We start from the raw sequence: 72,089 nt of genomic DNA on the forward strand, positions 1-72,089 counted from the left end.
AGGAAGCATGGCTGGTACATTATCTCCCCGGGGACGCTAGATGGCAACCCCCCTGGGCTGCAGCGGTGCCTCGGACTCCCAAATTAAAGTACAGGTCCCTGCCTTACAGATGGCCAGGGATCCTGCCAACTACGCCAGTGTAACAAAGGCACTATATCAATGTCTGACCCGACACAGACAGACACGAGAGGCACACTTATAAAACAAATAAATGTTTAATTTTTCTTTTCTTCTGCCTGTGGGTAGCGCATTCCCCGTTCCCACAGGCACAACACAGTCCCAACACAAGCACAATACCACACAGTATTTTTATCCTTGTCTATTTCTCCTACGCTCCTCCTCAGCAAGCTTCGTCTTCCTCCTCCTGGCTCTGGCCCCTGGAGTAGTGGATGCTGGAACCTTTTATAATACACCCGGAATTTCTGGCAGCACTTGCGGGTGTGGCTAAAGGACTGCCCATAAGGGCTCAGCAACTCCAGCTGCAGCACCCCCTGGCGGTGCCTGCGGATCCCAACAGAGCTGCACCAACCTCCAACTCCCACGAAGCCCTGCGGGAGTCCGAGGCACCGCTACAGCCCAGGGGGGTTGCCATCTAGCGTCCTGGGGGACGTAACGTGCTGGTCACACTTGCTCCCCTGGTCCTCCCAGCGTGGAGGCATCCTGGCCGGGCAAGGGCCCTAGCTGCACGATACAGCAGTTAACAGGAACAGTGGAGGTCAAGTTGAGGTCTAGAAGACCAAGAAAACTTTCTAAAAGAACTGCTCGTTGGATGGCTAGAAAGGCAAGTTAAAACACGTATTTGACTGCAAAAGACCTTCAGCAAGATTTAGCAGACTCTGGAGTGGTGGCGCACTGTTCTACTGTGCACTGTTTTAAGTCCAACTAACGCTGAAACTAAAATGGGAATGGGTCCTACAGCAAGATAAAAATCCAAAACCCACCTCAAAATCTACAATAAAATACCTCAAGAGGCGCAAGGTGACGGTTTTGCCATGGCCCTCACAGTCCCCCAACCTAAACATCATTGAAAATCTGTGGATCGATCTCAAAACAGCAGGGCATGCAAGATGGCCCAAGAATCTTGCAGACTTAGAAGCCTTTTGCAAGGATGATAGGGTGAAAATATACTAAGTAAAATTGAAAGACTGTTAGCTGGCTACAAAAAGTGTTTCCTAGCTGTGATACTTGCCAAAAGGGGTGTTACTAACATCTGAACATGTCGGTTGCCCAAACATTTGGTTCAGACCCTTGTGACGAACAGCCGGGTCCCATGCCCGGCCGGGACGCCCCTGCTGTGTATGTTCCGGGGGAGCAGCCATGGACAGCTCAATACCTCCCCCGGGACGTTTGGTGGCAGCCTCCCTGGCCGACGCTGATTCCCCAACCTCCCGCAGGGCTCCATGGGAGATGGAGTCCTCCACAGCTTGGTTGGGGCCCGGGGTGGCCGCTAGGGGGGCTGTCTCCTTCCAAAAGCCCGGCTGGACGAATCTGCAGCAAAGTGCAATTAGGACCAGGTGGTCAAGCACCTGGAACGCTTCTGGGTGGGTTATAAAAAGGGCCAGCCACCACCACTCGAAAGCCAGAGTCGGGAGGAGGAGGACTAAGCTAGAGGAGGAGTGGTGGTCAAGGAGAAGAGTGTTTTGGTGTGTTAAGTGCTTTGTGGGACTGTATTGGGCCTGTGGGACATGGGGAAGGCGTGCCCCATGGCTGAAGAGAAAATAAAAGTCTGTTTGTTTAAGTATGTGCCTCTGCATCAGTCTGTGCCGGGTCGGGCGCTATATAGCGCCTTTCACACCCTCTTCATTTTTTTGGTATTTTGTGTGTCATCTTTAACTCTATTACTTTTGATGATCAGTTCATCTTCTGCTTACTTAACTATTCACAGTAAAGGACATTTTACACAAGGGTGCCAGAACTTTAGCATGTATAACCCTGATCCCTGTGTGCTCACTCACTAATTGCACATGCTGACCAAATGCACACACAACTGGCCATACAGCATGGTGGCAAGTCAAAGCAAACCTTAAAGGCTACTTTCTGTGGTGTTACTGTGTCTAAAATGTATTTCTAATTTATTAGTAATTATTTTTAGTTTTTATTAGCACTTAACATTATTACATGTCTTAGATTTTGTTAGTTATATTACAACTTAAAAAATTAAACAGAACAAAAAGGTGCTTAAAGGTGCTACTTTATTTCTCAAATGTGCAAGATAAGAAATTGTGCTATTTCAACAATATCACAACAAAAACAAGTAGTACATGCAGCAACCATTCTGATAAAATGAACAAATATCTTTATTATTCAATAGTTAATTCAGTTTCAACAGCAACAAAGTGCAAGGCTGTAAAGTATTAAACTACAAATGCAGTACATACTATAAATGCAATGTTATGCATGGCTAACTTTTATTACATTGAACCACTACGGTACACCACACCATAGGTTAGGTAAAACAGTTTTCACAGTAATAAAAAGAAGAACTACAAGATTAATAAAACATATATGTTAATCCTAATGACATACATTATTCAAAAATAACTCCTGGTAAGTTTATGCTGTATACTGAGCTATGCTTGATTGACTATAATGCAGGTAAATCCCCCATCCAGCTACTCATGTAACAACAAATTATCTTTTTCAGTAAAGTGAGTAATTTCAGTGTATATTTCTTTGTTGCAGTTTATTACAAATTCTGTATATGTGAGGGCACAGGATACAAACATATAAAATACCTGCTTAGGAATATTAGTAGGGTTTCATCAAGCACATTTACAGTCTAACAGAATGATATTTTCTACAAGTAAATTAATAAACTAGATGAAAGAGTTATACATGCCTGCTTTATTATATCCAAAAACAATTATGGTTAGGGTTAGGATTATTTGACTTTGGGTTAGTACCCAATTCCCCCCACTTGCCCAAAGGTGAGGTTAGTTTAGGGTGAGAGTTAAGGTTAGCGAATGGCATGATAAGGTAAAGTCTACTAGAACTCCAACCTCAGTATATTTTTAGATATTTGAAAGTTATTATTGAAACAAAGTTATTTTAAATGGTACAAGCATTTAAAATATCTCTCTATTATAAAAAAAATCTTGGGAGGGAGACGAGACGTGATCTTCTCGGAAGACACTTTGACGTCACACGAGACAAGGCAGTGAGACAAAAGGAGAGCTGCTGTACAGGCTTTTAAAAGATCGATGCACAGTGCAACAAGCAGAACACACCTCGCGCCAGCAGCAGCTGCAGCAAGCAAGTAGATGATCCAACCGCATATCCTTAGTGTGCGTTCATCCTCCCCAAAGCGAGCAGCATTATGCGTCCTGCGAGAAAGAGATTTAACCACGCCCGGGGCCGGAAATAAAGGACAAAGACTTGATGACAAAGTAGAACGTCGTAAAGAATTCAAAAACATTGGCGTGATACACATGCACCGCAGGTTAGAGATAATGGAAGTACGAAAATTCCAAAGTCTCAAAAAAAGGATAGGAAAGATTGCATTAGCGCAAACAAATAGAAATTATTACTCGGTGAAATAACAGAACAGCAAAAAGAGATTGAATATATTGTTTAGATTTAAACTTTAAGTCGGAGACTTGTAGATCGTCTAATTCGTGTTGCCAGCGAAGAATTAAAAGATTCCAAAAACGTTGGTGCGGTATGTAATCATGTGAGACAGAGACTTTTAACATGAGATTCTTTCAAGTCATGCCTTACTTACAACTATTTTAAAACAAGACCACAGTCATCTAACCTCAGTTGTATAAATGCTTTTGTCAGACACACTTCAAGCGCTCTCGGCCTTTATAAATTTTAACAGGGCAATAATTTTATACATTCTAGATGACATGTCAACGACAAAGCGAAGAAGAAAGAGCATGGACAAACATTTGAGAAAGTCGTTTTATTTATTAAAGAGAAAGAAACGATATTCACTCACAGGCAGATATACGTTGCATTGTCACGAAGTAAGTCCAAACACAGAATCAAAATTCAATGTGATCTTGAAGAAAAGTTAATTCCAGATATTGTTTTTACAAAAGTTTAAAAGTAAAAGTGAAAATAATGCATATGTAACAATTCCCATGAAAATAACACTCTTTTTAAATTGTATATCTGGTAAACCAAACCTGGGGGTGGGCGAGCGAAGCAAGCAGGGGGCGGAGCCCCCTAGTACATATACAGTATATAATATAAAGAAATGCATTAACATTTTCCTTTGGTTCTCAATTTTAGACAGTTAAGGAGGATATTTTCAAACATTTTCAGGAACAGTATGCTCTTAGAGCCTTACACTAACTTGCCATTTTAAGGACCTTAAACTAAAACAAAATATCCAAGAAAAACAAACCTACAATATACTGTACATAGTTATTTCTATAACATTGTAATATTTACAATTTACTACATTAATGTAGCAAACAAAGGAAGTTTCATTGAAACCAGCTAATTTGCAACCATGGGCTTGCAACCTTTTAATTCAAACAGTGAACATTTCTTTAAAATCAATTTACACTGATTTTTCTTTTTTCTTCTCCACTTTAGTATTTAATTCAAGCTTTCTAATTTTGTTGCTTTAGCCCTTTACAAAACTCTGGTTGCATAACAAGAAGCCTGAACCTTGACATAGGAAATCAATGCATTATTGAAAACGGGTATGCAGTGGAGCTCATAAGTAATATTTAAATTTGGTAATTTTAATTTGTATTCAATTAATTAAGAACAAAATACTATCTGCAAATATCTTGTTCCAACATTTTTAATTTCCTGTTCTGTGGGAGACATCACAAGCTAGAGTATCAGACAGAATCATACTCTAAATGGGACACCACTGCATGAAGCACAAAATTAGATTTTGAGTTTTGTCAATTATCCTCCCGGCTCATTTCGAAGTGTGGATGAAATCCTGTGCAAACATTAGGAGAACATTTAAACTCAACACTATGCCTAAGGAACTTTGTTCAGTGTTTTGGTTCAGGCTTCTTACATTTCAGAGACTTTTACTGTCAGTTCATGGACTGCCGACATAACAGCCACAGCGACTTGAATTGTGCAACAATTCCAGCAGGAGATGTTTTCTCCAGGGTCACATTTCTGGATTCTCTAAAAAAAAATTAAAAGTTGATATCAACTTTATTACTTGTGTATTTGTAACTTGTTCATGCATTTTATTAACCCACTTATTCTTAGTCAGGCATTTCAGGACCCAAAGAAAATCTCACCAGCATAATGCATTAAGCTGGACATTTTCCCTGAACACAACTCCAGCTCATTATGAGACACATTTCTCTGCACAGCCATTTTTAATCAAACTAGGATATTCTAGAGCTGTCAGTCAACCTCACCTGCACATGTTTGTTTTGTGAGAGAAAAATGGAGTATGCAGATACAAGAAAAACATTCATGCTACAGACAAACATTGACTAAACCCTTCCACCTAAAAGCAAACATTGCACAATAGTGCCTATCCATTAATTTTGCTAATTAACATTAGGTTGCAAGAAAGGATATACAAAATAACCTGCTGTCTCAATATAACATGTCTTTTCTTGAGTTATTTTGATTTGGAATGGATTGTATCATTGTAGTGGTTTAGATATAAAGTAATCAGTGAGCGGATTAACCATTTGTCTTTATTATTTGACTGTGCTGAATAAGGATAGAGGTAGGCATATGTGAACACATTCATCCCAATGGGCATAATTAACTAAATCTTTTTCATATACATTATACTAAATAGGAAGAAAACCGTGTTCAAGTTGACTTGAGAATCTAGACCTGGATTTACTTCAGACCTATATAATATAATAAGCAACTACAGTATTACAACTGCAGCCCATTATTTGAAATAATGGGGAGCATGTTTACAAATAAACAATTATATGGATTATTGAATAGATTAAGGATATAAGCATATGAGATTTCACATATGAATACTATGAAATTGTTCAAGAAAAATTACCTCCTAAAGGCTGCCAAGTTCAGTTCAGAATGCTAACTTGAGGAAGACCTGGAATGTCACAGCCACCATACAGAGTATCGGTGTATCCCAGAAGATCTAGCATTGTGCGAGAAGCATAATTCTTGAAGAGAGAAGTAAAGACAGACATTACGGCATTTACTTTGGAGAAGAATCTTTTATCATCCTTTCCATATATTGCACTATACATACATTTGTAATACAATAAAGAGCTTCATACAGGGTTAAAGTGCACAGTTAAAGACCAGAGATATCAAAAAATCTAAACATTTTTAATAAATATATTTTTCTTACATTTTTCTTACAATTATTATTATTACAACTAATTTTGTAAGCACTGTGAAGTATATCTAATAGCAAATATTTACCTAATGCATCATTTATCTAATAAATTGTCTAGTTTTTTTATTAGTAGTTAAAACTAAAGAACTGACTATGTTGAACAACCTTTTTCAAGTGCATTGTAATAATGACCTCAGTAATGCAAGAATGCTTCACTTCCAAAAGCACTAAACAAGATTCATTGTTAATGTCAAGTGAGATATGTTGTGATTCGAACTGATCAAAATCTCTTCAGTCTACTCAGCTTTGACTATTTAAAAAATTGTGAATATCCTCTAATTTATAAATTTCCCTTTCCCACATTCTTCATGATCCTGTATCAGGGACAACTTTGGACAATAGCTCTGTGGTTAGTTTCTTTCCCCTTTCTACCTACTAAAGCAAGTGGGGTTGTTCAAAGCCAGTCAACATATAATAGTGAAATTAATTTTAGCAGTAATGAGCAGAATTTGACTTTAGCTCATGCAGAAAATTATAAGCACAAAGTAAATACAAATGAAATAAAGGTTTAATTTGAGGTTTGCAAGATTAAGTAAAAATTTAGGTAGTTCTTTGACTAAATCTGTACATGGATAGAAGAAACCAAAACTCATGACAAAAACATTTTTGTAATATTTTTTAGCAATTACTCACTAGCTAGTATGTAATTTTAGATATATAACATGTAATATTATAAACCCACTTAATTCAATTTAGAGTCACATGGGGGTTCTGGACACAAGAGAAGAAACAACCTTGGCCAGGGCTCACTCACACACATAACCTCATACTCATAACCATAACATAACATAAAATGATTACATAACTCATAACAGTTCCCCTAAGGTGCATATGTCTGGGGTTATGGAGGGAAAATTGGAGTACCCAGATGACAGTCCCATGCAGAATTGGAAAGAACGTGTAAACTGTCCTCAGACACTGCCCAGGACACTCTGTAATTCAGGTGACATTGTTACCCACTGCACCACCCTATTTTGTATCAATATAAAGTATATAAACAAAAGACCTCTGTGTGTGTGTATGGAGCAGTCCGCTCTGCTCATGCTCTATCACAGCCACAAGATGGTGCATGCATGAACGTTGACATTTTTTCAGTGATTGTATGCACCTCAATTCTGACCATGAAAGACATGTGTGTGTGTGTGCGAGAGGGTGTTTGTGTGTGTATGTGTATTGAGAAGTTTGCTCTCTTCACGTTCAACCATTGCCACAGGCGTTGGTGTGAATTCTACGAAAGATGTAGAAGCTTATACAAGTTTGACTTGCACTTGATGAGATGGCGCATGCATACATTTTTTCAGCATTAGCATGCACCTCTCTTCTCATTCAGCCGAAACAGAAAAACTCAGCTTTGTGGTGTATGCATGTTGTACGTTCACACAATGAGTTACCATTTGTTTGCCTGAGACAGGTTCCAGCCTGTCCCACTCAATTTGTGTCACAACTTCATTCGACTACATGTCTGTCTCGGACAAGATATAACCTGTCCTAGCCCACTTAGCTGACTTCTCTGTAAGTTCACCAATATAGTGAAACTGTTAGGGAGTCTGTGGGTTGTTTTTGTCTCAAAGACCACCTGCAGCTAGTATCATATGTGTAAAAATATATTTAAAAGATTACCTCACTTTGGAGAGCTTCACTGTTAGAATAGTGAGACTGAAAGAAGTTAATCAGTTCCAGATTATTGTCTTCTTCAGCAAAATCCACAGCAGTACGGTCTAAAAGAGGTTCCTGTTGAAAAGAAGGTTATAGTCACAAGGATAATACATTTGAAAAATATAAGATCTTATAGAAAAACCTCCCTTTCCAAAAGATTTTTTAAAGATACCATTATAGTGGTCATTTTTTCACTTTTGTTATAGAAATGTGTTGTATAGCCATTCACTTTATACTTTCACAAGAGACCTGCTGAGATAATCAGCAGAATACATTCAGAACTCATTTCTCACAAATTTCCAAAATGTTAAGTAACAATAAATATAAAAAAAATAATATATATTATACAGTGTGCCTTGTACTTTATTTTAGGCACTTAATAGTTCCCACTTTTCTCCACGCTCTACTAGCCTCCACCCCGATGTGCTTTTTTAAACTGTGCTCTGACTTCAGACACGGGTCACTCCCCTGCTCATCTCTAAGCAAACAACATTTTATAAGATATTGAGTTCCTGGGAGGAAAAATAAATATCGCTGAGACAAAGCATTAGATCCTTAAACAAAATAGCATATTGTATATCTGTTTATCTTTTCTTAAATAAATGTAGTCTTTTTTATTATTGTTTGTTTTGCATGAAAGCTTTAACACATGACAGTATTATTTATTACTTGTTATGTTTCTAGTAAAACTGGTTCTGCTTGCTTTGCTTTTTGTCCAAAGGTTGATTAAAATATTGATATCTCATAATAACTCAGGCAATCACTGAATGCATGACCCTGTTTGATAAAGGGCCTTTTCTAAATAAGCTCTCCTAGAAAATTCATCCAGTCAGCAACACAATTAATTAGGTTAGAACAAGGATCACTATCACTTTCTTATTAGAAAAAACACACAAAATGTAAATTATCCTAGTTGGGCAGCTTACTCGAGTAAATGGATTTGCTCCCATTTGCAGAAGACACTCCATGCCCTCAAATAAACGGTCTTTCCTCAAAGCGAGAAAGTTGATGTCATTTTGATCCTTACACTTTCCCATCTGCTTTACTGTAATATTTAAAGCAATGACTGCACAATGAAGGGGTGTCAATCCTAAAAAAAAAAAATGTGTCAAAAGCTAATCAAGAAAACACTGAAGCAGTTATGGTGGTGAAGTAATTTAACATGCATACCATTGTGGTCAGAAGGTTCTACTTCCAATGGAATTCCACTATTCTTGGCACTTTTCAGCATCTATAATGGAATTACATTTTTTTAGTAGGTTGTATGAGTTTTAATCAAACTTATCCCCTGCATCCCACTTTCACAGTATATATCAAACTGATACAAAAAGCAAAAAAATACAACTGCCTCATGATTTTTGATAAATTCTCAAGAAACTGATTCATTTAATTTTCTAGCCAGTAGCCATAAACACTAATTATAAAATGGTTTTAAGAAAAAAAGGCTATTTACAAGTGCACAAACTAAAATGGAGCCATGGGATTTGTTTTTACCATACTTTGGATTAAGTAACAGCAGCAGTCTGCTTTAGAAATTTTTACATTCCTCATTATAAACAGAACATGGGAAAATAAAAACTTCATCAGGAACAATATGCTTCCCCTTTTGTCTAACTGGACCATAAACTGTTGTAGCTGGAACTGTCCAGTGCAATAAGAACTAAGTTCTGTTTCTTTAAATATTTAAATGCTTAGGACAGTTTACTCATCATTTCTTATTCTGTGCTACTTTTTTACGAAGTTTATACAATTGTGAGTCAATCCTCCATGTGATGATGACATGATCTTAATAGAGTCTAAGCATAGGCAGTAACAGTGAGTGGCTCAGGGATGAAGAATGTTACCTGTCGGCTTGTGGTTTATAGCCCATCCTTTTAACTGACACGCCACACTGTCTGCACTGCTTGCATATTTTTTGGTGGAGAGTTGTGTGCATTTGAGGATTACTGCCCCATTACATTTGCCTAAAATTGTTTTTAAAAAAGCCATTTCCACAACAATTAAAAAAATAAAACAAAACATATTCACTTATTTGATAAATACAATTTTTCTTTAGGCATTAGGGTCTTTAAAACATGTCATTTTTAAACCTACTAATTCCACTTCAGGGATGTGGGGTCCATTGCAGAGTCGGGTCTATGACGTGTTTTATTTAAGCGGTGAGAAATGATAATTTCAGTTTCAATAGCATAGTACAACACCCTACTACTACAGACTAAGGTTACTTAAATACTATTAATGAGTGCTAGCTCAAACTATGGGTCTTTAAATGTTTGTCAGGTAGAGTACATGTTGAAGTTAATTGTATGCGAAATGCAACAGCAGTTCACAGAAAAACAATAGCAGGGGGATAAAAAAATGGCATGGAAGCTCACCAACAAAGCTACACTTTGGTGCACTTAACTTAGTTAAATAAAAACATATGTAGCATAACCAAGTTCCAGTACCATCATCCTTTCACTTACATTTACACTCCTGAATTCATTTGAGGGCTTCTGGAGAACCATTGTGATACTGGGTAAAATTATAGGTTTAGATTTTTGAGTTTTAAAGACTATCTCAGATTATTCAGTATGTTTTGATTTTAATGAGAGTTTTTTGGTGCAGACACCATTTATAAAAGTGATTAAATATGATACAAAGAAGAACTGGAAAAATACTGTACTTCAAACTATTTTCATTAAATTTCCCATGAATACAAATATTACAGTAATTCATTCAAACTCTTATTAAATGAGGCAGAAAATGAGTAGATATATGGTTCCAAGTATTAATTAAATATTGTCATTGAATTCCAATTAATCTTACACAGAGGCACATTGTAATAATAAACTACAAGTCAAAGAAACTAGAAATGTATCTATTCTTCCTTTTTAATTACTCATAGAACTGCAGGAAATACTGTACATATCAGTCTATAACATAGTTAGTGCTACCACCTTATAGTGCCCGGGAATTAGATTTGACTTCTGGCCTGGTCAGTGTTAGTGTCTTATTTGTATACTAGTAAAATATGCAGACCTATGGTCCTAAAATAAAAAGCTACAAAAGGCTAGATATAAAAAACAGTAAACTCTCACCCTGTTGTTTACAAATGTAAGAACTTACGCATGATTATGAATTCTGAACACGTATGTAGTATGTCCTGGGAGATTATCAATAGATAGGGTTGTGGAAACTTTTTTTGCCTTGATTACAATAAAGTTTTCTGCCAACTAGTAAAGTGACCACCAGGTTTATGCATCTAATATTTTTTGAATTTTTCAGAACACATCAGGTCATATACTTTCTATTAAGACCAAGAAGAAGGTTTTAACCCCATTAGTTCACAAATAATCGTACGACAGGCAGGCAGATATTGGTATTTTATATAAAAAGATTCTCACCCAATTAGCAGTTTTCTTCAAGCATTCTCAATTTCTCCCCAGACAGATGTGCATATCAGGTTTACTGGCAATTCTACATTAGCTCAGCATGAATAAGTGTGGGGTGTGTAGGCAGGTGTGCCCTAAGGTAGACCGGCTTCTTATGTTTGGCTGACTACCGACCTCTCGCTAATTTCAGAATATAAAATGGCTCACAAAATAGATAGGGGGATCGACAAAAAAGTGATTCACTTTATATATATATATATACTGCATATATGCTGTTTCTCAATTCAGTCAAAGGCAAAGTTGACCTATGTCTCAGACTTAATATTTTAGTGGTTTTTAGATAGACAATTTCATGATATTTATGTTTATTTTTACAGTTCCTAGATATATTAGTAGGTTCAACCTCACTTTGAATCAGCATACCAGAGAATCAATGCAGGACTAATGCCTCCTTTGACCCCTGAAAATGCTGATGCAGGACTACAGCAAACTTTTTGGGTTTGCATTTGCAATACATTCCTACATTCTAGTCAAGGGATTTGTGCTGTCTGTTGTACCCATTTTAAATTGATACTGAATTAAGAAATAGTCATTTGTATGTCATTATTTTTACTTTTTGTACAAACATTATTTTCTTATTGCATAAACCTTTACAATGTATAGATTTTTAAACTAATGTCATAGTTAAAAATAACATTTTTTATCGAACTGCATTGAAGCAATGTGTTTTTCCATTCTTTCTCTTACCTCTAGCACTCTAACATATCCATTTTCTGCACAGAGGTGGAGAGGAGTCTTGCAAAACTTGTCCTTTTCATTAATATTTGCCCCGAGGGAGATAAGATCACTGACCATTAGATGCTGATTTTTCTCAGCAGCTAGATGTAATGCTGTCTATGGAGCAGCAAAGAAACATAACATGAATTAATATTATTGCCTCCGTCTGCACAGAACAACAACAAAAACATTAACTATGGTATTCACACTGAGAGTGATTAACTTTGCTGAGAAACTTTTAAAGTCTATAAACACATCCAATGGTCCACTGAACAGGGTAACTAGACTCAGATTCTAGACACAGCAGTAATAATACATTTCACAGGTTTCTAAATATACATACATTGAACCATCTCCAGCAAAAAAGACTGGCATTAAAACATCTGAATATCTAAAGGAGACACTGGTTTACATAGCATTGAGTCACTATTGTTAAATGTATTATTTACAGACACAGGTTATGACACACAAGAGGGCAACAAAAACTGAATGAATTTTGCATATTTAATTTCAGTCATCTTGTTAAAGTTGTTTATGTTTTAAACTGTAGCTACAGTGTGCCTTTGCAGCACACTTTGTGCTTTAATAAACTATTTTTTCCAAAAATGTTATTATAATTGTTATACTATAACAAATATTGCTATAATGCAAAATTAAATATGAAATAAAACTTCTTGTGTGACTGTGCAGAATTTGCAATTCTCTCTATATTCCCATCCCCATCTGTGATCACAAGCTCTGGGCGGTGACTGAAAGAATGAGATTTTGAGCACACATTCAAAATGAGGTTTCTGTCCAGGGTGGATCTCAGAGTAGAACTATTGCTTCCCTGAACTGAAACTAGTCAACTAAAGATGTTTGGGCATATAGATAGGATGTCCCTTGGACATTTCCCATGCATCTGTACAGCGAGAAAGCTAAACCACATACCCAAGAAACAACTGAGAGATTACAGTATATCTCTTGATTGTCCTGGGAGTATGAATGTATTCTGCCAGGGATGTTTGGAGAAAATGAATTGGAATAGGAATGACTGGTTAACCCAGCTCAACACGTGGTTACCATGACAGGACCCTTCACCAGAAAAAGTGGAATGAAACTGAAGATAATGATAATTAAATTCTTGTTAGTGCAATATTGTTCAAGCATTTATAGATACTGAAATTTGGAATTTATTGTGACTACATTTATGATATAGTTACTTAATACATGTAACAAAACATATTAATAAAGTTCATGTTTTTATCAAGGACAAGCAACTGGCTACACCTGGTGTCTTTCACCTGGGTTATTCTATCATCATTTGTCTGTCCAGGATTTTAAATCACCTGTAGCTTGCAAACCGTTTGAGCTATTGACCTGCAATTTGGTACACATATAGTACGTGACATCTGCTCTCTGCTTTCGGGGTAATGATTGACCACCAAGGGTATTCCTCATTTTATTTTTATTTCATTGTAGAATCAGCTCTTGGCAGCAGCCAGCAGGACAACCGTGCAGCGCATGCATACGGGCGCCGTTCTCATCCCTACCACCTTCGCTGTCTCTACCTCTTCATATATTAAATCATTCTTGAGGCAGATTGAAGACTTAAGTGCCAGCTTAAGTGAAAAATTAAAGATCACATACTTAATAATTGCAACACAAACACTGACTTAATCGGTTTTAATGTGAAAAGATGCCGACAAAAGAAGAGAAGAAGTGGGCTGTTAGAGTGGAGAAAAGAAGAGCTGCTCAGGAAGCTGCAAGCACATCAGCCTCTGAGCAAATGAATGCTAAACGTACAGAGAAAGAGTATGAAAACTATAAGTCAAGTTACAGGTAAGATATAAATAAAACAAATAACTTTTCAGCAGAAAGACACTATAACAACAGCACTGCATCTTATAAAGAAACAGTTCTGAGCATACCCTTTCTTCTGCATCTTTGGTGTCAATTTTATTCAGTTTGACCATCCTCTGGGCAATGGCATACACCTTTGCTCTTTTACCCTCAAATACTGCTCTATGGAGAGATCTAGAAGAATGATAGAAAAAAAAACAGAACTTGGAATAAAATCCTTCTCAGTAATCTTATGATTTGTATAACTAATTAAAAATTGTGCAAGTTAAAGAATGAGTCACCCATCATCCACATAGTTAATGAAAGTTTTTTCACTTAGGATATTAACTTTAGTAAGCAAATGTTGGTTACAAAGCAAATGAACGTAAAATTAAATAATTAAATATACCTATTAAAATATTATATTATTATTATATTCTTATTATAATTGATTGATTTAAAAGATTTTGCCAGAAAGCCAAGAAGTTCAAATATTATTTCAGACATACCTTAACTGTTTTCTGGAAAGATTTTAAAGATTTTAGACTACCTGCAATATATATTACAAGCACAGTGCTAATACCAAATGACACATTCTTGATAGACACAGAGGTTTCTGATTGGAAGTGCTAGTAAAATGTAATTCATAATCACCAGCTGTGTGTGGTTTTGTAACATACAGTACAGTATACAAAAGCTACATGACCAATTTTGCTGACTGACACTTGCCTCCTTTTTTTAGTAAGCTATTTTCAATAATGTCTAAAACATTACACCCCAAAACCCAAAGCCACTAGTTCAATCCCACCCACTGACTATTTATGTAACCTTAGTCCCACCGTTTATTAAGTCTATTCCCTATTTTCAACTATATTCACTGTATTAGTATTTAGCATTACTAAAGGTGAGTACTTATAAAGCACCTTAAATTGATTTTCACTACAGAAAGATTCTGTACAAAGACATATCTGCTTTTCTTCCTCTACAGCCCAATACGATGCGTGTGTTTATAGGTCAAAAGTAATTTTAGAGGAGCTAACCATTATATATTTTAAAAAAGTATAAAAACACAGTTAATAACTTCATACAGTCGAGGAGTTGTATTACAGGAGATGCAAATAAGCCAAGTATTAATGCACACCCTCTTCTTTCAAGGCTTCCTAGGAAAGGAAACTGACAAAAGCAGTTTCAGCTTTCATATGTACTGTACAGTATTACTTTTGTTCTTCTCTACATTACATTCTATCTGTTTATTTCCTTGGAAAGGTTTTTGCAATTTTTAGGTGCCCCTCATTCCATTCCGTTTAAGTCCTATACAGCCTTAAACTTATTTTTAAAAAACAGACAACAATTGACTCTAGATACAATCTGTTACAGCCTGCCAAGTAAAAGAAAATGCCTTGTACCTGCAGCTAAGTATAAAATGGAGTTTAACCAATTGTTGCATTCATTTACCTCTTCCGTAAAATCAGCCTGAGCTAAGCTTGCTTGTAGTGTTTAAGTTTAAAGTGACTTACGTGCTACCGTTTTTATTCACTTCAAGGAGTTCTTTGTCTGTGTATAGCCTTAGCAAACTTTCTTCATTACGAAGTTGAAACTGGAAAAATGAAAGCCCAGCTGTGTCTTGTACATTGTGCAAGGAAGAGATTTTATATTTTTCCATTTGTTCGTAACATGTTTGAGACTGTGGCTTTTCTGTACAAAAGTATGAAGGATCACTGGGGTAGAACATATCTGGAATTGAAGGTACTTGATAGTCAAGATATGAAGGAGAGAACTCCACCTGGGAGAAAACTTTAGTGTCTTCTTGAGCTTTGTTGCAATTGGCTCCAAGGAACCTGGGCCCCTGAAAAAGCATCTCTTCATTAATGGGAGAGTGATAAAAATCCCGTCTTTCTGGGGAAATGTCACCTGAAATGTAAGATGGCTGTGGAGATGGTGCAATGCTTTCTGGATGCAAGTCTAAGGAGGCATTGTGATCTTGTCGAAACATGGAACAAGTGCTTTGAGGGTTGGAGTTGTGGGTTAACCTGAGGGCTTCCTTGTCTCCATCACTTCTAGTGCGTGCCAAGTCCTCAGCCAACACTTCAACCAACATAGCCAGCTCTTCCAAGCTCTTTGCTGGCTGCTTGATCTAAAACAAAGACACAATTCAAAAATGCTTATTCAAAAGAAAATATAGAACGATCATTTATGAAGTGGAAACTTAGCATTCTAAGAAAATAAAGAAACTTTTTAAGAACTCATACCTGTTTGTGCCTCCTGTCTGAATACTGGTGAACACGTTTCTTTATCTCTGTGAGAAACAAAAGCAGTAATTTTTTGAATCAGTAAAAAAGGTCAGTTTTCTTCAGTTCAGTTTATTTTGTATAGTGGTCTTCACCAAGTCCTGGCTCGGAACGCTTCAGCATATTTACAACCATAATACAAAAGTATTAACATTTACAGTGTGACGTGTGTGTTCCTGGGCATCACCTTCAGGGCTCAGTAGTGGTAAGCAATACCATCTTGGACCGAGAGGAGGCGCTGTTGCAAACTGGCCTTTCTCTTCCACCTGCAATACCAAGAGGGGCTTGGCAACTGACCCCACCAGCAGAGCCTGGAAAAGGCCACACACCTTCTGGTCAGGATCATATAAAAAGGGCCAGACAGTGACATCGCACTCTGGACTCAGATTTCAAAGTGGAAGGAGCTCCTCAGCTGCCTGAAGCCTTTTATACAGTATATTTGGAAAAGATATTGGGACTGGATAGGCCAAGTCTTTGTTCTTTATATCTAAATCTTAATGTTTTCTTTTTGTTTTCATTAAACAAAAGGATTGCCTGGCTGGCTCCCCAACATTTATTGTGCGCTTCACAACTCTTCCTGGCCATGAACTGGTAAATAAAAAACTCTGACAAAACAATTGCACACAGTACAGTATATGTTTATATTTAAGTAATTCAAAGTTCTTACCTGAACATGATTTGGATCCCTTGGGTGGACTGTCCTGGAATAAAAAAAAGAAATGAAAAAAAAAAAAACTTTTATAAAATAGTGCATATTTTTGTTGCCTAGTGATTCTGTATTTTATTTTTCATCTTGCAAACTGTTGTGAATGTGCGTAGTACAGAAATACAGCTTTCAGGATGCTCACAAAATATGAACCATGAAGATTTCTGCGTAGTTGGTTTGACGGGAAGATTTTTAAAAACCAGCAGGTAGTATAAACCTCTAACAATCCCTAATGCTAGCTACAGATGTCCTACTTGCTTCACCTGCCATTACATGTGCGGACAAGCTCTGGCTAATTCACTTACCCCTACTGAAACCCCATGAGCCACACCATGGAAAGGGTCAAAGACAAGAGAATATACATTCATAAGAAGAAAGAAAAGAATTAAAGCACTCAAAAATAAGCAGTGCTTAAAAAATGAAGAAAATTACCAATAGAACTACAAAGAAAAATGAGACACAAAAAAGTGCCACTATCTTGGAAACCTTAGGACGTAAGGGTCTACAGTATGAAAACAGCAATAAGAAAAAAATTATGAAAAATATCTGAAAACAGTGCAAATGCATTCAGCTGGCTGCTGAATCTAATATAAATCTAATAAAAATTTAAAGAGGGAGCTCATAGCACTGAACACTCTGACTCCCCACCACCATATTTAGGCTAACAAACAGTAAAATATAAATATAGTATACTGCACGTTTAAGAGTTAAAATTACACAGCATTCATCCAAGGAGTGGTGATACGAGAGGAAAAATACTTTAGTGTGTCACAAATTTCAGAGGAAAACAAATCCCACAAGGCGACTATTCTTACGAAAAAGAGAATACTAGACAGACATTAGCCATATAAATCCATCAATACTAATAAAGTGTGGCACAATTAGATGATAGGTAGGGTGGTGGTGACATACAGCCTCAGGAACCTCAATCCAAATCCTTGTCACGTAAATATCTGTGTGTAATCTGTATGTTCTCCACAGATCTTCATGGGTTTTCTCTGAATGCTTTGGTATTTTTTCACACATCTCAAAGATGTATTTCTTTGACTGGAGTATCAAAATTGGTACTATTATTAGAGGGCGGCAGCTCTCTTATAATCCAAGCCAGAGGTTCTTATGTGTGTTTGAGAGGCTGTGGTTTGTTATATCACTTATACTTTTCTTGAACTTCTGTAAAGTTTAATTTTTTTTTACTTTTTTTAATAAAGTATTATCTATCTATCTATCTATCTATCTATCTATCTATCTATCTATCTCCTCAGATGGACTTGCTTTCTGTTTTGGGTTGGCTACTGACTTGATGCACAATGGTACCCGGAAAGTCTCCAGCTTTGACTCCCTAGGACCTAATAATGGAATAATCAGGTTTTGGAATTAGATGCAAATAAACAGTGAGACAGAAACTGATAGCTGTAAATATAAACGATCACAGATGATTTGCACTTGAAATGGTAAACACAATAGCATATATCATTAAAGTAACTTTTTTAATTAAAAATTCTGACTGAAAACAAATTTGGCTCCAATGTTACATTAAGAAATAAATATTAAGTTTATTATTACTCAGCTTTGTGCTAAGTGCTGTTGGGACAGGCTGTAGTGCCGTTGAGCCCTGAATCGGAGTAAACGTCACTGAGAATCCATGCAGCAAAGTCGCCGGTGTTACATGAACGTTTACACTGTCAAAGTAATTGTTAAAAGTGTATAAATGGAAAGTGTGGATCCATATATACACGTGAAGTGTTAATTTCACACTAGCAGTTTTGCTGTGTATGTATTCATTTTTATATATGGTAATTAAGCAACTTTGGTCAATTTTGTCACCCTTTGTGCACAACTGTCTTCTTCATTTCCTCTTCTGTGCTCTGTATTTACTATTTACATGTGACTCATAGTTTTATTCTGTAACCTAAAATAAATTCCTTTGTAAAGAACTTTGTGAATATACAAACACTCAAATAAATAAAATTAATTCTTTTCTTGTTTTTGTATTTTTTTTTTCTGAAATACAAATAGTTTTAAAAGCTATGTACAATTTAAGGTCCCCATTGTTAATCACAGAGAAAATAAAACTAAATCATGTATAACTGAATGACACAAACTGAATTTTAAGTTGCAAAAGAATAATCTAATAACAAAGAAAAACAAATGCCAATGTCATTTAGAAGCATTTACAATTTGCATAAATACTTTACATTGTCCTCTTCAATTCATATTCAACCCTTATAACTTCATGCCCTGACAAGTAGTGTTTCCTGCTGTCAGAATAAAATTACCAATATTCTCACTGACATAAAAATTTTTATTTTACACATTTTCAAGGTAAAATATAGAGACGGTATGTTTATAGTGAATTATATCTCTCTTCCTAAGAAATGTTCTTTTCCTCAGAAGTTACTAATCTTGCAAAATAATCCAGTAGTAATTTTTGTTTTCATTTTATTGCACTAAGGATGACAACAAAAGAATAAAATATGTGTGCCTTTGTAGATTATATCTTTCACTGGATTTTACAGGAATCACAGGTGAAGAAATAACTTAGAACTGTTAGTTCATAAGTGACATTTTTACCTGCATCTCATTTGGATCGATGCCTTTGGCAATTCGGATTTTCCGTAGCATATCTCTAACTGGCATTCTTACTCTGACTCCCAAATATCTTTTCTGAACTTGTTTTTTTGCTAGCTTTGAATCTGAAATACAGACAAAGAATAATTGTTAAATACTATTGTGTTGTCCCATTATATGAAAACCAAAACAATTCCAAATTAAGCAACGTTTTTGCATAATGTACCAGTTAAAAGTTAATTGGAACTGCATATTTAGCATTAGAAACTAAAGAGATTAAAGACCTTTATTGTTACATTCACTGCTGCAGCATAGCAAATTTCTTGTGCCACAGTGGCAGAGAGAGGAGGTGGGAGAGAGGGAAGTATGAGAAGGCAATAATATGCAATAAGACAATAAGATGAAGATGTATAAGTGATAAATAAAAGTCGGTGAAGATAAATAAATAAAGTAAATTAAAAGAAAAAAGCGGTTGGCAGTACACATTTAATGTACAACACAATTACCCAGAAACCGGCAGGTGGTTACAATATAAGCATGTAAGAGCATAATTATATTTATACAGTGTTTTTCTGATCACTAAAAACATTTTGCAAAAATAGTGGGGATCAAATAATGCAGACCTTATTTACTCCTTAGTTTTAAAGTTTAATAAAGAGGCTTGGTGGTGCAGTGGTTAGCATGACAGCCTCAAACCTATAGAGTCTTGGATTCAGATTTTGTCCTGAGCATTGCTTGCGTAGTGTTTGTACATTCTCCCAAGTCGGTGTGGATCTTCACCAGGTATTCTGATTTTCCCTCCCACAACCTTAAAACTTCACATCAGATAGGCCCTGTATAAGTAAATTTGTCCTGCAATGAACTACCACCCTTCCTGAGTTGCTTGTGTGTTATGAACACCAACCCCCCAAAATAAGCCCAGAAAATAAATACATGTTCTCTTATCACTGGCACATATTTTATGATGCTATATCAATGATTTTAGGTCTTTTGTATCAGGCATGATTTATCTTATTCTTAAATCAACACATTATATGCAAAGATTCTTTCAAAAATTGCACTAACTAATTCTTTCTTGTCAGAGAACACAAGGACAACTTTTTTATAATCTGTTTTTTATTTACAGTTATAATTTTTCTTGGTGAACCTGTAAACTTTTCTTAGGTAACAGAAGAAAAAAAATAAGTTAAAGTTTTAGTAGGGGAGAAGATAAATTATTATTTGATGAGTCTGAAGGTAGCACAGTGGTAGCGTTACATCTTCAAGGACATTGCTTCCTACAACTGAACCCCACATCTTGTCACTATTCGTGTGGATTCTGCACGTTCTCACAATGTCTGCATTGTTTTCTTCTGGGTATTCCGGTCTTCTCCCACATCCAAAAAGACATATGGGTTTAGGATTTCAAAATGGCTCTTTTTTGTATACGAGTCGGTCCTACAATGGACTGGTACCCAATTCCTGCCTTGCGTCTAATGCTGTCAGGATAGGCTCTAGCCATCTATGATTTTGAATTGGATAAAACAGGCATGAGAATTTTAAATTATGTTAAAATAAGATTATAGATATCTGTTGTCTAGAGAAATAGACTGGAACAAGAGTGTACTATGGAACAAGAGGGACTGAAATCCGCACTGACAATTTTAAGTTTCACTACATTATCAGGCTATACATGAAACAGACTGAAGAGTAACATAAAATACATGAAGAAATACAATACAAAATAAGGTGCTTACAAAAGAAAATCTGAATAAAATGTAGGTTTGGTTTTTGTTTTATTACATATAAATAAGGTTTTAATTGCAACGGCGGCGGATAAAAATGCTGTTTTATGGCAATGCGATCAAAGTAATAGTCATCTAAGTGACACAAGTGCAGCTCACACCTCACCTGGGAATGGCTCCGCAGCAACAGGGCTCTTGGCAGCTCCAGCATCTTCCTTCAGGTTACTGATGTCTGTTAGAATCAAATGTGGGGACTCCGGGCAGCACTCATGGCACGATTGCTGTTCAGGGGAGGGGGAACCGTCGTTGTAGCTTCCGAGGCTAAAGTAGCTGTTTATGTCGCGCTGCTCCAGCAGTTGTTCTTGTTGTGGCAATTCCAGCAGCATATCGAAAAAGGGCAGGTAGAAAAAAAATAACAATAATAAAAAAAAATCAACTGACAGCGTATTTTGCGCCCCCCGCCTCTGTTTCCTAAAGGCAACTCCTCCTAAAATTTTGCAAGAGGTTAAAAGATGCCCGAAAAAACAAACCAACTGGACTCCAAAACGACTGCAAAATATACCAATAAGGAGAGCGACACCTTCTACTTAACACGCGGACCCCAAATTAGTAACTTGACTGGTCACACGGTCTGTCAGCTTTATGAAAGCAGCACAAGGGGCGTAACCGGAGCGGGATGAGCTGCTTTGCCCACATGGCCAACCTGAGAGGTTCTTCAGGTGTTGTCAAAAAAGAAGTAATTTCCTATGAACTGGAGTGCTTGGAGTTATTGATGTTGGACTGTGTCCAAAGCCAACGTCAGAGACTTGGTGCGCGCACCTTTGCTTAAAGGGAAAACGCATCTTGATTTTGGATAATTAGCAAATGTCAGGAAAAGTATTGCATAAACGGTGGAAACTCCTTTTCGTTCACATAACAGCTTGCAAATAGTGTCCATAATCCTAACGTTGGTTAAAAAATGTGTCTTGTAACGAACTAGAGTTGTGTCCTGATGAAATGTCCACGTTTATGCATTATGCTGGTGGGATTTCCTCTGTGTGGTAAAATGCTTTAAAAGTGGCATTTTTAAAAAATAATGGGTTACAAAAAAAAAGTAACAACAGTAATTTTTCTTTTTAAGAGAAAGCAGACATGTGAGCCTGGGGTAAAAATCTCCTGCTGGAATTGTTGCCCAATTCAAGTCCGTTATGGCTGTTATGTCAGCAGTCCATGAACTGACATAAGTCTCTGAATGTAAGAACCTGTACCAAAACACTCAACAAAGTGCCTTAGACATAGTGCTGAATTTATATGTTCTCCTACTGTCTGCACAGGGATTCATCCACACTCTAAAGATGGCTGGGAAGATAATTGACAAAGCTAAATTCTAATTTTATGTGTCATGCAGTGGTGTCCCATTTGGAGTATTATTCTGTCTGTCTGATACTCTAGCTTGTGATGTCTCCCACAAGACAGCAATTACAAATGGTGGATAAGATGTTTGCTGACAGCATGTTGTTCTTAATTAATTGTTTTTGAATAAAAATTTAATTTACCACATTTAAATGTATGGTGGCACAGTGATAGTACTGCTGCCTCGCAGCAAGGAGACCAGGGTTTGATTACCAGGTCCTTCCTGCATGTAGTTTGCATGCTCTCCCCGTTTCAGTGTGGGTTTTCTCCTGGTGTCTCTCACTGTCCAAAGACAATTAGGTTAGGTAAATTGTCGACACTAAATTAGCTCTAGTGTTTGTTTGGTTTGTGGGTGTGTGTATTTGTGCTCAACTTGTAATCAGCTGGCCCCCTGTCCAAGATTTGGTCCTGCCTTGTGCCTTATGCTAGCTGGAATAGGCTCCAGCCCCAGCCCCTGCGACCCTGGTTGGATTAAGCGAGTTAGAAAATGACATTATTGTAGCATTGACAGGTCTAGCTATGAGGATTATGTCGGTCCCAATGGGTCTAGTGACCGTGGTGAAAGTGGCTCCATGTTCTTTGACTAGTGGGGAGACACTAGAGGCTCCAACACTGGAGGCTGTGGATTCTGACCATTGTCTTTTTGTTGTTACTCTGAATATCCAGCTTAGGTCCAGTAGGCTATCACCTACTAGAGGAATGAGGCTGGACCTGAGTTTGCAATTAGTTTCTAATGAGTTTGCATGCAGTTCATGTGAGGAACTTGTAGACTTACAGTAGGTATGACTGCCGATCCTAATCCTAATGCGGGGAACCTTCCGTGACAAAACCCTTAAGGTTACTGAGAGCTGTGTTGGTGTTCCCAGTGTTTCCAGAAGGAGGTATTTTATCTCACAGGGCACCCTAGATATCATCGAGAGGAGTCACAGCACACGATTTAATGGCAACTCTGGTCTGTACTGGGACCTGAGAAGGATGTCTGTGAGAGCTCTAAGGGTAGATAAGAATGTATTTGTTAAAGGAATCTGTGAGCAGGACACAAACACTGTCTGAGTTCTAGGGACGCTAGGGACAGAGGAATCAAAGCATTACACACATCCGAATCTGGTCCTCAAAGAGTCGCAGTCAGGGAGGGTGATGGAATGGTCCTTACACGTTATGCTGCAGTTGTGACCCGCTAGGCTGGCTACTTTAAGCAGCAGTTTAAAGCTGATCCTCTGGACATTGGACATTTTTGAGTACACGGTTCTTGAGGCTGATCCTCCAATTAACTGTGAACCACCCAATCTCACTGAGATTGCACAGATGGTGATCCAGATAATGGTAGGGAAGGCTGCAGGGATCTGTGGTATCTGGGGTGAACTTCTCCAGACTAGTAGTAAGACATTCTCCTGGCACTGCAAGAAATCTTTGCTTCCATTTGCGAGACAGGCATCATCCCAAATGACTGGAAAATGGGACTTGTCATCCCTATCTGGAAAGGGAAGGGTAATTGGCTGAATTTGCCGCAACTACAGAGGGATAACGCTGCCCTTGGTGCCAGGTAAGGTCCTTGACAGGTAATCCTCAATAGGATCCATGATCACTTGCTTTCCTTCCAGAGACCGGAGCTGTCTGGTTTTATACCTAAGAAGTCTACCATTGATCGCATCCTGGCACTAAGGGTTCTCATGGAGTGCAAAAGTGAATATCAGCAGAGTTTCTTTGCAGCCTTTATTGATTTTCATTAGGCATCGACTCAGCTGATTGAGCTACCCTGTGGGACATCCTGATACTTCATGGGATCCCCCTAAAGTTGCTAGATATCATGGCGGGTCTATACACTGATAATGTGAATGCTGTGCAGAGTGGAGGCAGAACCTCTGTGTTTTTTTAGTTGATTCTGGGGATTGCCAGGGTTGTGTTCTTGCTCCTACTCTGTTCAGTGCTTGCATGGACTGTGTGTTGGACAGGGTCATGGGGTGCAGCAGCTCTAGGCATCTGTTGGTAAAGAGATATTCACTGATCTTGACTTTACTGACGATGCTATGATCTTCGCAGAGACAATGGAGGCTCTGATTGTGGCTCTTGAGAGACTGAGTAAGGAGTCTGAGTGTCTGGGCTTGTGACTGTCCTGGATAAAAGCCAAGATCCAGGCTGTTAATGACCTCTTGGCCACAGGCATCAGCAATGTGTCTGTCTGCGGAGTAAATGTCAACCACGTTGAGAGGTTTACTTACCTTGGCAGTGAAACTCATGTCTCTGATGACTCTTCCTATGAAGTCAGTAGACTGGGAGAGCATGGGGGTCATAAGGTCACAGGAAAGGGGTGTGTGGCGCTCCTGATATCTCTGCAAAAAGATGAAGGTCCAAGTCCTGGTGTTCCCAGTTTTATTACATGGTTGTGAGACAAAGACACTATCCAGTGACCTGAGACGAAGACTGGATTCTTTTGGTACAGTGTCTCTATGGAGAATCCCAAAGTGTTTTGCCAGTGGGGTGGCAACATGCTGTACTAGTGCATTCTCCACAACCTGACCTGACCTGACCTGACTGGTGCCAAGTCCCAAAATGGATTTGCTGCTCTTTATAACTCTATTAAGTGGCCCATTATCGTTAAAAGGACTTCTCATCTATACCATACTACATGGAATTCCGTTTGCAGTTTTGAAGGATTGCCATTTTTAAAGACACCCCTGTCACTGGTTATGAAGCTGCTCATTTGCACGATAGAATGCCAACTCCTACTGTCGGTAACTCATCTCTGACTAATGCAACTTCTCAGTACCGCTACATAGCCCTCCCTTTGAAGTCACTTTCCCCAGCAGTCACTTCCAGCTTTTTGAAATGATAGGGTGAGCTTCATTTACTTTATGGTCTTGAGAATTTTGTTGTCAGGTGATGCAGCAGGGAGGCTGAGTGCTGCATTAACAAATGGCACAGTTGAGTGCTGAGTTCTGCACTGTAAAAGTAGTGCAGAGGTGTAAAACACTGCACTTCTGTGCGGTGGTCTGTTAATTCATGCACCAGATCAATGGATCTTAGCAGATGGAGAAGAGGGGGTGGAGCTGCTGAGGTAGATCCTGGATCTTAGCCTTGAGACTTTCCAGCAGCTCCTCAGAAGACCCATGTGTGACCATTGCGGTCTCTGTAATTCAGTAATAAAAAGTGCTTCACTCATTTCTCTCCAGGCATACTTAAACTTTATCTTCAAATTGCTTTAACCACAAAACTGCCTGTTCTTTCTCATTTTTCTTTTCTATCCAAATACTGCTCTACTTTTCCCAGGATCACTTCCTTCACTCTAGCACACATACTTAGATTTTCTTTTTCTGTGTTAAGTTTCTGGGTTGCACTAGTATGCTGTGTGATTTTATGGCACTTAAAGTTTGACTTTTTTGCAAGGAAGATAATCATCATAATATAGCTTGTTGACTCATTTCATATTTTCAAGATATAATTGAGTTAATATTTGAAGGTCTTCAAGGTGCTGCTTTTAACTACACTACCCTAGTATCTGAGAGCATGTGTCTAGATTAAACAGCTTCTGTTCGTGTCCCCTGTTCTTATCAATTAAATGTTTTAAAATCTACAATAGGTATTCATCCCAATTAATTATATGTTAATTTTAAACACTTGCAGTGTTTACACTCCTGATCCTTAATTTGATTAAACTGAAATGACTAAAGTCTTTCCAACATTTTTAGTTAATTCATAGTTCATAGCTCATGCCTTGAAGTTTTTTATGTAATATAAGCTGTTCATCAGTTCCCCAGTATTATTACTTCCTTCTGATAATTTGACCTGCGGTGGGTTGGCACCCTGCCCGGGATTGGTTCCTGCCTTGTGCCCTGGGTTGGCTGGGATTGGCTCCAGCAGACCCCCGTGACCCTGTGTTCGGATTCAGCGGGTTGGAAGATGGATGGATGGATGGATGGATATCTACTGACACAGTACTTCAAATGTGGTCTCACAGGTATGTTATACAGGTTACGCATAAGCTATCTTGAATTGTTCTCGTCACAAAGTGTTATGTAACCCAAAATTCTAGTAACCTTCCTAACTGCTTCTGTACATAGACTAGGTGAGTACAGTGTCGTCTACTATTAATTCGTAATCAGAAGGTGTTCTTTCCCTTTGTATATTTCCCATGTTTTAATTATATCAAAAATGTGTTCTTTTATATTATACTTCAACTCTGAACCCTGTGCTACCCCCTGCCCTCGGATCTGCCCTCATATACCTATTACTACTTGTCGTTTTTATTATTAGTTGTTATTATTTATTACTATCTAGTTTAAATTAATACTCTCTATTCATTTACCTTTTATTTATTTATAGTATAATGAAGTTCTTTACCTACGTTGCACTTGTTCTATGTTTATGAATACTGTATGTTGCATTGCAGTCCTGGAGAACATTATTTTGAGACACTCTATGCTGTATTGTGGTGTATGGATGGTATAACAATAAAGCCACTTGACTTTGCTTTGCTTCACTTGGTTTCCTTATTTTTCTCAATATCTGCATTGTTTCCTGTTTTTTCTACTGTTCATAGGATATTATAAAAAGTACAGAATTCCTCTGTGCTACAAATATAACCATTAATGTTAGATTTACACCCAGATAATGTAATTAAATTAAGCTGGCAGTGCATTCAGCACAAAATCCTGTGGAACTGCACTATTCGCCTCAACTAAGTCAAAGAAAAGCTCTTAGTACAATATCAGCTTGTTTATTGTGTATACCAATTCTGCATCCTTCTTTAATCTGCTTCCTGTACCCTTATATCTTGTAATTGGATGAATAGTCTTGCACTGGACACTATGTCAAGGAATACTATGTAATACTGCCTTGTTCCTGCCTTACTGAATCCCTTTTTTGCTTCCTCTTAAAACTAAATCATTTTAGTGATATATGATACCACTGTCCTGTGTCTGTGACTGAGTAATAACACATATGCACTGGATAGATCTTGTCTTTCATAGCTGCATCCATTAATTTGCCTGTGATGCAAGCATACCTAAATCTACTTACTTACTTTTTATGAAATAGTGATGCCTTTACGGAATACACATGTATGGTAAAGGCTTGTTTTATAACAGTAGAAGGCACCTATGATGTATCTAGAATAATTGCACAAGGTTCAAAAATATGAAAAATAATAGTGTGTTTATTATAAAATAAGGAATGGCAAGATAGACAAAAAAGTACAAATACATGGAATAAAGAATCAACTGCCAGTTTGGATCTATCTATACATAGGATCCAGATGAAATATAGGGACAGTTTAGTTATCTGCTAATCTGACAAGCTTGATGGACTGAATGGTCTGCTCTCATTTGTCAAATTTCTTATGTTCTGTTCAGGTCATAATCTCTTTTCTGATAAGTCGAATGGCCTGCCTACTTGCCTGTTTGCTTATGTAAATCTTTTTTGCATCAAAGAATTTCAAAGGTGCACTGCAGGAAGCATTTTGACACACATCTGCAACTGAGAAAAAATGATTCTGGGATCCTGGCAGAGGTAGAGCTTCATAGAAAAAAGTCATATGTGAAACTAGCAAATAAAAAGAAAAGGTTAAGATGGCCAAAAGGAAACAAACATTTGATGGAAGATAACTGTAATTAGTGTATTATGGTCAGAATCCTGTAGTTGCCTTTTCTTTTTTGCAGATGACACTGGTATTTGGCGTGTATTTGATGAAGGAGACAACCGAGGACCTGTAAGGTGTTTGTTTCTTGAAGCACATACTCTCATGCACTTATACTATTATGCAATTAAGCATCTGGGCTTTCACTTTATTTTTCTATCCTTGTTAAATCCAATTTGCCCTCTTCTGTCAAGACAGTAACAGACAGGATTCGATGAAATCTGTTGCATGGAATATCTTTCAATCGGCATAATAAAACAATAGATTGTCCATGTTTCTTAAGAAAGTTACTTCATTGTGGCTATTTTAACCCAGAACTGAGCTTTAGGAATGGTAATAACTTTCAACCTAAGTAATGAAAATAATAGGTTTTGACAGTCGCTAACACAATTACAAACGTTTCTCTAATAACCAGTTAGCATTTATAACATGACAAATTAAACTAAGGGAGTTAACCATGAAGACACTAAGGGAATGTCTGCTGAAAATGCGGCTTTCCAGTCATATGTGAATAAAAAATTAAAATTCAGAAACACTAATAATGTCTTGGATGTATTTTGTCATCAATTTAATAATATTTTGATCAAAAGGTATCAATTTCTATCAAAAAAAATCCACAAACATTTGACTGATATATATACGGTAATCTATCTGTGTCTCTCTCTCACAAAACTGTAGCTTCTTCTGATGACCCTCTGACTTTAAGCTTAAGTAGCCATTTGGCTCCCTGGCTTAATTCCTTTTAAACTCACGAATCTCTCCCTAGTCATGGGCTCTCCTACATCTGACTATGTTAGAACACCACCCAAGTGGCTCCAAAGCCTTTTTTTATCTTTTATTGAATTTATTAAAAGCATGCAACATTCCATACAATCAAGTCAAACTTAACAAAACTAAATTCAATTCAACCCCCTCCCATGAGAAAGAGAGAAAGGCCAACAGCTAGAGTAAAACTTTGAGAGTAGTAAAGAGGGAAAGAAGTCCTTCTTCCCCATATAAACGTTTATTCTAAAATGTTATTGATTACATCTGGCGAGGTTTTAGAAATGTTTTGAACAGATCCTCTAAGTGAGAGTTAGATTTCTCCTGATTCAAATAGTATATAACATCAGTTACCCACTAACTTAAAAGAGGTGAGTTAGGATTCTTCCAGTTGAGCAAGTCTACGTGCTAGCAGTGAAGTAAAGGCAATTACAGTTTGTTTGTCGTTGTCCACTTTAAGCCCATCAGGGAGTACACCAAACACAGCTGTTAATGGATTAGGAAGGATTGTGACACGCAGGCTGTCTGATAGGCATTTCAACTTTTTTTGTCCAGAATGATGTTAATTTGGTGCACGTCCAAAACATGTGGCCTAATGAGGCTGGAGCTTGATTTCAACATTTGCAGGTTGGATCTTGCCCTAGAAACATTTTGGACAATTTTTAATGATACAGATGTGCTCAATATATAATTTTAAGTTGAATAATTGTATGCTTAGCGCATATGGAGCTAGAGTGAATTCTGTGCATGGTTACCTTCCACTCCTTTTCTGAAATGTTGTGTGAGAGATCCTTTTCCCACTGTCCTCGTGGATCTTTAAAAGGAAGGGACTTTAAAATGGTTTTACATATTATAGAAATGCTTATCTGAGTCTTCAAGACTGATCAATATTTCTTCAGGAATAGAAATAGGTAGGAGGTGTGGGAAATTTGGGCAGATTTCGTTTAGCAAAGTTTCTAATTTGGTGATAGTGGAAAAATTGTGTTGATGGGAAGTTACATTTGGAGTGTAATTATTCGTAGGATGAAAATACATTATTTATATACAAATCTCTAAATAATTTAATCCCATACATTTTCCAAACATTAAAATCAGTGTAAGTTTGAGTAGGTGAAAAAGGTGGTTATCTTGTAGTGATGTGAAGTGCTTCCTACATTGTATCCAAATTCTGAGTGAATGAAGCACAATTGGGTTGTCAATATATTGACGATACCTTGTATTTACTGGTGTGCAAAGCAAGGAAAATAAAGAAGCACTTCAGAATTTCGTTTCTATTGTGGACCAAGCTAGTGTGTGTTCATCTATTTGTGTCAATGTCCAGGTTTTTATAGCTTGTATATTTGCCACATTGAAATAAAATTGAAAGATAGGTAGAGCTTTGCCACCTTCTAATTTAGGTCGTTGTAGGGTTGCCCTTTGGATGTGTGGATATTTCGAATTCCAAATAAATGAGATTATGATTTCCTTAAAAAATAATTTGTTAATGTATATGGGGATTTTTTTTAAATAGAAACAGAAACTTGGGGAGGATATTCATCTTGATAGTATTAATTCTCCCTGCTAAAGTAAGATCTATGCACGTCTTGTTTATGTTTTTCCAAGCAGACAGCAAAATGTTGTTGAAAAAGAGCTTTATATTTACTAATGTTTACCTCTAGTTATTTAAACTGATCTGCAATGATAAAAGGGAAGGTGTCCAATCTAATGTGTGATTTGTGAATTTCCCATTGGGATTAATAAAGTATCTATCTATCTATCTATCTATCTATCTATCTATCTATCTATCTATCTATCTATCTATCTATCTATCTATCTATCTATCTATCTATCTATCTATCTATCTATCTATCTATCTATCTATCTATCTATCTATCTATCTATCTATCTATCTATCTATCTATCTATCTATCTATCTATCTATCTATCTATCTATCTATCTATCTATCTATCTATCTATCTATCTATCTATCTATCTATCTATCTATCTATCTATCTATCTATCTATCTATCTATCTATCTATCTATCTATCTATCTATCTATCTATCTATCTATCTATCTATCTATCTATCTATCTATCTATCTATCTATCTATCTATCTATCTATCTATCTATCTATCTATCTATCTATCTATCTATCTATCTATCTATCTATCTATCTATCTATCTATCTATCTAATGTTATTTGCTAGAGAATTCACTGGAAAAACTACACTTTTGTTCAAATTAATTTTGAGCTCAGGTATCTTTTGAAATTCTACTAGTGCAGTTAGGGATGCAGGCACAGAACTTTGTGGGTCTGATATATACAGTACCATATCATCTGCATATAGTGATATTTTCTGTTTAAGTCCATCTCTGAAAATCCCCTTTATCGCTGATGCATTTCAAAAATGAACAGCCAATGGCTCAATGGTGGTTGCAAATAGCAGTGGTAACAAGTGGCATCCTTGTCTAGTACTGTGTTCCACTTTGAAGCAGTTTGAAATAGTGTTAATACAAACTGAAGCTTCTGGACTGGTATATAGTAGTGTGATACATTCATATGTTTGGGTCAAGCCCAAATTTATGCAATGTGGTGAAATAGGTAGTCTCATTCAACCACATCAAATGCTTTTTTTGCATCAAAATATAATAAGATCTCGGTGACTTTATAGGTGAATTTATTACATTAAATAGATAAATCTGATTTGGTCTTGTGATATTACCGAAGGGAGCATTTTCTTGATCCTTCTAGCTAGAATTTCGGAGAGTTTTTTAACATCATTATTCTGAAGTGAGACTGGTCTGTATGATGCATATTGTAATAAGTCCTTATTTTTCTTAGAAAAAATGGTAATTAATGCTTCGCAAAAAGTTAGAGGTAGAATTTTATTGTCTGTGGCTTCTGTAAAGGTTGCTAATAAAAGGGGAGCTAACTTAATTGAAAATTTTTTATAAAATTTAGCAGGGTAGCCATCAGGACCTGGTGCTTTCCTGCTCTGAAGTGAGTTTATGGTGTCGGGTAATTCTGATGTGTCAGAGGTTTATGCATTTCCTCTGCACTGAGAGCATCTAGCTGTGGTATCCATAATGTATCAAAAATGCATTAGGTTGTGTCTTGTATTATTTAAACTGAGTAGAATATAAGGACTTATAATAGTCTCTAAATGTGTGCATTATAGTTTTATAGTCAATAATTTTATCTCCATCTGCATTGGTGATTATTGATATTGCAATCAATCACTTCCTGCTTGTGTATTTGTTGAGCTAAGGTCTTATTAGCCTACACTCCGTGTTCATAGTAATGATGTTGTGATAAATAAATGAGTTGTTCCTTTTCTTTTGTTGTCAAGAGGTTGAGTTCTGATTGCAAAGCCTGTCTTTTCCTAAAAAGTGCCTCATTTTGGGGTCCTGGCATGTTCTTGATCTATTCTGGTAATTTCACTAATTAACTCTGAGGCCTTCATGGTTTCTGATTTAATTTTTTAGGAGAGATATGAGATAATCTGTCCTCTTAAAAATGCCTTTAGAGTTTCCCAGAGCATTCCTGCAGAAACATTTGTCTCTAAAAAAGAATCAGTTTTCTTGGAAATAATTTCTGTACAGTTCTTGTCAGCTAATAACACGGGTTAAGACGCCAGCTGTGAGATAAGTATGTGGGGCATAGTGATTTGAGCTCCATGATCATAGGAGCATGGTCAGAGATAACAATAGCATTGTATTTGCAAGATTTGATTGTGTGCAAGAAATTGTTATCTATAAAGAAATAATCAATTCTTGAGTAGCAATGATGCACTGGTGAGAAGAAGTAATATGCTCTTTAGTATGGACTTAGAAATCTCCATTGATCTGAAAAGTTATGATCAGTTAAAAACTGTGTGATTATTTTTGCAGTATTAGATGTTATCGCCTCTGTACATGAAGACCTATCCCGGTCTAAATTTAAAACACAAGTTAGGAATGGATTCAAATACATTTTGGATGAAGTCTTTATCAACCACATTGGGTGTGTAGATATTATCTAAATCACTTTACAATTAAATAAATTACCCACCACCATCACATATCACCCTTTAGGATCATATGCTAAATCTGGTGCAAATGAAATTGTTCTATGAATTAAGATTCACGCACCTCTGTTTCTTTGTATAGCTGGAGTGGAATATTTGGCCAGTCCAGTCTCTTTGCAACTGAAACTGGTCCTTGCTGATTAAGTGAGTCTCCCTTAAAAATCTCTCTTGGCATTTAGACCTGTTAGGTGAGAGAATACTTTCTTCCTTGTTAATTCATGATTGAGACCTTTGACATTCCAGTTTACAAAGTTCAGTGTTTGGTCATAGAGAGATTGCTTTTGAACTTTTGTTGTAATTTTTATAGTCTTAAATTAAGGTAGTACATTATTACATATGATAGCTTTAACCTTAATTTACAATATTGCCAGGAGTTATGGCTATGAAGCCTATTATTGTGTTGGCACTTGTAATTGTGGGGATAAAAAGGACAGATCAAAAATAGCTTGCTCTCTTTCTCTCCTCCCTCAGACCCCTTATCCCCAGGCTCCAAAGCCTTTAATACATTGATTCACTAAAACCATTTTCTGGCAGCTTGCCTTAAAAAGGGAATGAGTGTTCAATTCGTTATGTGTGCAGCAACTTAACAGGCCCAAGATTTAAGCAACTATAAAAAATTTTTAAAAATCCAAATTGAATATATTGAAAGGTTAAAAAAGAATTACACAAATCCTCTTTAATAAAACCCCTGTGTGCGTCCAGTGTCCGTGTGTATGTGTCCTCTGGTGAAGTGCCCATGCGCGGGGCACGGTGCAATGCTTTCAAAGCAGATGTTTCAAAGGCCGCCTGATGCGTCACACAAGACAGAAAGGGCGGGACCTAGAAAATATCGCGCAGCCGATCCAATCGGATTTCGGTAAATGAGGTAAGACCTAAAACATAAAACACGAAAAATCCAATCGGGTACTGAGACGCGGAGACCAACTTCCCCATTGTTGTGCAAGTGTTCACTCTGAGGATGTCAGATTTGCGATTAAGAAGCTTGGCCCGGTAAAGTGTAAAGTGTCAGTCGTTGAAGGGGTTTTCCTAAATATACGGATTTTCATGATATTACAATACGATGACTTTTAACCCTTTAACCGCCAACTCCCTAAATATTCCCCATGCCAGGAGAAATCTGAACAATTTTCATTTTTTTACTTTACATTTATTCAAGCAGTATTTACCTGCTGAAATACCTGCTGAAATGTTTCAAATAAATGGTCAATCAAAGGACTTAGCTTGAACAAGCGGTCACGGTTTGGATCTTTCTTATCTGGCTCAGATAACGGGCAGCAGTCCAGTTGAGATGCTGGGGATACACCCACTCATCGCCATCATCCGATGCGTCGTCATTCACAGTATCATGCAGCGCACGTTGCTGATCATCATTGTCGCTAAAATCTTCTTCAGAACTGCTAAAATCATGATCAGAATTATTGTCCAAAATTGCCTGCAAAACCTCACTTGAAGTCAGTTTACGTTTCGCCATATTCACAGCTTTCACTTTCGAATCACATCACGTGAGCGGCCAATACAACTGCAGAGTTGTCGAAATACAACGTAGTAATAATACCCACGCCAAACTGTCAGTTATACTACGCGCCAGGCATTCACATAACCACAGGCAAATGTGCTGGATAATTCCAGCAGTAAGGCGTCAGCAATAACGCTACGATGCCGGATATATCCGGCAGAGGGCGGTTAAGGGGTTAAAAGTGGATTTATTTTCGCGCACATTACATCAGTTGCTGGGGTGAATCTGCTGATTGCCCACTGTTGTGACAGAAAATTAAACGCATATTACGGACAGCAAAGTCAGTATTACTGTCAGAGAAAATTACAGGCATTTTCCGGAAAAAATTTAATGAGGTAAAAGGTCCCTTGCCATTTAATATAGACTGTTCCTACTAATGTTTATGGACTACTGTTCTAGCGCCCATTATTGTAACGGGCTTAATGTCTAGTTGTGTATAAAAGTTTTGCAAAGAATTTGAATCAATATACAAAACAAAACACACAGAAAAGTTCAATACACTATATGAATAAATTCCTTGTATACGGCAAAAAAAATTAAACGTAAGTTTTCTCAAAAGTAAAAATACTATACATACCATAGTATCAACAAAAACAGAATTTTTCTGTCATAGGAGAAGCAAGAACATTCTGATGGAGCAGTTGTTAGTGCCCCTGCATCAAGAATTCAGTGTCCTAGATTGCTCACTGACTGCTTGTGTCCTTTTAGCTTTTTGTAAATGTAATCTGGTTTAATTAATAAACACCTTTAATTCATTTGAAAATAGTTAATAGTAATACAGCCCAAGCAATTTTTTCTGGAAAGGTATCCATTCATCCATTTTCCAACCTGCTGAATCCTAACTACAGGGTCACGGGGGTCTGCTGGAACCAATCCCAGCCAACACAGGAACCAAGCCTGGGCACGGCACCAACCCACTGCAGGACACGCACACCCACAGCACAATTTAGAATCGCCAATCCACCTAACCTGCATGTCTTTGGGAGGAAACCCACACAAACACAGGGAAAACATGCAAACTCCACACAGGGAGGACCCAGGAAGTGAACCCGGGTCTCCTTACAGCGAGGCAGCAGCACTACCACTATGCCACCGTGCCGCCCTGGAAAGATATTTTCTATTTCATGGTAGACAGAAAACAAAATTAGATTTTGGTTTACAACATTCTACCTTGATAAAATAAAAAACACTTCCAGGTAAGTTTAACTCCTCACTTTATTGTTGGGCTTTGGTCTGGCTTTCTAGGCTGTTTCACTTCAATGTGTATATATATATATATACGAATACAATGATACAATGAATATTAATACAATAGGGCACAGTCTGCACTGTTATCTGGAAGCTTACCAGTTCAAATCATGTTACTATTAATATTATTATATATGACAAGATGAAAATTATTCCATAGAAATATATCATATATCATTCTTACTGTGTGAGTTAAAGCATGACATAACATCATTTAAATATTTGTTAATGTAGAGCAGAGCCTGAATTTTATTTGCAAATAATGCACATACAGCTGGGTTCCTTATTTTATTAAATGGAAATGAAAATATCACACATAGTTATGCCCTTGAATTGCTACAGAATCCAGGTTTCAACTTATTTATTTATTAAATGAATTGATACTTCTGATAGATAAATTTAAAAAAACAGACACTAGTGTCTGTTAATATAACTCATAATAGTTGCATGAACCTCTAATTGATTATGTTTCATGGAGTTTCTTTTTTCTGTGTATTGTGTGTTAACCTTGATATTTAAGGATGAACCTGTGAATTGTGCTTTGTTAAATATTTCATCATGGTGAAAATGTAAATAGTTTATACATATATGAATAAACTGTTTACACAAATACTTTAGTCTGTGAAGAGCATACTGCATGCTATAATAATAATTCTTTGCATTTATATAGCACTTTTCTCACTACTCAAAGCGCTCAGCAATTGCAGGTTAAGGGCCTTGCTCAAGGGCCCAACAGAGCAGAGTCCCTATTGGCATTTACGGGATTCAAACCGGCAACCTTCTGATTGCCAGTGCAGATCCCTAGCCTCAGAGCCACCACTCCACCTATGATGTTGGGTATATCCAATCTGGTGTAATATAATCTGAAAATATACATCTGAGAGAAGAAATATGCATGCTGCTCAAATCAAAACCTTTCAGAAAATTTTCTGCAAGCCATATTTATGTCACAGTGTATGCCTTAAAGAAATGAATCTCCCTTTATATTTTCATACTGTGTCAACCCATACAGAGTTTCAAGTTTTTTTTGTTTTTTTTGGAGTTTGAAGTTTCAAGCTGCCCTGTTTTTCTCCCACATTAAAGAACGTGTATATTAAGTTAATTTGGGACTTCAAATTGGCCCAGTGTGAATGATTATTGGGTTTTGTATAAATGGAGCCTATGATCGACTGGCACTTCATCCACTTTTGGTTTCTGTCTGGTGCACAAGTGCCTGGCTACAAATATCCTGGAATAAGTTAATTTGTAAAATTGATGAATGAATGCATGGATAGTTTTGTTAATGGGACATTGAGGTAGATTCAACTCTTTTCAACAAGTCATAAGCCATGCATTGTCAAATACATGTTTTCAAGCATTCCACACTTATACAGACATGCAGTAATATGAAGAATGGTATGGCTTTAATTACAGTAGCATTTACATATAGACTGATACAAAATGTACAATATAACCAGTGTGTCCATCACATAACCCAACCACCCAAAATAACCTTAGATTGATGTTTAGGATGCAGTTCATATTAGCTTAGCAGGTCAAAGAGGTGGCACATCTATAGAGAATTCAAAGAGGTGGCACATCTATAGAGAAAGGCTATGGGTGTAAAATCATAGCTTTAGCATATTTTCTGAATCCATTTACTTTGCTCAGTTACCAATGAATCAATTCATTTCTCTTTATCTGTAAGATTAAACACCCATGTTATATTTAAAACATTTTCGACAAACACTCTTTTTACAGTGATCAGAACCTCTATAGCTCATCTGCAGTTACTGTAAAACACCATTCTGTCACCAATAAATTAACCAAAATAAGAAAAAAGGGATTGAGCGGGCATTTGTATTTGTTTATATACTATACATGTTACACAGCAAATCAATTGATCAGAACCCACGTCATTCTATAACGTTTATTTAGAGACTATGTGTATATTTTTCAGATCAAGATGATTTGCTCAACATTAGAAAGAACAGACTCATTTTGCCATGTGAGTAGTAGGTAGAGAAAATGTGATGATCTGTTCTTATTTATTCAAAATCTTAAAAGTCAATGAAAAAAAACTGGGGACTGAGAGAACAGGATTCAGTTATGATTTTATTTAAAGAAAGAACTAAATATTATTGAGAAGAAAAAATAATGCATACTATTACATATGAATGAAAATCATTTAAAATTTACCCAGAGGGGTATCTTGCCATTAAATATTAAATAGTGTATATTATTATATTATTACAGTGGACTCCCTTCAGGATTTGGTTGATAATCTTGCATCATGTTTGCTCTAGGATGTGTTAGAAGAGTATTCCATAAAGAATGTCAAATGAGAGACTTAAGAATCTTATGCTGGCTCTTATATTTCTCTTATTGTTTTGCTTTTGTTCAATCAGCAAATGAAACAGTGGCAGCTTTGGATCTGATCAGTGCAAACTCAGGCTATTCTGGGCTTATTCTGAATGAACAAAATCTAAACATTTTTCTCTCCAATTTTTTTCAGTAAGACAATGCAGGAGAACTTACAGTGCCCTCCAAAATATTTCTGACAATACTTTTTTCATTGATTTTTGGCCTGAACGCAGCCGAGGTGGCTTATGTATCCTGCCAATGTGTATTCAATACATACCAAGGATCGTATTGGAAGCACTTGTCACGCCATCTAGCAGTCATAATGGAAACTACATCCGCCTGATGGAAGCGAAGTATTGCTGTGGCCATGCACACGGATTTTGGCTACTAATTTCGAGAAATTGTCCAAATTTGAGGTAAGTTGTGCTAAGATAAAAATACGTACCAACTTATTGTTTGCTTGTGTGCTACAGTATATTCAACTTAACAATCTCCACTTAATTTCAACAGAGTGTAATTACAGACTGTAGTACCTATGAGGTCAATCATGTAATGCTCCAACATCACTTAACACCTATTGCGTTAGACTATGATTAGGGTTGTAGGACGGTTATCTGAGTCAAAGGGTGTTTTGTGACTGACGTTGTGGGCATTACCTGATCTATGTCATACAGTAGGTATCACAGGCTGCAGCTAAACCCTTCTCCTTAATTTAGCATCTGCTTGACAGCAAAAACACTAATTTCTTTTTTTTTATATAATTGTATATAACTCGTCTGGAGTTTTTTTTTGTTTTGTATTTTCTGTCCTCCCTGGCCATCGGACCTTACTCTTATTCTATGTTAACTAATGTTGTCTTATTTTAATTTCTTACTTTGTCTTTTGGCGGCACGGTGGCGCAGTGGGTAGCGCTGCTGCCTCGCAGTTGGGTGATCTGGGGACCTGGGTTCGCTTCCCGGGCCCTCCCTGCGTGGAGTTTGCATGTTCTCCCCGTGTCTGCGTGGGTTTCCTCCGGGCGCTCCGGTTTCCTCCCACAGTCCAAAGACATGCAGGTTAGGTGGATTGGTGATTCTAAATTGGCCCTAGTGTGTGCTTGGTGTGTGGGTGTGTTTGTGTGTGTCCTGCGGTGGGTTGGCACCCTGCCCGGGATTGGTTCCCTGCCTTGTGCCCTGTGTTGGCTGGGATTGGCTCCAGCAGACCCCCGTGACCCTGTGTTCGGATTCAGCGGGTTAGAAAATGGATGGACTTTGTCTTTTATTTTTCTTTTCTTCATTATGTAAAGCACTTTGAGCTACTTTTTTCTATGAAAATGTGCTATATAAATAAATGTTGTTGTTGTTGTAAATAAATTTAGGCAACATGGGGTTATGTTTACTCCTCAGCATATGGAAGGTATGCTCAATTGGATTTAAATTGGTTTAAATTGATTGACTGGCCTGGCCATTCATGAATTTTCCATTTTTTAGCTTTGAAAAACTCCTGTGCTGCCTTAGCAGTATCTTTGGAATCATCTTGTAGGGTAAAAATCCATCCAATGAGTTTGGAGATATTTCCTGGAATTCGAGTAGATAAAAAGTTTTTGTGCAGCTCAGAATTCATTGTGTGTCTGCCGTTAGCAGTTACAACATCAGTGAAGATAAGTGTGCTAGTACCTGTGGTGGCCATAAATGCTCAAGACATAGCATCCCCACCACCATGTTTAACAGATGAGGTGGTTTGCTTTGGATCATGGGCAGTTCTTTTTCATCTCCACACTTTGCTCATACCATCACTCTGATAAGGTTCAGGTTCAAGTACTTTTTCACAAACTGTAATCTGTCCATCCTGTTTTTGTACCTAACTAGTGGTTTACATCTTGCATTGTGGCCTCTGTAGTTCTGTTCATGAAGTGTTCTGTGGATAGTAGTCTCTGATATATACACATCTGCCTCCTGAAGACTGTTTCTGATCTGTTGGATAGGAGTTTGGGGCTTTTTCTTTACCATAGTGAGGATTCATCTGTCATCAGCAGTGGAGGTCTTCCTTGGCCTAACAGTCCCTTTGCGATTACTAAGAACACCAGTGCATTCTTTCTTCTTTATGATACTCCAGACAGTTGATTTAAGTAAACCTAGGTTTTTACCATTGTCTCTAATGGTTTTATTCTTGCTATTCAGCCTTATAATGGCTTCTTTGAGTTTCATTGGCACAACCCATCCTCATGTTGAACAATGGCAACTCTAGACTCCCAAGGGTAGAAGCAAGCCTATCTCTAATTCTTTTATGCTTTTTTTCAGCCTCATAATGGCTTCTTATCTTTCACTGGCACACCTCTTGTCCTCATGTTAAGCAATGGCAACTTCAGACTTCAAATGGTCGAAGAAATCCTAGATATGCCTGCACTAATGAAGCAATGAAACACACCGGAGTAATCACAAACATCTCTGATGGCAATTGTCCCAAACATTATGAGTCACACTGTAATTACAGAAAGTATTTTAATTGATTTTAAAATACTATAACAAAACATTCTCAGTCCTGCTTAACACTAGAATTACCAGAGCCTATGAAAAAACTTGTAGATCCGGCCCACCTTAAATCCCATCGCACCTCTCCGTCAGCGTCTTTTGTCCTGTAAATATGCCAATAAAAACAAGCAGCCTGCTATTCCATCCCCCCACTGCCGCAGAATGTGGACAAAGTTCTCCCAGCTCTTGCCTTGTTCATCTGGGAGTGAAGTGCTGGAGGTTTAGAGTGGAAATAATAGATTGTTATTTGGAACAAGCGTTATATATAGCGTTGAACTGACCTCTCTGTACTCTTCTTTCCTCTGCATGTCCTAGAGTACAAAAGAAACAGCACCATACAGCAACATGGAGACTGGCAAGATCGGGGAAAAAAAACCACATGATTACAACCGCAAGATGTTATGCAAATGAATATGAATAATATGAATAATGTTGCGACCGTGCCACAATGTTTTCCGAAATGTACTATACAGGTCATAAAATGAATAATTCCAAGTATCATATATACTTGTATCATATATATTCCAAGTATCATATATATGTCTGTTTTTCATAGACCATAAGGTGCATACTAATTCAGCGTGAGCAGGAGCACTCAATAAAACTGAATAAAAAAAATCAAGTGACGGTGAGATACGAAGAAGGCAGATTCACCAGCGTTTGTGTGTCAGCTTTTATCCATCCAGATCAGAGAATGTCCAGTTCCATTGCTTCAAAACACCACTCACATCTATAGTTATTCCCAGTTTCAAATAAAAACTAACAGCGTCAGATCCCTGGGGGGGCAGTAGTACGTATCGTGATCGTGACTGTGAGAATAAAAGTGAAAAAAAAGGTAACTTTTACAAGTACTATAAGTGTACACCGTCTGTTACAGACGCAAACCAAATGTATGTGTGTACTGTATAATATTAACAATAAGAGCAGCTCACTACTGAAAACGGCAAATATAGGAGTCAGTCAGGATCGAACCAGGACCTCTTGCTTGCAAGTCAGCAGGTCTTACCGCTACACCATGGAAACTGTTGTATTATCCTTGAACCTTTTGTGAAAGTGTTTATTTGATCTTTGGACTTCAGGCTTCACACATTATATAGTTTATGCCAACATTTTGTCATTTAATACTAAAATATGAAAAATGTTTCTGTTTTAACAATGTGTTTACACAGATTATTGTAGAAACAGAACACACATGAAATGCATTTGTTCCAAATAACGATCTATTATTTCTACTCTATAACTCCAGCAATTCACTCCCAGACGATCAAGACATGAGCTGGGAGAACTTTGTGCACGTTCTGCGGTGGAGGGGGGATGGAATATCAGGCTGCTTGCTGCTTGTCTTTATCGGCACATTTACAGGACAAAAGACGCTGACGGAGAGGTGCGATGGGATATAAGGTGGGCCGGATCTACAAGTTTTTTCATAGGCTCTGGTAATTCTAGTGTTAATCCAATTTTGAGAGTTGTAGGAGGGCTGAAGTCTGTCCTGACAGCATTGGGCGAAAAACACGAAACAGTCTCAGGCAGGTCCTGACTGATTTTTTTTGTTTGAACAGCAATGTGTGTGAGGAATTAATTTAATTTGTGTTTGTTCTATTATTATTTTTCTTGTTTACACTCTTGGCTGAAAGTAAGCCTTTTTCTTCCTTTAAACAGTCCATCCATCTGTCCATACATTTTGTAATAAAACTTTCTCTATAAATATACAGTATATTAATATTGTATATTTTTGTTTACATCCATTTAGTAAAACTTTCATGTTTAATCAATGAAACAGTTTTGAAATGACGTGATTAAAGTGCATTGGATGCCACTGATCCATTTCTCGATTTCATTAGAACATAAAAAATAACTGTTCTCCTACTAGACCAGTTCATTCATTCATGAACACTGTGTTTTATACATTACGAATTTAGATTCTTTGCTTTACTTCCTGTTAAATTTCATGCATTGTCACAATCAAAAAATAGTATTAGCTAGATGTTGTTGTAGTGATTTGTTCTCACAGCATCATAATACTGTAAATTTTTCATAATTAAATGTCAAGAAAATCATGATAAAATAATTTAAATGTAAGTTATCCTTAATGGTTTTCATCTAACAATGATGTGTCAGTTCATACAGCATGATTGTTCAAAAAACATGGGACACTTGGTTCAATTTGTTCGTATTCACGAGAAGCTTATTATTACTTTTGTGTCATTTTATTACTTCATAAAGATAACATACAATTAAATAATAATGGACTATCATGGTTATTTCTCTAATTTACTGGGCTATGGCAAGAAGAAATGACCTATATATTGTGCACTTGTTATAATGACCTAAAACTTAAAACAAACTATTATTTGACATGAGTGTGCCACCTACTGATAGAAAAGAAAAATAATTTTTGGAAATGTAAGAAAAAATAATGACGTTGATTAATAAACATGCTTTTAATAATGAATTAGAAATAATATACAAAATATTAATAAAATGAGTCTACAGAACTATAAAATTCTTTAAGAGAGTTAAATGATCAATATACAGTGAATATAGCAGAAAAAAACAACATTCATTGTGCTTATTAAATTAAACTGTTGATTCAAATTTAGGTCACAGACTTTACTAAAAACCATCAATATTTTTATTTCTACAGGACAAATTAGAGAATAGGGAAGCTACAGTCTGTCATTTTAAGAGGAAAAGTATTTAATCCATATATTCATCCTTTGTTCATTAGTCCAACATTTTGAAACATTTAATCTAAAGTCACTTAATCCAATGTAGATGGCTAACTAGCAAATATTTCACATTTTTTCAAAGAACTGAAATTGGACAGCATGATAGTACAGTGATTGGGACTTATTGTCTCATGACTTTAGGGATCATGATTTCAATTTCTGACCCAGGGTTTGACTGAGAGTAGCTTGCATATTTTCCTCTTATTTACACTCCTCTCAAGACAAGTGGTCTGATATGACTGTGAATGTAAGTATATTGTGATAGGATACCAGCATGGAGGTACAAAGGAAGAAGGAATGTAGGGAGGAGATACAGTAGTAGAAAGGCCTGGCAATGTGTACATGATAAAGGATTAGCCCATATTCATAACTCAAAAGCTCCACCATGTGCCAGTACTAGTAATCCTCTGCTAGATTTGCCATATAGGCTGAAATAGTACCACAAATGTAATTAAGCTGTGGTCAGGGGTGTAAAATTCAGTTCCTGATTGTGACTTTTTAAAATATTTTTACAAAAAAGGAATTAATATAAAGCACTTCAATAAAAACAACATGAATTACTTACTGAGCAACCCGAGTCACCTTCAAAGATAAGAGGTACAGTATTTGGAAGATTGTGAATTATGTTTTCACAATGGGTAATGGGGGACTGTGTTGATAGTTAAAACGTGAACAAGAGGCAAGTAAGATGGATAGAGTCTGAGATAACAGAGTCTGAGAATGAGGCTTCACAAGTCTTTGATAAGGAGAAGAAGCGCCAGGCAAGAGAGGTTGAGACACATGAGTTATTCCAAGGAAAGGCATAGAAGGAACACTGAGGGGTACACATAGGGCAAGAGAGGGTGAGGTTCACAAAAACACCGAGGAGAAGTGCAGCAGGAACACTGTAGGTACATGCAGGGCATGAGAGGCTGAGGCACCCAACAATATAGAGAAAATGGGCAGATGTTAGAAAAGGTGGGTATATATGTGGCATTATCAAGAGTCAACAGAAGAGCTGGTGACCAAACAAACAGCAATAAAAGAAATGTAGTGTATAGAGAGGTCCTATAAAGTTAGAAGTTGAACAGGTTAGGGGAACGGGATATGGTAGCAGTAGATTTTGGTGTCATTTACCCTATGTTAGATATACACTAATTAGTCTAACATGGAATTAGTTATACATAGTGTTTGATAATATGAATTGATAAAGAAAAAACATAAAAACATAATTATACAAATGTTCTTATTATTAAATTAAACTTTATTTAAATTTTACATTTTTTACTAAATATCAATGTTAATTATTCAAAAACATAATTATATTTATAACAAAAATTAACAATCTAATACAATTTATTTACATATATGAATCATATCAAATCAAATATTTTTATCGTTACAATCCCACGTTAGTTAATCTTCTTTGGCAGGACACGTCAAATGAGTCAAGATTACCATCTTGTGGTAATATACTGTATAGCAGCCACTTCTAATTTACAATATCCACATTTTTTACCTTTTGTACTGAAATTTGAGATTCTCAGTAAGTTATGATATTGATTCCATAACAGAAATAATTGTAAAATGTGGCTGTACACTAACAGCAGTGACACACCTCACAATTACAGATTTAAGATGTGAATGCATTACCACAAATGACACAGTTGCAGTTTTTCCAACTGTTAAGACACTAAAACAGATACTCCAAACACAACGCTCCAAAGCTTATTTTTTCTTACCATATTGACAACACCTTTTGCACACAGCTTTTAGACCCAGCTTTCTCATACCCACATATTTACAAATCTGCTAAATGCTCTTTTCAGAACCCTAAACACATAAGTGTCACTGCATAGCACTGTCAACCTCATGTTGTCTCACAAAAAGTACTGACACTCAAAACACAAGACCCCAATTCCTTCAATGCAACACAAACAGCCCACAGCTGTCAAGATCCAAACACAAACAATATTTATTCTTAGTACAATTGGCAAATCAAACACTGATGAGTCAATGCATACATAAAATGGGGACTCGAGTAAGCTCTTTGTTTGCTAAAATGGATTTCAGAAAGCACCAAAGGAAGAAAGTGAGGAAGAGGTGGTGAGAGGAGAGTAGTATTTCAAGGTGTAAGAAGAACGACTATCATGTTCTGGTTCATGGCATGATTATGAGAGATGTGGCCAGTGGGTGCAGCCAAATCTAAGCACTTCTCAGTTGCACCTATAAATACAATATTCAGAGAAGAAAACAGTTGCTTTTTTTGTCCGTAGTATGACTTACTTGTGTGTGTCCATGTATTGTCCCACCATCGAGAAAAAACAGTGTTGATGACAAACTAGTTTGTCAGTTTGTAAGTTTGAGAGAAATACAAAAAGAGACCATAGAGGCCTCAGCACTCTTCACCCTGTTCTACATTGTAACAGAATGCATCTGAAGCAGTTCTTATCAGACATAGTTCCAGCACAACAGTGACAGGGTAAGAGTTGCACATTCAATATGTGCAAGTAAGACTAATTTTATATAAATAGCTGTCTACATTCTATATACAATCACAGCAATACTTTTTAAAATTTTGTAATATTTCTTGTTTCTTTCATTTTGGAGACTGAGCAGAAGTCAGTGGAGATGCTGCAGGAATTCATCTACATACCATAGATGAGGCAGCCTTTAATCTTGCAAAGTGGAGAAGGAGAGGCTGTAACATCATCTGTCACCAGGCGGTTGTCCATGTCCCTAGCTTGCAAGGAGGAAATGTCACTCTCTGTGCAGTCACCAACACCATGGAGTACACCACCATCAAGCCACCTTGGGACCATATAACACAGTACCTCCAATGATGTTTCTCAGTGGTCTCAGAGATGCACTAATGGCACAGGAACAACAACAGCAGGAACAGCCAGAGCAGTCTTATGTGATCATCTGGGATGATGTCAGTTTTCATCAGAGTAGGTCTTTGAATGGTTAGTAATAATAAATTTACAAATATTGTATGTTCCTTCCATGTTATTCTCTATACTTCAACCCAATTAGTGTATGACAGACACGGGAAAAACTTCTTCAGGCAATGGTGATGGCTTGCCACAGTAGGAACACATATTTCCTATGTGCCTTGCCTTGCTAAGGAAAACAAAGTATGTAATGTCACTGGGGCCATTTGACCTGAGTCAGAGTGATGACATGATGCAAAATTACTCATATTTTTTTCAGTACTATTTTGCAGTACTTTTGCATATTTTTATTTTTGTACATGTTTCTTTTTTCTTTACTTTATAGTTTTATCATATTCAACCGAATTCATTAAATGACAGTATATTCAGTTCATCTTCTGGTGAAGAAAGATTCACTGATCTTGACTTTGCCGACTATGCTGTGATCTTTGCAGAGTCAATGGCGGTTCTGATCTGGGCTCTAGAGAGAGTGAACAAGGACTCTGAGTGTCTGGGATAAAAACCAAGATCCAGGCCTTTAATGACCTCTTGGGCACACCTATCAGCAGTGTATCTGTGGATAGAGTGTCAACCTTGTCGAGAGGTTTACTTACCTCGGCGGCGACATTCAGGTCTCTGGTGACTCTTCCTATGAGGTCAGTAGACCAAGTAGTAAAGCATGGGGGGGGGGGGGGGGGGGTCATGTGGTCGCTGGAAAGGATTGTGTGGCACTCCTGATATCTTTGCAAAAGGATGAAGATCCAAGACTTTATAGTCCTGGTGTTTCCTGTTTTGTTATATGGTTGCGAGACATGGACACTATCCAGTGACCTGAGATGAAGACTGAACTCCTTCGATACTGTATCTCTTGGGAGAATCCTTGGATACTTCTGGTCTGACTTTGTGTCAAACAAGCAGTTGTTCACGAAGTCCCAAATGAGGCACATTACCTGCATTGTGAAGAAATGTCAGTTACAGCACTATGACCATGTAACGCGATTCCCCCAGGGTGATCCAGCTCACAGAATCCTCATTGTTAAGGACCTAAGAGGCTGGACCATGCCAAAGGGACACCCATGTAATTCGTATTCCAAAAACATATTTATGTCTACTGAATAAAAGTGAAACAATTATGCTTGTATACATTGTGTTCCTCCTACATTCTCAATTTACATATAGATGTAGACTTTACCATGTGCAGTTTTTATTAATTCATCAATGTCTTTACTTTGGCCACAGTATTTTAATTTCATTGCACAATTGTCAAGGTGACAAAAGTAGTGTGTATACAGTATATTTGATGCATGCAGTTTCATTTTGTGTAAAGTTGATATTGTTTTCAGTTGATTGTTGGGTTTTGACAGACAGAGATGCATTTTGGAGAATAGAGTTAGGGTTTTTAAAATTGTGTTTAGAGTTTTGAAAAAAGGTGATATGATTACAGAAAATGTATTTTAGCAGTTGTAAAAACAGTAATAGGTTCAGAAAATAGTAAAAAAAAAATCTACAAGTCTTACCTGTTCTCTAAACTGCCATTCTTCAAAGCTGACACTGTGGAAGGCCGTTTACACACTTGGCAGCACATTTGACTGTAAAAGGAAGAATAACATTAAATTCCCAAAACTGCTTAAACAGATTCAGGGTTGCCAGAGGGTTAAAGTCTATTTTGGCAATGCTGGGCACAAGGCAGGTAAAATTCCCAGACAGGATGCCATATTTGCAGGACATGAAAGTGTCTCTCTGAGAAAGTCACGTCTCGTCTCTATTCCCAAGATTTTTTTTATTATAACAGAGAGAAATACATCTGTGTGTAATTTTGAACTGAGTGTGCTGATGATGGATTCTTTTAGATGAGATGTTAACATTTCTGAATACAGATTTGTACTCTATGGGAATGCATGATGTTACATGGAAAGAAGATTATAAGAACAGAAAGTAGCAAGTGATAGAGGTTTATAGGAAGGTTTGCACAGCAAGGATTAAAGAGCGGTGAATAAGCAAACTTTCAGTAAGAAATCTAAACAAGGTTTTATTCCTGAGGCCTTCCATTTTGAATTTTATTTGTAACAATGACTCAAGACTCTCAGCTTCATAGGTATCAAATAATACAGGGTGCTTCTAATAGTCAGAGCTCCAAGTTATGATGTATTACTTTCTTAATAATGAAGCAATTCAAACGAAATAAAGATCACAGTATTCCTGGATAAACATACAAACGAGTGAGTCATGGTGCTCTTTTTGACTTATTTCTGAGTGAACTGGATGGCCATGAGATCAATGTTTATTTCGTCAGCTCGTGGCATGGCACAAATTGAATCATTTTTTGGCCACCTAGTTCCCCGGACCTGTCACCTCCAGATTTCTTCCTTTGGGGAGCGCTAAAAGAAAAAGTGTACAAGAAGAAACCTCGTACACTGGAAAAATTACAGCAGAACACTGAACAGGAAATTACTGCCATCACCCCTGCAGTACATGCGGATACCTTTGCCAATATGGAGCACCATGTCAATCAGTATTTGCAAGAAGGAGACCATTTCCAACACTGAATGTGATTGGATCGTTTACACATCTATCAAGGTAGGAACTGTATTTATTTTGTTTTTATCGCTTCATTATTACGTGATTAACAATCACAACTTGGGGCCCAACCAATTAGAATCTCCTTGTATAAGTACATGGGTTAGGTGTGAAGGAGCATTTATCAAATATAAGAGCATGATCTGTACATAAAGGAAATTTATGGGACGCTCTGTATAGAGCTACAGTATATGGCGGTAATATTTTCACTGTTGTGGATAGCTGCAGAATGAGGCTAAAGTAAGAGACTGAAAATAAGGTGGAAAGGGGCAGTCCTGTCTATTGCCATTGAAATTCCAAATCAGTAAAACAGAAGATGAAGATGAATAGAGAATTTTAATAAAGTTGATGAGGTTTCCTCCAAAGCCCATTGTACTCAGGGCCCACCAAAGAAAGAAGCAAATTATTCTATCAAAAGTCTTCTTCCATCTAAAAAAAAGTATTGCATATAGAAGTGAAAGAGATGGTCCACTTTGCATGATAGTAGTGTACTTTATCAGTCACATGTTAGGACTTAATAAATCCAGTTTGGAAATGTATGGCTTTATCAATTGTTTAAATTTCTACATATTGGCAAGAAACATAGTACAGACATTGATTGGATAATACTTGAACACTGTTGTTCCCAGAAACTTTTCTTCTCAGGATTTATTAATTTTATTTATTTATTTATTTACTTCCTTAGAAGACTGGCGTCCTTCAACATCTGCAATAAGATGCTGCAGATGTTCTATCAGACGGTTGTGGCAAGTGCCCTCTTCTACGCCATGGTGTGCTGGGGAGGCAGCATTAAGAAGAAGGACGCCTCACACCTGGACAAACTGGTGAGGAAGGCAGGCTCTATTGTAGGCACGGAGCTGGACAGTTTGACATCTGTGGCAGAGCAACGGGCGCTCAAAAGGCTCCTATCAATTATGGAGAATCCAATGCATCCACTAAACAGTGTCATCTCCAGACAGAAGATCAGCTTCAGTGACAGACTGCTGTAACTGTCCTGCTCCACTGACAGACTGAGGAGATCGTTCCTCCCCCAAACTATGCGACTCTTCAATTCCACCCGGGGGTGGGGGGGTTAAACGTTAACATTATTCAAAGTTATTGTCTGTTATACCTGCATTTTTATTACTCTTTAATTTAATATTGTTTTTGTATCAGTATGCTGCTGCTGGAGTATGTGAATTTCCCCTTGGGATTAATAAAGTATCTATCTATCTATCTATCTATCTATCTATCTATCTATCTATCTATCTATCTATCTATCTATCTATCTATCTATTATTTTTAACTGATTTTCTTTGAAATTATCTACTCATTTATACTATACACTAGCATAGCAACAGATGGGTTGTGTTCACTCCTACTGGAAAAAAACACTTTGGGAGATGGTGTTGTAACACATTAAATGTAGTGTGAAAGATAGAGGCACTGCTGACCCCTTGAACCCTCAGATCAGACGTCAGACACCAGATAAAAGTCCAATAATAATATTTATTTGAACAAATACATGCACAAAGCACCCTTCTCTCCACAATACTCATAAATAATAAACAAACCACTAATCAATAACACTCCACCACTCTCATCTAGGGTCTGCTCCTTTTTGGTAATCCCATTCTTCTTCCCAGACTTCTTCCCCATCACGTACCGATGTTTACGGAGGCTTTCTATTATGCAGCGCAGCCTACCTGTTGAGTTTGGCGATTTGTCTCTGTGTGTCCTGACGCTGTCTTCTTGGGGTTCTCTGTCCACAGAAAATTTTTTAAATTCAGGTCCTCTGCCAAACCGACGGCCAGAGAATCCTGCCGAGACTACGCCACTGTGAATGATAGAGGCACTGTCGACCCCTTGAACCCTCAGATCAGACGTCAGACACCAGATAAAAGTCCAATAATAATATTTATTTGAACAAATACGTGCACAAAGCACCCTTCTCTCCACAATATTCATAAATAATAAACAAACTACTAATCAATAACACTCCACCACTCCCAGACATGTTGCCACCCTTCCACCCAGCTCAGCTCATCGTCTGGGATTTCCCATAGTCCTTTTATATTCCCTGACCCGGAAGTATTTCCAATCCCTCAGTCCATGTGATCTCCTATCACTTCCGGGTCAGATAAAAATCCTCTTCTTCATCCCGGAAGCACGTCATTTCCCTTTGTCGCCTTGCCTATGACGTACTTCCAGGTTATAGGGCATGTAGAATTCCCTGAGCCTCCCTACAGCGTCTACTGGAGGTCCCCATGGTATCCAGCAGGGATGGTTGTAAAAACTACAAGGTCCATGAAGCCCTGCTGGGAAACTCTATGCCGCAGAGAGAGCTCCATCTGGCAGCCTGGGGGTGTTGGCCGGGATGACAGGCCGGCCATCCCTCACAGTAGTGTTCCTGATACTTTGGTCTACCTCAATTTTTCACATTGTCACAGGAGATCCACTAAGTATGTTCTGTCCTTTCCACTTCCATATCATCCTAACACACCTACAGTATGTTATAAAAACTGCTAGGCAAAATTACTGTCTGTAGACTACAACTAAGCATTTACCACTGTTGTACCATTACAGCAGCCAACCAATATCCTAAACTTGAGTCTTCATTTTACACTCTGTCAGTGGATTTTGGACTTTCTAACTAGCAAATACCAGCATGTGCGAATAAGCAGCATCACTTCCTCCACAATGATCCTCACTACAGGCACCCCGCAGATTAGTGTACTGAACTTCTTCTGGTATCCCTTGTTCACCTATAGAAGTGTTTCACACACTACACCAACTCTATTATTAAATTTGATAATGATATTGAATTTAGTCACGATACACAACAAAGTTCAGTAAAGATGAAAACTCACTACTAAAATTTGTCAATATGAAGTCAGTCAGATTTTTAAATTAATTGTTATTTCATTATCCTATGAATAATGTCTGATAATAAAAATCATAGATAGATAGATAGATAGATAGATAGATAGATAGATAGATAGAACTTTATTTTTCCCCAGGGTTACATTTGGCTTTTTAGAGAAGCTCTTTAATGGTAAATATGTAAATAAGCAGATAAGTAAGTAGATAAATAAATAAATAAATATACATGCGTTTTGGTCTGAACACACACCAGAATGACTATAAAGCAAGAAAATTCAAAAGAAAGAATAGTTCCAACTTGGCTGTCACAGTCACAGTAAGGCATTATGCAGACGTATTGCTGTTGGTATAAAGGAGCCCCAGTAAAGTTTTCTGACACACTTCTGCTGAATAATTCATTGACTAAAAGTACTCAGTGTTAGTATGTCAGAGAGAAGATGTGCAGAATTGTTCATAATGACACTCAGTTTTGTTTTAATTCTCTCCTTTGCTACGACCTCCAGAGGGTCCAGAGTGCATCCTACAACTGAGCTAGCCATTTTAATTAGCTTGTTGATTCAATTGCTCAATTGCATTGGGAAAAGGTCCATATCCATATTGTACTTAAATAAAAGCACTGCACATGTATTAGACAAATAGTTGAGAAGAAACGCTATGCTATAAGTAAAGAAAAGAAAGAAAAAGAAAAACACTGTAAAACAAACGGGGCTACTGTTTAGGCTGCCACTCACAACGGAATACTAATGATCTTAGTACATAAATTTTCTTCAGTAGTTCTTTATTGTTTTTTCTTTTAGGCTTCATCTTAGAAGATTTGGCACAGTGGGCCTCATGGCATGTTGGAGTATTCATTTTTAGTCAGACATTCAAACATGACAAGCGGCTGAACAGGATTTTGTTCAGGTGGTGGCAGTGGTGTAGAAAGCCACCACAAAAGAACTGCAAAATAAAACAGTGAAAAGTGAAGTTTAATAAAGATTGCAGGTTCATTGAAGAGTATAATAATTCTACACATAAACTTATTAATTAGCAGTTTGGACTAGGGCCTCTCTGGCAGACTCTGCTCTGCCACAAGCACTCTGGATTTTGGGTTCTGGGCTGATGGTGCAATTCTGCTCTTTTTCAATTGTTCAGTCACTCTCCTTGGGTTCTAACCAGGGTCAGCATCTCCCAGGGACAATCAATTAATTCAATTAGTTTGTCTGTGTTTTCTAAGAGTGACACTGCACCTGGATAGACATTTTGGAGGAGTCTTTAATAAATATTCTGACACCAGCAATTACACCATCTTATTCAATGTGTTCACCTCAGGCTCTAACCAACTTGTCAATCCACTCCTGGTTCACAAGGATAATGTCACCATTTGCTTCACTTGCAAGCACATACATGACAGATTACTCCATAGTGGGCCTGAATTTCCTTTTTAAATTGTTATAATCACTTCAATGTCTTCTGGCTTTTTGTATTGGGAAAATGCAAGCTTCTTTCACCATTTGTTGGCAACTTGTAGCTGTTGTAGCTGCTCACCCAAATACCTCAGAGTCTCCAGGATAACCAGCTACTCAGCTGGCTTCAGCATCTCTCATTGACAACTCATAGAACAATGACATTGCACCATCAAGAAAATATAGTCAATGGGACATGTTAAAAGGTTTGGGTTTCCCATGGAAAACCCCTGTTTATTAACTTGTCAAGGTGAGAAAAGAAACAGAAAATGTACTGTGCACTCTCAGGGAAAGATTAAAATACTACTGTTTCAGTCATACTGGTGTCTGCACTCAATGGCCAGAGAGACTCTTGAGACTGGGAAAAGCAAAGATGACAGATAGTTGTTGGTGGTTTCAGGAGAATTCTGCCTTTTAAGTGGCAGATTAATCCGTATATCTTTCCCTAGTGTTACCCCAAAATCAGTCCACGTCACACACATGACAGTGCCTGCACATGACACTACTCTCAGGCTAATCTCTACAACCTTGACAGCTCAAAAGGAAAAATGTGCAGTACCAACATTTGATACTAGATGGCACTAAATGTACAAGATAGTTTAGAAATTGCATTGCTGGTTTATAACAAACACTAGACCTTTGTATGCACTAAATGCTAAATACTCTATTGTATGAAACAAATTACAGAAAAATCATTAAGTATAGCAAAAGGATATGTAGGAAATGATGATCTATCTATCTATCTATCTATCTATCTATCTATCTATCTATCTATCTATCTATCTATCTATCCCCTTGCCCAAAAGCTGGATCACTGCAAGAATCATGCTTTCAAAATAACAATGTCAGATAGTAGACATCTGTTAAAAATGCCTTAGGCCTCCAGTGAGGCAACATTTCCATTTTGATTCTCAAAAGCTGTAAAAGCAGTACTTTGGACATTGACTGCCAAAAGTCCACTAGATTTCTCTTGACAGTAACACAATATTGAAGTGTTTTGGTCAAAACTTATGAGAGATATAATTTATTCAATCAATTATTTTTTTTTGCTTTTTTTCCAATATAGCCTTGTAAAGGGACAAAAGAAGCTTCAGCAGGATGGGCTGATAGGCTGGAATGAAACCTGGACAAGGATCTAATGCAGCGGTGGGCAACTATTTTTATGGGGGCCACATGAGAAAACTCATTTGTTGAGGAGGGCTGAACACATTCTATCAACTGTTATATTATGGTACACATGTTATATTTATTTTTTTCACTATAATAAAATAAATATAAGCCACATATTTACAGATTTTGTTTGATGTATTGAACCATGGAACATACACACACTATAGCATACTTTCTAACACAATCTACACTTCCTGATTGTTTAAAACAAAAAAAAAATAAAATAAATACATTTTACTGCATAAAGGCATTAATCACTGATAAAGTATTTTACTGTCTCTGTACATTTGACAACTTAGTGGGAAGAATTAAGTCTTTGATAAGCTTCAACTAGTGCACTGAAGTCAGGTGTAATTCCTAATGTTGCTGTTTGCAGTACAGCAGACAGATGGCCATTACTGAGAGAAGATCTGTACCTGGATTTGTTGAATTTCATTACTGAGTATCTGTTCACATACTGAATGTACATATAGTATATTGATCCAATGAGGATAAGCATTCTCTGAGCTAGTCTTCTCAAATGTGGAAAATTCTCCTTTTTGAGAGAATTGTAAAATGTCAGTAATTGCATTGATTCGAAGTGTTCTGCCAGCAATGCATCAGACTGCAAGTCTATAAGTTCAGGTTGTACCTCACTGGGGGAAACTGTCCACATAACATGTAAAAGGAAAGGAGACACTGAACATTTCTGTTTCCAATGCTTTGAAGTTTTCCAAATTGCCTGGAAAACTCACTGTGCAGTGCCCAGAACAAGGCTGCATATCTGTTAATCTGATCAGCAGAATGATTCCTCCCTCTCAGTATAGGAAGGTTTGTCAATGTGTTCCTCTCTGCATGTTGAGAATGAAACAGCATCTTCCTTATGAAGGTATTGAATAAGCTGTGCAAGTAATGTGCAAAAAAGACCATTGCTTTGTAATTTTGTATTCAGTTCATTCATAATTGCACTAACTTTAACAGCAAACGCTAATTCTTATAGACACTCAGTGCTGCTTAGTTCAGGGAAGGGTTTCCTTCCATTTGACAAAACTCCCAAATCGCTGATTTCAGATCCCAGACTTGTCTGAGCACTTGCCCAAGCTTAGCCACCCGACAGCTGTCTGGTAGTCCAGATTAGTGTGATCAGTCTCGTCTCCTCCAACAGTGTAAAAAACTTTGATTTAATGCTCTAGCCCTGAAGAAATTTACAGTATTCATTATAATATCAATCACATGATTAATTTTCAACACTGATTTACATAGTTAGTGAATATATACTTAGTGAATAATACAATGGAAAAATATGAGCTTTGGAGCTGGGTTAATCTCAGCCACTTTTTCCTGTAACCTTTTTAAAAGTAAAACATTTTTATCTGTCAAATTAGGAGAACCATCACTTGTCACACCAACTAACTTTTACCACTGCAGTCCTAAGTTCTGCATGCATGTACCAGCTTCTGTTAATAAATCCTTACCAGTTGTTGTCGCTTTCACTGACTGCATATATGCCAGTTCTCTGTCATTTCAGTCATTTGTTATTCTTTTCACAAAAATCAGCTGCTGTGCTGTGTCATGAACATCACAGCTTTCATCCAAGGCCAAGCTGAAGTAGTCGACATTTACCACTGTGCATTTCAGCTGTACAGTAATCCCTCGCTATATCGCGCTTCGCCTTTCGCGGCTTCACTCCATCGCGGATTTTATATGTAAGCATATTTAAATATATATCGCAGATTTTTCGCTGGTTCGCGGGTTTCTGCGGACAATGGGTCTTTTAATTTCTGGTACATGCTTCCTCAGTTGGTTTGCCCAGTTGATTTCATACAAGGGACGCTATTGGCAGATGGCTGAGAAGCTACCCAGCTTACATTTCTCTTTCTCTTGCGCTGACTTTCTCTGATCCTGACGTAGGGGGATTGAGCAGGGGGGCTGTTCGCACACCTAGACGATACGGACGCTAGTCTAAAAATGCTGAAAGATTATCTTCACGTTGCTATCTTTTATGCAGCTGCTTCCTGAAACGACATGCTGCACCATGCTTCGCATACTTAAAAGCTCGAAGGGCACGTATTGATTTTTGCTTGCTTATTTTTCTCTGTCTCTCTCTCTCTTTCTGTGCTCTTGACGGAGGGGGTGTGAGCTGCCGCCTTCAACAGCTTTGTGCCGCGGTGCTTCGCATACTTAAAAGCCAAACAGCCCTATTGATTTTCCTCTGCCTTTATGACAGTCTCTGCTCCTGACTCCTTTGAAGAGGAAGATATGTTTGCATTCTTTTAATTGTGAGACGGAACTGTCATCTCTGTCTTGTCATGGAGCACAGTTTAAACTTTTGAAAAAGAGACAAATGTTTGTTTGCAGTGTTTGAATAACGTTCCTGTCTCTCTACAACCTCCTGTGTTTCTGCGCAAATCTGTGACCCAAGCATGACAATATAAAAATAACCATATAAACATATGGTTTCTACTTCGCGGATTTTCTTATTTCGCGGGTGGCTCTGGAACGCAACCCCTGCGATGGAGGAGGGATTACTGTAGTACCAGATTCTCTGCAATTTCCTCAATCTGTCTTATAACCGTTTGCCATGAGAGGGACAGTTCAAACACATTCTTCTTTTCTGGGTACAGGATTTCCACCAACTCCAATATGCTCTCTTTAACAAATTCTCAATTAGAAAACTCTTTGCTTTTTTTGGCAATTTTGTTGGCTAATATATAGCTTGTTTTTACTGTTCCTTCTTTTACTCTATGAAACTTTGTAAAAAGACTTTGCTGTTTTAGCAGTTTAGCTAACAATTCCACTGAAGTCCTCACCTTCTTTTCTTCAAATGAATTTCTGTATTTTTCGGCGTACTTGCTCATGAAGTGCCACCCTAAGTTGTAGTCTGTAAATGCAGAGATGTGCTCTTTGCATACCAAACAGATTGCTTCTCCCACGACTTTTTGCTGTTATAACCTTTGCTGATTTTTGTCAACTTTTTCTTATCTGCTGAGTCTATTTCCTTAAATAAAAAGCCATCTTGTTCATTTTCAGTGCATCCTAAAAGTCACACAATGTTCAGGCTGTAAATCCATATAAATATATTTAGTACTTGGTAATAGTTTCATTAGTTAACTTTCTTGGGGTCACACAATGAGCTATACGGAGGGATTAAAACTGCAGTTGTGTGGTTTAAAGCCCATAGCCCTAGTCACTTCACTGCACTGCCTGACACAACATATCATGATGTATGTTTTTAGTATTAATTTAGAGAAAAGCCAAGAAAAATTACACCTTTTATTGGCTAACTGAAAAGATTACAATATGCAAGCTTTCGAGGCAACTCAGGCCCCTTCTTCAGGCAAGATGTAATACAGAAACTGGAGTTCCCTGTGTTTATATACACACTCTAGAACAAGAAACAACATTGGTAAATCTTTAAACGAGAAATTTTAAATGTAAAAAATTAATAGATTCATTCAGGCTAGGGTTAATTTAACAAGAGAGAGAAGAACAATGCATGGTCAAGATCTTTGGATAAGATAACTGTCCAACAAAGTCTTTTGAAGTTTGTAATGAGTTTTTTCAAAACAATGTGGATCTGTAGACAGGTTGTCTGTCATTCTGAGAGATGTAAACAATGGCCATAAAACTCTTGTCTTTATTCAAACCATGTTGTAATGTATTAAATTTTAGCATGAGTTTAACTTTCCATTCTTTTCTCTCTTGCTGTGTTTTGAAGTTGCCCATAAGCACTGTGACTTTAAAGTCCCTGTCACAGTGTCCATGGCTGTTGAAGTGGGCCGCCACAGGAACATCTGTGTTGCCATGTTTAATGTGGAACCTGTGTAAGTTCATTCTCTGGTGGAGTGTTTGTCCAGTTTCTCCCACATAGAGTACAGTGTCAGGACATTTCATGCAGAGAATTAGGTAGACTACATTAGATGATCTGCAGGAAAATGATCCCTTTATGTGATGTTCAAGTCGGCAGTGTGGTATAACTATACGGTCTCTATCATAAATGTGGGCACATGTTTTGCATCTTTTCTGTAGACATGGAGATGTGCCATTTTCTGTTGGTTCACTTGGGGAGCTTCGGACAATTAGTTGCTGAAGGTTTGGTGGTTGTCTGTTCATTATGAAGATGTATTTATGGCAAAATTGGAGGAAGATTTCATGTCAATGTGCATCGTAAAACCAATGTTGTATCTCCGTTACATAGATGACATCTTCATAATCTGGACTGCCAGTGAGAAGGACCTCCTCCATTTTCATAATGAATATAATTCTTTTCACCCCAACATAAAGCTGAAGCTGAATTACTCAAAAACAGAAGTCAGCTTCCTTGACACCACCATTCAACTAAAAGACAACACCCTTGTAACTTCTGTTTTTCACAAACCAACAGACAGACAGACATACCTGAAAAGTGATAGCTTCCACCCCAAGCATATAAGGCGCTCCATTATTTTCAGCCAAGCAATACGGTACAATCGTATTTGCTCAGACCCGACAGACTGGGATAAACAACTGCAGGAGCTCAGACAAGATTTCATCAGACAAGGTTACACCCCCAAAACAACAGACACTCAAATAAGACAAGCTACTGCCATACCCAGAGACAACCTTCTGGAATATAAAAACAAAGACAACAAGAACCGCATCCCCCTTGTTGTCACCTACAACCCACATCTTGAAACACTTCGAAAAATTATAAAAGAACTTCAGCCAATACTAAACAATGACCAAACACTGAAAAATGTATTTCCTGAACCTCCCCTCCTGGCATAAAGACAACCACCAAACCTTCAGCAACTAATTTTTTTTTTTTTTGTTCTTTATTTCTCCTTATACAATTTCTTGTATTAGGAATTTGTTAGTTTTTGCATACCCCTTGGGGTCAGAGTGCAGGGTCAGCCATTGTACAGTGCCCCTGGAGCAATTACAGGTTAAGAGTCTTGCTCAAGGGCCCAGCAGAGTAGGATCTCTTTTGGCAGTGACGGGGATTTGAACCGGCAACCTTCTGGATGCCAGCGCAGATCCTTAGCCTCAGAGCCACTACTCCGCCCCAAATAATTGTCCGAAGCTCCCCAAGTGAACCAACAGAAAATGGCACATCTACATGTCTACAGAAAAGATGCAAAATATGTGCCCACATTTATGATAGAGACCGTATAGTTATACCACACTGCCGATTTGAACATCACATAAAGGGATCATTTTCCTGCAGATCATCTAATGTAGTCTACCTAATTCTCTGCATGAAATGTCCTGACACTGCACTCTGTGTGGGAGAAACTGGACAAACACTCCGCCAGAGAATGAATTTACACAGGTTCCACATTAAACATGGCAACACAGATGTTCCTGTGGCGGCCCACTTCAACAGCCATGGACACTGTGACAGGGACTTTAAAGTCACAGTGCTTATGGGCAACTTCAAAACACAGCAAGAGAGAAAAGAATGGGAAGTTAAACTCATGCTAAAATTTAATACATTACAACATGGCTTGAATAGAGACAAGAGATTTATGGCCAGATATGAGGATTGTTTACATCTCTCAGAATGACAGACAACATGTCTACAGACCCACATTGTTTTTGAAAAACTCATTACAAACTTCAAAAGACTTTGTTGGACAGTTATCTTATCCAAAGATCTTGACCATGCATTGTTCTTCTCTCTCTTGTTAAATTAACCCTAGCCTGAATGAATCTATTAATTTTTTACTTTTAAAATTTCTCATTTAAAGATTTACCAATGTTGTTTCTTGTCCTAGAGTGTGTATATAAACATAGGGAACTCCAGTTTCTGTATTACATCTTGCCTGAAGAAGGGGCCTGAGTTGCCTCGAAAGCTTGCATATTGTAATCTTCTTAGCCAATAAAAGGTGTCATTTTTCTTGGCTTTTCTCGACATTCATAATGGCTAAAACGGTACAACATTCTAGTACTTTAGTATAAATTGAAATTCTAGCTATGAGATCTCTGTTTTTATTTTCAATGCAGTGACTCATGTTTCCACTGATCACCATTATCAAGTGAAATATCTTGATAAATCTTAAATAAATCTTTAATCTATTCTGCTTATCATAGTTTGTGAAAGAAATGTGATGTTTTGTCTCACTTAATAGCAGATCATTTACATGTGCCCCACTATTGAACTGTAAAATGGTGTATTCTTCTATTGTCTTGAGTCTCAATAATAATAACAATCAGAATTAATACTTGTTAGACTGCCATGATTTAGTTTAGGCTAGCCACACAAAAGTCATTCAAAAACTGCAGTTGGCAAGCAAATCTTTTTTTTTGACTGTCATGTACAGCTGTGTATAATTTAAAAATGTGCTTTTGATTTTCAACTTGGGCCATGAAACGTAGTTAAGCGAGAGATTAGTAGAATATAAACTTAACCAAAAAAACCATTGACCAGGTGCTATTATAGGGAAGACTAAAAACAGAAAAGACACATTAAGAGTCCAGACTGGAGGCAAACAAACAGAACAATATATAACTTCTATTGAAAAGCGGTATCTTTCAAAAGACACTCATTTAAACACAGCTTGTTCAGTGTTCACTCTGGTAGGTGTCAAGAATGAACCTACAATACAGTGTTTTCCTTGCATACTCAGATTTTCTTTCCAATCCAGAAATGTGCACATAAGAGAGTGTGGGTGGAAATGCTCCCAATTATAACTCATTACCTTTCTCAGGCTTCACAAATCAAATGACGGTAAAATAAAAAACTCCATTACATGAGCATTAAAACTGTTGACTTTACCCTAAACTGGCATTCTTTCACTCAGTCTGAGAGATTTTTTTATTTTATACTTGCCTGTTTAAGATTACCATAGAAATGATATTAGTCTTCAGCTAGATTACGTATTGTTTTAAAATTCATATTATCACTTTTTATCTACATCTTATTTTATTTTGTTATTCTTACCCACTCTTTTCCTATAACAGTTTTAATTCTTTTGCAGCACAACCGCTAGAAAAAAGACTGAGAAAAAGGGGACTGCAGAGTGTCTACATTCACTGTAAAGGTGCATGGTCCGTGACAAGGGTGAATTTCCAGCCCAACAGGTAGTACCTCAGCTGCATAATCGCCCATTTCATCGCCAAAGCCTCCCTCTCCACCACTGCATACCTGGTCTCTCGTTCCAACAGTTTCCGGCTCAGGAACATGATGGGGTGTTCCACACCATCGACGCTTTGGCTCAGCACAGCACCCAGGCCTATGTCCGAAGCGTCCGTCAGGAGGATGAAAGGCATAGAAAAGTTAGGTGCTTTCAAAACTGGTGCAGACGTAAGGGCTTGCTTCAAGTCACTAAATGCAGCGTCTGTCTTATCAGTCCATACCACATTGTTTGGGGCCCTCTTCCTTGTCAAATCAGTCAAGGGCATCACTGTTTCTAATAATCGGGGCACACACTGGCGGTAGTACCCCGCTAACCTGAGAAAGGCTTGGACCTGCCGCTTGGTTCACGGACGGGGCCATTTCAAAATGGCATCTACTTTGGAGCACTGTGGCTTCACGATACCCCGACCACCAGGTAGCCTAAATACTTGGCTTTGTTTAATCCAAAGAAACATTTCTTGGGATTAATCTGAAGTCCGGCCTCACCAAGTGTCCGTAATACCGCTCGTACCTGCTGTAGGTGTTCCGTCCACGTGCTGGAATAGATGACCACGTCATCCAGGTAGGCAGCACTATATCAGTTATGAGGCCTGAGCACTTTGTCCACCAGACGCTGGAAAGTTGCCGAAGCCCCGTGTAACCCAAAGGAAGGACACAATACTACCAGTGCCTGCTAGGGGTACTGAACACAGTCTTAACCTTTGTGGAGTCTGTTAAAGGAACCTGCCAGTACCCCTTTGTCATGTCCAGCATGGCCAAATACTCTTGAGGAGATCGTTCACTGGTGAAATTGGATAAGCATCAAATTGGGAGACTTGATTAAGTCAACTGAAGTCGTTGTAAAACCTCTAACTCCCGTCGGGCTTACTGACCAAGATGATGGGACTGGACCAGAGACTATGACTTTCCTCTGTTACTCCTAGCTCCGGCATGCACTTGATCTCAATCTCCATTTCAGCTTTTTTTGCCTCAGTAAGGCTATAAGGGTGTTCCTGGACTATAACCCTGGGTTCTGTCACAATGTCATGCTCAATCAAAGAGGTCCTTCTGGGATGTTTCACTTACTACCTCCGGGACGGACAGGATAACTGCTCCCGTCACTGTCTGGGGCTTAAATCCACACCTAAGTTAAGGTTATTACTGTGAGCAAAGAGTGAGCGTTGCTGACCAGAGCAGGGATCAGGATCCCTGTCCTTCCACGGTTTCAGCAGATTTACATAATAAACCCACTCCCTCGAACAATGATTGGGTTGTTTCACCAAATAGTCGACGAGTCCTTTGCTCTCCTTAACTTTATATGGACCTTGCCAATGGACTAGTAATTTAGAGTGGGAGGTAGGTACCAGAACCATGACCCGATCTCCCAAGTAGAATTCCCAGAGAGACATACCTCTGTCGTAATATCGGACCTGTGCTGCTTGTGCCTCTTCCATGTGACTTTTAAGGAGGGGCCGAATTTTACCAAATCTATCGCATAATTACACGATATATTCTAATATGTTTGTAGAGGGAAGAGCCTCTTCTTCCCATCCTTCTTTTAAAATATCCAGTATGCTCCAGGGTTGTCATCCATACAATAATTCAAAAGGGCAGAACCCCGTGGAGGCTTGGGGGACTTCCCGATATACAAAAAGGAATGGGGGAAGAGCTGATCCCTCTTCCTTCCATCCTTGTTGATCACCTTACAAAGCATTTGTTTGAGAGTCTGATTGAATCTCTCTACCAAACCATCAGTTTAAGGATGATACACTGCGGTCTTTAGATGCTTTATTTTAAGTAACTTGGCCGTTTCCTTGAACGTCTCCGAGGTAAAAGGCATCCCTTAGTCTGTCGGGACTTCCTTAGGGATGCCACTTGTGCAAAGACACCTACCAATTCCCGTGCAATGACTTTAGAAGTAGCTGAGTGCAATGGAACAGCTACAGGGTATTTGATAGCATAATCCATGAGGACTACAATATACTTGTGTCCTCGGGCTGAGGGTTCTAGTCGACTCCAATTGTTTGAAACTGGGCATCAATTAGGGGAATGGGAATGAGGGGAGCACGGTCCTTCCTAGGAATTTGTCGCAACTGACACTCTGGACAGGAAGTGCAAAAGCGACAAACCTCCTCATTGATTTCAGGCCAATAACAGTGACACTTAATCCGCTTCAGAGTTTTTTCGGTGCCCAAGTGGTCTCCTAGGAGGTGGGCGTGCGCCAGCTCACAGACCTGCTGCTGGAAGGTCCGTGGGATTAACAGCAGCTTTCACACCTCCCCCTCATGCTCAGCTACACGATACAGATGGTCATTTTCTAAAACAAAGTGAGGACCCTGTGGCATGGGCTGATGAGTGCACTGGCCATTGAAAAAGACCACTGCATTTTTTGCAAACGTAAGGGAGTCGTCATTCCACTGCTCCATTTTAAAAGAAACCGGCATCTCTCTAAATTGATACTGTAAGATAGAGAGAGGGTCAGGGCTGACCTCAAGGGGCATGGTTTCCTCCTGTTCCATCTCGGCGCTGGTTGATGACGCATCGGCTCGTGACAGTCCGTGTGTCGCTACGTCACTCAGTGAGGCCGCTTCATCTCTCTCTGCCAGCTGATTACACACCGTGGAGGCAGCTTGAGATGGTTCATCTCCGTGTACAACTAGGCCCAAATTCGACTTAGGAGTAGTATGTGCCCAACCGCTTTTAATATTAGACCAGTCCCGCCCCAGTATCACCGGGACTGGTGGATTTGGGAGGACCGCTACGGTTAATTTCTTTAGCGATCCTCCGCAACGGAGTTTCTCTGTGTGCCCCAACTGTCAATCTATTTGCTTTGGTGGAAAAATGATAGTAAAGATCGCAATAATGTAAAAAAATGGAAATTATTACTCGGTAAAATAATGGAACAGCGAAAAAGAGATAGAATATATTGTTCGGATTTAAACTTTAAGTCGGAGACTTGTAGATTGTCTAATTCGTGTTGCCATCAAGGAGTGTTTCTTCCCAATGAAGAGGAATATTCTCAAGAATCAAAAGATTTGTTGTTTGGTGAAAGTGAAATCCATGTACATGGTCGGCAGAGACACAAAGTGGCGCAGTGCAGAGCGAGTGGTTGGTAAGTGAAGCGAGCTGGGAGTGTAGCCCCCTAGTATATATATATATATATATATATATATATATATATATATATATATATATATATATATATATATATATATATATATATATATTGTGAAAGGTGCTATATACCTGGCACAGACTGACGCAGAGGCACGTGCTTAAACAAACAGACTTTTATTTTCTCTTCAGCCGTGGGGCACGCCTTTCCCGTGTCCCACAGGCCCAACACAGTCCCACAAAGCACGTAACACACCAAAACACTCTTCTCCTTGACCACCACTCCTCCTCTAGCTTAGTCCTCCTCCTCCCAACTCTGGCTCTCGAGCGGCGGTGGCTGGCCCTTTTTATAACCCACCCAGAAGCGTTCCAGGTGCTTGACCTGGTCCTAATTGCACTTCCGGGTGGGGCTGCAGATTCGTCCAGCCGGGCTGTTGGAAGCAGACAGCCCCCCCTAGCGGCTACCCTGGGCCCCAACCAAGCTGTGGAGGACTTTATCTCCCATGGAGCCCTGCGGGAGGTTGGGGAATCAGCATCGGCCAGGGAGCATACACAGCAGGGGCATCCCGGCAGGGCATGGGACCCGGCCATCCGTCACAATATAACCCGATTTGGTCGTGACCCGAAGTAATTTCCCCCATTGGATTGTATGTAAATACAATTAATCCGTTCCAGACCGTACAAACTGTATGTAAATATATTTTTTTAAAGATTTTTAAGCACAAAAATAGTTAATTATGCCATAGAATAATTAATAGTAATAGTAAACTAAATGTAAAAACATTGAATAACACAGAGAAAACCTTGAACAGAGAAAAGTAACACTGCAAGAATTCACGCTATAGCCTTACGAACCACTTACGAAACACTTTTTTTAATGAGTTTTAAGCACAGGGAAAAACGTGAACATTTTGAAAAATCTGTACTTTAATAAACAACCAAGAATACTAACATTGCAACAATGCACGCCACGAACCAATCGCTGTAAACAGAAGTGAAGTGGAGGTTAAAATCCAAGAGAAAAAAGTTTTCATTAAATACAACGAGGTTAAAACAATGCTTGAATCACTCTTTAAAAACAAGCCCGGTGCGTTCTTTAATTGCCTTCTCGGTCTTAAGCGGCCAGCCCTCTCCCTATCTCACACTCTCTCTCTCTCGCTCGCTCGCTTGCTGCACAGAAATGCGCAGGGAGAGACTGAACACGTGCGGAAATCACGTGCAGTGAGGTCTGCGGTAGGAGTGACGGATGCATTCAAGGTGGAGGTGGGATTACATCAGGGATCGGCTCTGAGCCCTTTCTTATTTGCAATGGTGATGGACAGGTTGACAGACGAGATTAGACAGGAGTCCCAATGGACTATGATGTTTGCTGATGACATTGTGATCTGTAGCAATAGTAGGGAGCAGGTTGAGGAGACCCTGGAGAGGTGGAGATATGATTTAGAGAGGAGAGGAATGAAGGACAGTAGGAACAAGACAGAATACATGTGTGTAAATGAGAGGGAGGTCAGTGGAATGGTGAGGATGCAAGGAGTAGAGTTAGCAAAGGTGGATGAGTTTAAATACTCGGGATCAACAGTACAGAGTAATGGGGATTGTGGAAGAGAGGTGAAAAAGAGAGTGCAGGCAGGGTGGAATGGGTGTAGAAGAGTGTCAGGAGTGATTTGTGACAAATATCAGCAAGAGTGAAAGGGAAGGTCTACAGGATGGTAGTGAGACTGACAGTTATATGGGTTGGAGACGGTGGCACTGACCAGAAAGCAGGAGACAGAGGTGGAGGTGGCATAGTTAAAGATGCTAAGATTTGCATTGGGTGTGACGAGGATGGATAGGATTAGAAATGAGTACATTAGAGGGTCAGCTCAAGTTGGACGGTTGGGAGACAAAGTCAGAGAGGCGAGGTTGCGTTGGTTTGGACATGTGCAGAGGAGAGATGCTGAGTATATTGGGAGAAGGATGCTGATAGAGCTGCCAGGCAAGAGAAAAAGAGGAAAGCCTAAGAGAAGGTTTATGGATGTGGTGAGAGAGGACATGCAGGTTATTGGTGTAACATAGCAAGATGCAGAGGACAGAAAGATATGGAAGAAGATGATCCGCTGTGGCAACCCCTAACGGGAGCAGCCGAAAGAAGAAGAAGATTTGGTTCAAATATGCCAACTCAAAACACTTGTTAAAACATCACCTTCTTGCCACAAAGTACCTTAGGCCCTTTAGAAATTTTTAATTGATGTTCATTAACTGCACTATCATAAGAATTGTTTTTCCCGTAGATGTAATGTGGCACTGATCAATTAGTTTGATACATTCATTGTATTACAGTAATGAACAAAAAGGAAGGTGAAGTTTACTCAATAAAATGTTTTGGATTATTTTTTTCCTACTTCTTTGCTTTTACCTGATTTATTTCTAACACGTGATGTTCATAATGTGTGAGTATAGGTGTTTGTCTAGTGGGGTAGTGAGGTCAGGTGAGATGAGGGGTCTTTTTAATTTTGACACCCAGGGGTTTTATTTCAGCCTTAGGAATAGACATGAAACTGAATCCATCATTGGTGCTGTCAGTGTCTTGTTCTGAGATCAGCAGGAATAATATGTTCAAAATATCAGTGACACCAAGCATCACTGCAGAACTGTGCTAAGAGAAAAAGGATGGTAATATTTAACAATGCCCAGTCAAAATACTGCATTGATTAAATAAAAGCAATACAAACAGCCTCAACAGTAGCTCTAACAAGTGTATAATATGTTAAACTAATAAGTGCCTCATGAAATCTCTCTGACTTGATATTGATAGACAGATAACTCCTGAGTTTGGAAATAGAATCATAACAAAACCAAATTACCAATGAGATGCATAAATGTTAGAAGCATTCTCAGTTTACTCTTTCCCAGAATATGGATATAAGCTCTTAAATTTTATGAAGGAGCCATGCTTCTGTTTTATTATGATATTCTAGAAACATATCAAAAACATGAATTAAAGCATACAATTAAAGTTATAGTTTGTCAAAAAGTTTGGCAAATAAATAAAGGTGTTTTCTAAATTTTGACATTCCTACTTTTACTATATGCATGTCTCCTCCGCCGTTCTGTCATCCTCAAATGAGCTGAATCACTATAGAGGAGATCAGGGTACATGCTATAAGCATATTGTGTGACAAAACAAAGACTCTAGACACATAAAGTGCAGGTTTAGAACTATATGCTGTATTTATTTTGACACTTCCCAATTAACCAGATTGTTCTGCTAGGAAAACAAGGGAAGGTTCTAAATTCTAGAAGCTTAAGAAAAGACGTGATCAAAAATACAAAACAAAAGAGGCAAAACTGGAAAGACTAACGATTAGAAACCAAATCAAAAATGCAAACTAAAGTCGCAGTCAAAGAGTAGGCAAGGATAAAAAAGGAGAATCTCAAGAGAATATCCATCCATCCATTTTCCATCCCGCTGAATCCGGACACAGGGGTCTGCTGGAGTCAATCCCAGCCAACACAGGAACCAATCCCAGGCAGGGTGCCAACCCACCGCAGGACACACACAAACAGCACACACTAGGGCCAATTTAGAATTGCCAATCCACCATGTCTTTGGGAGGAAACCGGAGCGCCCGGAGGAAACCCACGCAGACACGGGGAGAACATGCAAACTCCACGCAGGGAGGACCCAGGTCCCCCAACTGCGAGGCAGCAGCTCTACCCACTGCGCCACCGTGCCGCCCGAGAGGATATCTTGAAACAAAATATTTCAAGGCATTTGTTTAGTAATCTGTCGGCTCAGATAAGCACATGAACTTTCCGAGCGACTTGTAACCCATTGCATAATTGGTAATGTTCATCAGCAAATTTAATGAAAGTGTTATTCGCAGCAAATTTGTGTTCACCCTTGTTCATTGAATTATTTACTGATAATTCAGCTGGTTTAGGAGAACTTTTTTCCTCCAGCGCACCATAATGCTTTGCAAGGGTAGCGCGTCATCTCTTAGATCTGTAACATTCAACACTGGATGGGGCCACCTCCTGGGTATATAATGCTGTTCATTTGCATTCCAGACTCCGTGGGACTTAGTAAGTGTAGAACAGATAAGTAAATAATGCAGATTCTCAAAATTGTATTTTTAGGAAACATATACAGCATAAATAATGAGTTATCTCTGCTTGATGCCAAATGTACAGGTTGATCTTCAAGTTCCATGTCAGGAGGCTTATGCCCTTTGCATGCACAATTAGCCACGTGGAGATAAAAAACAAATCATGACATGCCATATGATTTTAAAAGACCTGCGTATTTTTTCTCTCTTTTGACTATGATTTCGGTATATCCTTTTTGTTTTGATGAAATATATGATTGCACATCTCTGATTGTTTTCTTTCTACTTTGATCTCATGGAGGCAAGGTGTTGTACAGCTCAGGACACCTTTTTGGCCACAGTAATCGGTCTAGTATAGTTGGCAGGTGTTTCCCTAGCCCCCAGGGATACTTTAAAGATAATTGCACCACTATAATCCAGTCAAATCTAGTTAGTCCTTCCCCATTGACTTCAATGCATTTTGCAGAGTTCAGCAATATTTGCAGACTTTTCCGTGATTCCCCCAAACTCAAGGTGAAGCAAACATCATGGAGTTCACTCATCACTAATTGGCCACTACCTCTGAAGACACACCAAATAGAGACGATAGAGTGGCCTTGGTAACCAGGATGCAAAATGGTGTCCTTAAATATCCATCCAAGATGGTGGAGGAAATGGTTAAAATATAATAACATTAAAAGTAAATATAAATTGCAAAACTAACAGCTTTTCTGAATTCTACAGTGCTGATTAGAGTGAAAGATGATACCAACCCTGAAGGAAAATGCATAAAAATTGCAACTAGAAAGTCTATACAACACAGATGAGGCTCTATTGTGATTACATTGCATCCAGGTTTACTTTCTTCTCCTTATGAAGTACAGTTGCATCTCTGCATCCACGGATTCAAACTATTGTGGATCTAAAATATTTAAAAAAAGAAAAATTCAAAAATTTCCAAAAATCAAAGCTTGAATTTGTTGCATGCTCATCAAATCTTATCTTATCACACCACTGCCATATCCAGGTAACAGCGGCGTCATTAGTGTCCTTAAGATCTTCATTGGTGTATGTAGGGCCTTGGAACATTCACAGAGAATGTGGTCCATTGTTTGGGTGGGCTCATCACAGGGATATTCAGCACTTGTTTTTAAGGCCCCATCTAAATAGGTTGTCCCTTCTTTTCCCCACCTTTGACCTAGCTCAGTTAAGCACGACCCAGTCTTTCCTAGAGTGGGATGTTCCATTGGGTAGATGCTATTGAGGTGTAGGAAGAGCTTCATTGGGAGGGCTACGGGATGGCTGACTGTTTCTGAATCTGCACAAATTAAGTGATGTGTAGGTATACCCTGCTGTAGCCTTTCACCATTTCACAGATCCTCAGTCCCTCTCCAGCACTTGGTGTTCGAGTATTGTTTGCCTTATGTTTTCTTTGTTCAGTACATGTGTTGTGTGCACCCTTTGTTTCTGTGAAAAAAAACAAACAAATTGTCAAAGCAATCCCTCAAAGGCTAAGAGGGAGCGTAAAGTGCTATGTTTTGATGAGAAAATTAAAATCTTAGATCTATTGAAAAATGGCATGTCGCTTGCCGAAGTGGTCTCTTGGTTTGCAACATAGTGCTTGCAAAGATGGAAAAAACATTAAGTGTGTGGATAAAGGACATTGCAAAGAAGTCTGTCCCTGTTGATTGCAAAATTATGTGTAAAAAGCTCTTAGCCTCTATGAGCACTACTCTGAGGGGGTTGAGGAGAGTGAGAGGAAAGAATTTAAGGCTAGTAAGGGATGGCTGGCTAGCTATTTAAAGTGCTACAGCTTCAAGAACTTAACGATCCTGGTGAAATTATCACCATGAAGTGAAATTAGGCATTATAAGAAATGGAGAGATTAATTGAAGTATATTAGAGGATGTGCGTAGGTTAAATGGAAATATTACACCATTTTATATAAGGGACTTGAGAATCTGTAGATTTTGGTTTCCGCGGGGTGTCCTGGAACCAATCCCATGCGGATATCAAGGGATGACTGTATCTATAGTAGCCTCTCAGATAGAGAAGTCTGTCCTCTAGGGTCCTGTAAGATGAAGATGGACAATTTTGGATCCTTCTTCTCTGGACTTCTTTTATATTGTCTTAGGTTTATGTGATTAAAAAGGCTAAACCTCACTTCTCATTTTAGACCTTTTAGAGGTAGATGGGCTTAACCATTTAATTCCTCTGCAAACAGTATAAATTGTCAAGGAGCATGAACATGGTGTAAGAGACATGCTTACATTTTAAGAAAGCAAAAATGTACAAATGGAGAAAGATATTTCAGGCAAGCAAAACAGAGTCTCCTTTACTTCTTTGAGAAAACGGGTGTGAATGCAGGAAATTAAACCAAGAACCATTGTGTTTGGACTGATAAGACCAGTGGTATATAATCTAGACATCAGAACTACAGCTAGGCAAAGCAAGAATGGATAAAAAAATAGGCCTGATATTTAAAGGTTAATTAGATTTTCCTATTTGCCTTTTAAGGAGGAGAGAAGATTGCATGCACTGCCTGAATTCTAAACTACCCTAACACCTTAATGATAGGGAGAGAGACATATCATCCTCGCCTGTATATAACCACAAGGACTTCCTAGAATAGATGTGGGTGCTTCTGCATTTTTAAAGGCTTTTGACTCTACAAATTACTCAAGGATGTTTCAAGAATAAAACCTTTGTGAAGGCCTAAATGGCTGTACCACAATATAAGATAAACATGCTTAAAGTTAAGAAAAAGAGACTGATAGTTGTTTAGCCAGGGTGAAATGGAACCACATATTGAAGGTGAAAATGAGTGAAGAATGTCAGTGTCTGGCTTGACCAAATTCTGTCATTTCTAGAAGTTGAACCTTAATTTAAATCCCTAAGCCCTTGACAGAAAAAGGAGGATAGAAATGGTAATAGCAAGTAAAATCCCTTCATCAGCAGCAACACACACATATGATCTGTTGACCGCCTGCAAAGACAGGGCAAATCTAGCACACAACAAGATTTTCTCACTGGAAATGTATAAAGGAGGTAGACTTCCATTGTTGTTTCATTTGTATGGAAAACAAACCATAAGCTTTAAATAAAGCTACTACTAAATGCTACCAATGTGTTTAAACCTAAGTTAGATTATTGAAGGAGAAGGATAACCAAGCTTTCCCCTTATACTAGATTTCAGAACCAGCAGTAAAATTTGGCTGGGATGAGAAGGGTGCTAAGATATCCAGGTATTAAGCAAATGTAAGACAGCAAGGGGCATTATATCACCAGATCTTTACTTATTTCAATTATTGAGCATTAGGCTTTTTTAGGATACAGTAGGCTAGATTTTGAGAGATATCCTGAAATAAAAGGTTGTTAATGTGTATATGACAATGATAGGCAGAAAATAAAGACTTTTGCTCCATTTAAATCTATGATTCTTAAAAATGATT

At 38.1% G+C, this 72,089-nt stretch overlaps 1 protein-coding gene across 2 annotated transcripts; it reads right to left on the reverse strand.

The window, feature by feature from the left end:
* Window positions 1–2,276: 2,276 nt before the first annotated feature.
* On the reverse strand, window positions 2,277–21,939 carry zgc:113279 (uncharacterized protein LOC553749 homolog). 2 transcript variants are annotated; one of them, XM_028810289.2, is made up of 12 exons: window positions 21,403–21,939; window positions 19,516–19,637; window positions 16,906–16,939; window positions 16,200–16,246; window positions 15,468–16,084; window positions 14,040–14,145; window positions 12,100–12,246; window positions 9,149–9,209; window positions 8,905–9,068; window positions 7,943–8,053; window positions 5,963–6,083; window positions 2,277–5,103 (listed from the first exon to the last, which is right to left on the reverse strand). In XM_028810289.2, exons 1-11 carry the CDS (start codon window positions 21,620–21,622, stop codon window positions 5,982–5,984), a joined length of 1,731 nt encoding a protein of 576 aa, XP_028666122.1. In that variant the 5' UTR covers window positions 21,623–21,939; the 3' UTR covers window positions 2,277–5,103; window positions 5,963–5,981. The 2 variants fall into 2 exon arrangements, with proteins under 2 accessions (XP_028666122.1, XP_051787412.1); XM_051931452.1 differs by lacking the exon at window positions 19,516–19,637 and having other exon boundaries at window positions 21,403–21,596.
* Window positions 21,940–72,089: the final 50,150 nt, after the last annotated feature.

The sequence above is a fragment of the Erpetoichthys calabaricus genome, chromosome 9, assembly GCF_900747795.2.
Source record: "Erpetoichthys calabaricus chromosome 9, fErpCal1.3, whole genome shotgun sequence".
In the NCBI taxonomy this organism is placed as follows: domain Eukaryota; kingdom Metazoa; phylum Chordata; class Cladistia; order Polypteriformes; family Polypteridae; genus Erpetoichthys; species Erpetoichthys calabaricus.

Coding starts and splice junctions, on each gene's coding strand:
- zgc:113279 (XM_028810289.2), bottom strand. CDS start 21,622: ATGCTGCTGGAATTGCCACAACAAGAACAACTGCTGGAGCAGCGCGAC. Junction 16,247..16,905: donor GGGATCCAAATCATGTTCAG/GTAAGAACTTTG, acceptor TGTTTCTCACAG/AGATAAAGAAACGTGTTCAC. Junction 9,069..9,148: donor AGAACCTTCTGACCACAATG/GTATGCATGTTA, acceptor TTTTTTTTTTAG/GATTGACACCCCTTCATTGT.